We start from the raw sequence: 60,787 nt of genomic DNA, 5'->3' as shown, positions 1-60,787 counted from the left end.
CTCACTGTTCAATTCCCACCTATGAGTGAGAACATGCGGTGTTTGGTTTTTTGTCCTTGTGATAGTTTACTGAGAATGATGGTTTCCAGTTTCATCCATGTCCCTACAAAGGACACGAACTCATCATTTTTTATGGCTGCATAGTATTCCATGGTGTATATGTGCCACATTTTCTTAATCCAGTCTATTGTTGTTGGACATTTGGGTTGGTCCCAGGTCTTTGCTATTGTGAATAGTGCTGCAATAAACATACGTGTGCATGTGTCTTTATAGCAGCATGATTTATAGTCCTTTGGGTATATACCCAGTAATGGGATGGCTGGGTCAAATGGTATTTCTAGTTCTAGATCCCTGAGGAATCGCCACACTGACTTCCACAATGGTTGAACTAGTTTACAGTCCCACCAACAGTGTAAAAGTGTTCCTATTTCTCCACATCCTCTCCAGCACCTGTTGTTTCCTGATTTTTTAATGATGGCCATTCTAACTGGTGTGAGATGGTATCTCACTGTGGTTTTGATTTGCATTTCTCTGATGGCCAGTGATGATGAGCATTTCTTCATGTGTTTTCTGGCTGCATAAATGTCTTCTTTTGAGAAGTGTCTGTTCATGTCCTTTGCCCACTTTTTGATGGGGTTGTTTGTTTTTTTCTTGTAAATTTGTTTGAGTTCATTGTAGATTCTGGATATTAGCCCTTTGTCAGATGAGTAGGTTGCAAAAATTTTCTCCCATTCTGTAGGTTGCCTGCTCACTCTGATGGTAGTTTCTTTTGCTGTGCAGAAGCTCTTTAGTTTAATTAGATCCCATTTGTCAATTTTGGCTTTTGTTGCCATTGCTTTTGGTGTTTTAGACATGAAGTCCTTGCCCACGCTTATGGCCTGAATGGTATTGCCTAGGTTTTCTTGTAGGATTTTAATGGTTTTAGGTCTAACATTTAAGTCTTTAATCCATCTTGAATTAATTTTTGTATAAGGTGTAAGGAAGGGATCCAGTTGCAGCTTTCTACATATGGCTAGCCAGTTTTCCCAGCACCATTTATTAAATAGGGAATCCTTTCCCCATTTCTTGTTTTTGTCAGGTTTGTCAAAGATCAGATAGTTGTAGATATGCAGCATCATTTCTGAGGGCTCTGTTCTGTTCCATTGATCTATATCTCTGTTGTGGTACCAGTACCATGCTGTTTTGGTTACTGTAGCCTTGTAGTATAGTTTGAAGTCAGGTAGCGTGATGCCTCCAGCTTTGTTCTTTTGGCTTAGGATTGACTTGGCAATGCCGGCTCTTTTTTGGTTCCATATGAACTTTAAAGTAGTTTTTTCCAATTCTGTGAAGAAAGTCATTGGTAGCTTGATGGGGATGGCATTGAATCTATAAATTACTTTGGGCAGTATGGCCATTTTCACGATATTGATTCTTCCAACCCATGAGCATGGAATGTTCTTCCATTTGTTTGTATCCTCTTTGATTTCATTGAGCAGTGGTTTGTAGTTCTCCTTGAAGAGGTCCTTCACATCCCTTGTAAGTTGGATTCCTAGGTATTTTATTCTCTTTGAAGCAATTGTGAATGGGAGTTCACTCATGATTTGGCTCTCTGTTTGTCTGTGATTGGTGTACAAGAATGCTTGTGATTTTTGTACATTGATTTTGTATCCTGAGACTTTGCTGAAGTTGCTAATCAGCTTAAGGAGATTTTGGGCTGAGACAGTGGGGTTTTCTAGATATACAATCATGTCATCTGCAAACAGGGACAGTTTGACTTCCTCTTTTCCTAATTGAATACCCTTTATTTCCTTCTCCTGCCTGATTGCTCTGGCCAGAACTTCCAGCACTATGTTGAATAGGAGCGGTGAGAGAGGGCATCCCTGTCTTGTGCGAGTTTTCAGAGGGAATGCTTCCAGTTTTTGCCCATTCAGTATGATATTGGCTGTGGGTTTGTCGTATATAGCTCTTATTATTTTGAGATACGTCCCATCAATACCTAATTTATTGAGAGTTTTTAGCATGAAGGGTTGTTGAATTTTGTCAAAAGCCTTTTCTGCATCTATTGAGATAATCATGTGGTTTTTGTCTTTGGTTCTGTTTATATGCTGGATTACATTTATTGATTTGCGTATGTTGAACCAGCCTTGCATCCCAGGGATGAAGCCCACTTGATCATGGTGGATAAGCTTTTTGATGTGCTGCTGGATTCGGTTTGCCAGTATTTTATTGAGGATTTTTGCATCAATGTTCATCAAGGATATTGGTCTAAAATTCTCTTTTTTGGTTGTGTCTCTGCCCGGCTTTGGTATCAGGATGATGCTGGCTTCATAAAATGTGTTAGGGAGGATTCCCTCTTTTTCTATCGATTGGAATAGTTTCAGAAGGAATGGTACCAGTTCCTCCTTGTACCTCTGGTAGAATTCAGCTGTGAATCCATCCGGTCCTGGACTCTTTTTGGTTGGTAAGCTATTGATTATTGCCACAATTTCAGAACCTGTTATTGGTCTATTCAGAGATTCGACTTCTTCCTGATTTAGTCTTGGGAGGGTGTATTTGTCGAGGAATTTATCAATTTCTTCTAGATTTTCTAGTTTATTTGCATAGAGGTGTTTGTAGTATTCTCTGATGGTAGATTGTATTTCTGTGGGATCGGTGGTGATATCCCCTTTTTCATTTTTTATTGCATCTATTTGATTCTTCTCTCTTTTCTTCTTTATTAGTCTTGCTAGCGGTCTATCAATTTTGTTGATCTTTTCAAAAAACCAGCTCCTGGATTCATTAATTTTTTGAAGGGTTTTTTGTGTCTCTATTTCCTTCAGTTCTGCTCTGATTTTAGTTATTTCTAGCCTTCTGCTAGCTTTTGAATGTGTTTGCTCTTGCTTTTCTAGTTCTTTTAATTGTGATGTTAGGGTGTCAATTTTGGATCTTTCCTGTTTTCTCTTGTGGGCATTTAGTGCTATAAATTTCCCTCTACACACTGCTTTGAATGTGTCCCAGAGATTCTGGTAGGTTGTGTCTTTGTTCTCATTGGTTTCAAAGAACATCTTTATTTCTGCCTTCATTTCATTATGTACCCAATAGTCATTCAGGAGCAGGTTGTTCAGTTTCCATGTAGTTGAGCGGTTTTGAGTGAGTTTCTTAATCCTGAGTTCTAGTTTGATTGCACTGTGGTCTGAGAGACAGTTTGTTATAATTTCTGTTCTTTTACATTTGCTGAGGAGAGCTTTACTTCCAACTATGTGGTCAATTTTGGAATAGGTGTGGTGTGGTGCTGAAAAAAATGTATATTCTGTTGATTTGGGGTGGAGAGTTCTGTAGATGTCTATTAGGTCCACTTTGTTTAGAGCTGAGTTCAATTCCTGGATATCCTTGTTAACTTTTTGTCTAGATGATCTGTCTAATGTTGACAGTGGGGTGTTAAAATCTCCCATTATTATTGTGTGGGAGTTTAAGTCCCTTTGTAGGTCACTCAGGACTTGCTTTATGAATCTGGGTGCTCCTGTGTTGGGTGCATATATATTTAGGATAGTTAGCTCTTCTTGTTGAATTGATCCCTTTACCATTATGTAATGGCCTTCTTTGTCTCTTTTGATCTTTGTTGGTTTAAAGTCTATTTTGTCAGAGACTAGGAGACCTAATCATTTCTTAAAGGTCCCATCTCTCAACACTATTGCAGTAGATTATGTGTCCAACACATGGACTTTGTGGGCACAAAAACCATAGCACCTCCCATTTATCAATGGCTTGTTTCAGTACACCAGAATGGATCAGACAGCTTCTAAAGCCATCCCACATGGTGACAGAAGTCTAGCAGAAAACGAGTCTTACTACGGCTAAAATGGGTTGCTCCCAGGCTGCATTTTCCTACAGTTTGTTGTAACAACAGTTCCGGGACCAAGAAGTGGGCTAAGAGGATGCAACATTAGATGTAAAGGATGTCCAATATAGCCTGTTTCTTGCCTAGGCAAAACAAAACAAAACAAAACAAACAAAAAAAGACAGTGGGTGATGCACATCTTGCTAGAAGACTTGAGTTTGGAGAAAAACCCTCGTGGTAACAAAGAGTATACATTTACCTGGCCTTGTCCTTTATGCATATAAATCCCTGGGAGAATCTGACAAGAAGGTGTAGCTATGGCATAATGGGATTACAGTGTGACTCTCGCCATGGCTCGATCTATCTAATAGGCACAACTGAAATACACCATGACCCTTGACCTCAAACAGTTTCGCAAGTCTTTCAGGCATATTGCCAACTGAAATGTTTTATGATTTGGGGCTAACTGTTAAATAAAATATAACCTTCTACTTGACAAATATACTTTCATTTACAACATTTAAAAAATATGTAAAGCTATAATTTTTGTATGACTGAAAGGAATATATCAATGATGAAAATTTAATTATTGTCATAACTGAGTTTGCTGTTCATGAGCTGGCAATGTAATGAAAATACATATATTATATACATTCTATAATAAAGAGTAAGCATTTATATTTATATATTTATTCGACAAAATTACCTCCATTTCAGAAATTCATCTTCAGTCACTTAAAACCCTTTAAAAGAATCTTTTTTTAAATAATCTCCAAGCTATTGTCTCTCTTGTTAAATGTATTTTTAGCAGATTTCCTTAGGTATAATTGACATACAGTAAACTACCCATATTATAAATACACCTGTAAAACCATCACCGCAATCAAGACACGAACATAGCATGAACACATCTCTCATCCCCAAAAGTTTCCTCTTATATCCTTTTGTAATCCTTCCTTCCTATTTTTCTGTCTCAAGGCAACTACAGATCTGCTGCCTGCCACTATAGATTTGTTTACATTTTCCGGAATTTTATACGAATGGAATCAGTGAGTATGGCTTCTTTCACTTTTTGGAGATGCATCATCCATATTGTTTTGTGTATTCCATTGTATGAATATACAGTTTGTTTATTTATTAATAGGCATGTGTGATGTTTCCAGTTTTGGGCTATTACAAATAAAGCTGCTATAACATTTAAGTGCAAGTAACAGGTATAACTATATGATTTGATTTCTTTTGGGTAAATACTTAAAAGTGGAATGGTTGTAGGAGTATGTACTACTCAAAGGCTTTCCAAAATGGTATAACCATTTTACATTCCATTAGCAATGTATGAGGGTCCCTGTTCTTCCATATCTTTGCCAATGCTTAGCATGATCAGCGTTTTAAATATTAGCTATCATAAATATATGTGTAGTAGGATGATGGTTCGAGTTACTCCAGTTTTTAAAAATTCATCCATTCTAGCAGGTATGTAGTGGCATCTAATGGTGGTTTTAAATTGCAATTCCCTAATAATTAATGACGTTGGGCCTCTTCCATGTGCATGAAATATGTGTTCAAATCCTTCATTCATTTTTATTGAGTTGTTAATTTTCCTATTGCTTAGTTTCGAGAGATCTTCACATAGTCTTTATCAGAAAGGTAATTTTCACTTTTCTCAAACGCTCTAACACTTTAATGTTTTTGTTAGGTTTTCGCATCAGGGTTATACTGGCCTCTTCGAGAGTGATTTTGGAATATTCCTTTCTCATTGATTATGTGTAAGAGTTTCTCTAGAATTGGCATTAATTCTTCTATAAATGTTTTATAGACCTCATCAATGATAACTGGGCTTTCAGTAGACTCCAAACTGCTAAGACATTAGGGTTGTCAACGTAAAGATCCAGAGCTCAAGAAAGTTCAGGGATGAAGAAAGAAGTTTAAAGTCATTGGTATATAGGTAGTAGCCATGAAAATGGAAGCTGTCATTCAGAGAAAAGATATTTAGTAAGAATAAAAGAGGTCTGAAAAAAGTATCCAAGGAAACACTGCCAGTAGAAATCAAGGAGACAGCTAAGAAGACTTAGAGAGATTAGAGAAGAAGGGGTGATCAGGAACAAAAGGTCTCATAAACATAAAAGGGGAGAATAAATTCCAAGGAAGGGACTGATTTAAAATTGCAAATGTCTCAGAAAAGTTAAATAATGTAAGAACTGAAAATTGGTCACTAGACACTTTAGAAACAATGTTATCTGACATGTATGAGAAAGTTCCGAATGCTGTATATATACTGACTATGTACCAGGCAAGTTCCAAATACTGAATATGCGCTGACTCATTTCACTCCCACAGTAATCCCAGCAAGCATGTATAATTATGATCTCCACTTTACCGATGAGGAGACTGAGTACATGGAGGTTAACAGCATTGTGCAAAGCATTACAGGTATAAGCTCGCTGCACTGTGATTCCAACCCAGGTAGTCCTAACCACTATGCTTTCAATATAGTGATGAAGGTAGAAGCTGAACTTCTAAGTACAAGCCCCGTAGCAGCAACATTGCAAACAGTCTTCAAACCTGTAGTTCTAACACAAATAAAAGGCCATGGGTCAGCCTAAAGCACTCTTAAACCCCAAGCCTTCAGCATTTAAGGAAGGGCATCCCCCGATTCCCAATGGGGCATGACACACAAACGGGTCTAGCCAAGGTGCTACTGCTGCTTAAACTGCTGTTGCAGTCCAACCTAGTACCAACACCATGTGGTTTGAAGCCAGGTGTAAACAGAGTAGCCAATGGGCTAAACTTAAAGCAGTATAAATAGTAATCACCAAAAAAAAAAAAAAAAAAAAACAAACCACCTATGGTAATCTGTACCAATAGCTGGGGAGTCTGTCAAGGCCTAACCTTATGGTTAACTACTTTAAAAATACAAAATTGGCTAGTCAGCCACCAAGCCATTTGGGGCCAAGCCATGTGGCAAAACCTCTGAAAAATGAGTCATCAGAAAAATATAACTATTTATCATTTGTCAAGCCATGTGCTTTTGGCCACCTGTGGCAATAATAAGGCAGATGCCTTCACCAAGGTCTGATGGCTGAAGTCGGCATCTACACAAAATGTGGCCTTGTGGCTACACCAAAAACTGGAACATGTTGGGGGTAAACTAACACCACAAGTCAATAAGCGTTGGGGTCTGTCCCTGCCCACGCAAAATATTTGGGAGGCTTGCCAAAAATGCCCGGCACGTGCTCAGGCATACCCTAAATGGAGGCAGCTGCCTAGTGTTACACAAGTAACAATAGAGCAAGTGCCCTTAACCAGGTGGCAAGTAACTACATCGGGCTACTGCCAAAGTCTCAAAGGTATAAGCATGCGCTAACAGCGGTAAACACGGCCACAGGCCTGTTGTTCACCTACCCGTGTAGGGTGGCTGACCAACAGCACACCATCCCAGCCCTTCAACACTTATGTGCCCTGTATGGTTCCCCCTGGCTGTTAAAAGTAATAGGAAAACACATTTTACTAAACAACAGGTACAACACTTGGCACAACAAATAAACAAAGTGGGAATTCCATGTGCCATACAACCCGCAAACTGTGGGTATAATTAAAAAACATAAAGGGCTCTTAAAAAATAAGTTACACTTGCATGTCACACCCCCTTCTTTGCAGGGCTAAAGTTCCAGGCTAAACCTGGTGCTCCAAACCTTAAATAAATGGCCACGGAAAGGCAGCTCGCCCCTGTAAAGGCATTGTTACACCAAGCAACCACCCCCATTCAGTTGCAAATACACACTAAAAATAACCTTCTCCAACCAGGTATAAAAACAAACAGTAATCTGTTGTTGCTTGTGGCAGCATCCCCAAAGGCAGGGAAAGGACCTGGCTGTGGCCATAAACCCTGCAAGCCTCCAACTACGGGTGGTTGGCCACTGAAGCTCCCTGTGGGGAGGGCCTACAGCATAACTTGCATGTCACTCCTTAAGTGTTCAGTACATGGCCTCCGCAGTCAACTGTTTGTAGAAAAACAGACAGAAAACAACTCTTCTCCAGTAAACATATGTACTATCTGTGTGGCCTATTACAAGCTCCCTCATAACTTTGGGACAAATACAAAACCCAAAGAAACCATGGGGAGCTAAAAAGGTGTAGTACCATCACCCAGGGCAGAAGCCCTTGGCGGCTGCTTTTTTATCCAGGAATAAAAAGTTAGCCTGTATTTTGCCTAAAAAATATAATTTACCTCTGTTAGTACCTGTGCCTGCTCTGTCATTTCAACCATAGGTTAACATGCTCCAATTGCCTTGTAAACTGGGCCCACACTTAATGCTAACATAATCAGTGTTTCCAACTCTTAAATCTGTACTGCCCTTCCAGCAGCAGCTGCACATGGCTTGCCTTGGCACGTGCATTCAGTGTCTGCCAAAAACTAAACATGGCTAAAAACTTGGGGTCCCATGGCTAACACCTGGAACACAACACAGCAAGCCTTAAACAAAGAAAGCTGCAAAACCCACAGCATGCCCGACCCCTAACTGGCCCGTAGCATTTATACTAGTGGGGCTGGCTAGTGGGGGAACATATAGTACCCCTGGCCCTGGTGCCGTAGTGCACAAAGCAACATTATGGTAACACCACTGTGGAATGGGTACCCGTCATGGCCTGTGCAAACATAACACGTGTCACTACACCAAAGGTTTGGTGAGACAAGTGGCCCCACCAAGGTCAGGCCCCACTAAACTTTGTGCCCCCTGGTAGTTTATGGGTTTGTAAAAACACAGGATAGCCTTACCTACAGCAAACTGAACTAAATGTTGTACCTTGGGGTGGCCTTGTGTACCTGTTACAGTTCTCCTCACATTGCCCAAACACCCGCATAACTGAAAAGCACTACGCTCTTGGTTTTTGCAAAGGCAACAAGCCCCTGGTTGTTCTACTCCTTGGCATTAATCGTTCCTAAAGCGGGTGTCATAAGTGTAAAAGCACAAGTTACCTCTCTTGCAAAGCACACTGCTCAGGCTCTAAATTACATGCAAGTGGCCTTCGTCCTGTTAACAAAGTTAAATCAAAAGATGGTGTTACCTTTTGGAACCAAATGGCCTTAAACGTAGTAACTGCTGCCCAAGAAGGCACCTGTGTCCTCTTAAAAACACAATGTTGTACTTTTATACCTAACAATCAGCAAAATATAACAGCAGCCCTGCAAGGGGGTCCCATGAAAAATTAAGGTGGTCAAAGCCTTACTACAAACCCCCCGCAAAAATGGTAAATATCCCTGGGCTCTAGCCTATGCTGGGCCCTAATAGTCATAAGCAGCATAGCTAAAATCCTAGGAGCAAGCTGTTGCTCTCTGTATTGTTGTTGTAGGTTATAAATTCAGGACTCTGCTCTGTGAGCATGTGTCATTACCCAAAAAATGCACTTGGCCTAAGTGGTGGAGTGTAAGGAGACGGTGGCACTTTAGTCAGGATTAGGCTGAGGCGGCCTTCCAGCGAAGAATAACTCAGCGGGTTTAGAGCACAGGTGCGCAACCCCACACATTATGTAACCACTCCATGTAAGGCACATTAGGTAACCACTCATGTAGCTCGTGCTTAGCTTGGAGCCACTATTGTTTGTAAAAGATATAGCTAATGTTGTATATATGGCTAACGCCCCACCAAAAATAAAGTCATGTTGCAACTGCCTACAATTCCTCAAGTGTTTTTCCAGCTACCTGCCACCTGTCCACCAACTCCCCTCAAACCTCAGCTTGGGCTAAAACCTAACAACATACAAAATATGCTTTCCAATAATGGAAGTTGTGCCTCTAAATAGGAACAAATGGAGGCAATATATTCCTGTATTAAAATTCAACACAATTGATAGTTTGATAATACATATAAATGAAACAAAAACAAAAGCAAGAATTATAGACAAGTTTTTCATAAAATAAGATAAAATTTCTCGGTTTTACATTTTAGTTCATCCCAACTGGATGCAAAGACCTGTGTACTCTAATTTTTGTCAAAAAAAACAACACGGGATGATAATAAGCAATAAATAGTAATATTAGTAAATATTTCAATGCTTCAAAATGTTTGGAAAATATACTCCCTAGGAATATATTATGCTCTTCAAATGGTATTTTAAAAATCATTTCATAAAACTTACTTTCTTTTAAAAATGAGTTATAATTTTATATTTGCAGAAGTTTTGACACTGATGGTTCTAAAAAACCTAATACCCTTGAGACTGGTGTAACTAATTAATAAAGTGCTCTTTGCAAACAAAATAAATTCAGAAGAATTCATGCCACAATTATAACATTGAGATAAACATTTGCATCAGAGCAATCTGATTTCAGATGTTGCATCAAATAACAAGCTGAACATTTCACGCTGTATTTATAGACCTTCTAAGAGACTAAATTATGCATAATTTATTGTAACTTTGAGATTGCCACTCATTATGTAGTGTTAGCAGCAAATACTTACTGTGGGACACATATAAGTATCAAAATAAAATTAGAGAAGTTGGGGGACTGTGTCTTTTAAGGCCGAGAACTTCATCAGCTCTTTTAGTATTTTCTACCATTCAAGAATTAAAGCACAATCCATTAAGTTATCAAGTAATGGTAATAAAAATACTCATATTTTTATTACTCAGGAAATACTCAGGAAAAATGATAATTCCTCCTACAGTATTTCACTGCAAAGATTGTTGTTTCTCCATGTGAACTTAACAAATACTCTAGCAAGCTTGAAAGCATGAGGCATTTTCTTGTTTTTCTCTCCCATTTTTTGGGTCTGCTTTCTCCAGATGCCTCTGTTATGGACTTCAGCTGAAAGCAGCAATGCAGGTCCGGGTTGTATTAGGAGCACATGCATAGCATTAGATCCCTTGAGCCACACCACCAATAGCAGACCAGTTCACTGGCCTGGGTCATTCCTTCCAGCTGAAGCAATGTGGGAACAAGGCCTCTCTGACAGCCCTAGGCTATCCACAACCAGTAATACCATTGGGGATGAAGAAACAGAGAGAGTGCATGAGATTACACTATGCAAATTGCCTGATATTAATGTGGTTTTCCTTGCTTATAAGAAGGCATGGACCAGGTGTGGTGGCTCATGCCTGTAATCCCAGCACTTTGGGACGCCGACACAGGCGGATCACCTGAGGTCAGGAGTTTGAGACCAGCCTGGCCAAACAACATAGTGAAACCCTGTCTCTACTAAAAATACAAAAGTTAGGCATGGGAGCTGTTTCGCTGTTTCTCAGAGGGAACTCTCGGTCACTTCAGACTTTGGTGCCAGGAATGCAGAGACCAAAGAAACGTAGAGAAAACTTGAGGTTTTAAGTATATGGGATAGATGTGAGGTGGAGAATGGGGTTTCAGGAAAGAATTCCTAGTGGAGGTGCCAGAAATGCAATTTCTAAAATCCCAAAGAAAACAGGAGGGTTTCAAGTACTCTCTGGAGAAAGGCAGTGTGGATAAGCGTTGGAGTCCCCATCTGCTCCCCTGTCCCCTCAGATTTGAAATTCTAGGTCACAGTTAACCTCCTTACATGCTCTATCTTCCAAGTGAAATTTACGTTCACAGGTGGGGCACTCGTGACAGCTGGCATAGATCGGCGAGCACCCTGGTGAAGCTGAAACCAGGATTTTTTCTTTTTCTCTTTGATTTTTTTTTTTTGTTATAGTTTATGGCTAGTAAGATTTATGTGGATCTGGATATTGGTATTTCCTGATTTGATTACATTGGGTTTGTTTGGGAAATCATATCTAACAAGTAATTGTTGCTTACATTGTAAAGTGCTGAAGCAGTGATCACATTTAATTTGTGTTTTATAATTTTTCGTGAGTGTGAGGCTTGTACTCATATTCTTATGCCTCATGCTGAATGTCTGGCATTTAGGACAAGTGAACACATGAAATATTTGGGGGTCAGAGAAAGTCTGAGGTTCATTCTAATAATATATAGTCCAGCATTTTTATCTTGACTTCAAGACCCTCTACAAAATCTCTGTATTATATCTACAATAGCTATAATGACTTTACTTTCTACCCCATTCTCACTCCTCTTGACCAAACACATAGACCCATTTTTGCAGAACACAACTTACCCATTGTCTTCCAAAGATTTCAGAATGGGAGGCATCTCTCTTGCCTCTTGTAACAGTTTGTAACTGTTCCTTTTGTCTGAAATGCCTTTCTTAGTCTTCCCTGGTTATGTAATTCCTTCTGTCTCTTTAATAAAGGCCATTTCAATTCCATATATTCTGCCAAATCTTTTTCAAGCAACGATGACCATCAAAAGTCATGATCTATTGGTAATAAACTGGGGCGGGGAGGGGGAAGTTGGGAGGAAACTTAGCAAGGCCTGCTTGTTCAGATTCTTTTTAGCATCTCTGTGTAACATTTCTTCCCTCCAGGACACCTGTCACATGAAGGCCTTCAAGAGAGAAGGTCAGACAGACCTTTCTGCTTTGTGGTTTTCTCAATTTCCTTCGGCTTAAAATACTCAGTACGCCAAGATGCCATGTTTTAGAGCATTGTGTTCTGAGCCCTGACATTGCCTTTATCACCCATTTGAGAATTCATGTGTGTTCTTTTTAGTTTATCCTTTCATACATATATGTCAAGTCTCCCTAACTCAATTGTAAGCCCTACAATGGTAAGGGCTATGTTTTATGCATTTTGGTTCAGAGATAAAATATTGCAGAGAGTAATGCCATGTTTCTTCAGACTGTAGTAAAATCTTTAAGAAAACTAACACAATTTAGTCTAATTTCCCACATAAATACAATTATCTGACCCAAGCATAGGTATAAAAACAAAACGACATTTTTAAAAAGTTGAAAAGTGTTCTAGAATTTGGTAGAATTACAATCAGTCACCACTAGATGGAGGAAGTGATTTTCTTAGTTGGAGTGAATTTGAAGCTTTTCGTTTGAATAATCACAAATGCTTGCTTAGGCCTCAGATGGTTATTGTTGGCAATTTATCAGATTATCAGTATTTTCAAGAAGATTAGTCTTCTTTATAATTTTATAAAAAGTATTCTCTATCTTCCTTTTTCAAATCCCAACCCTAAAAAAGGCAAAACAAAAATAAAGCAACAGACATAACTAGTATGAAATAAAACACATTAAACAAGTGATTTTAAATATACCTTGAATTTCATATGATTCCATCACACATTAGCATAATTAATGCCTTTTTATAATAAAATAAATATGATGTTTGTAGACCTTTATAGACTTCATTGTCTTTCTGAGTATCATGCTTTTGACTGTATTTATTGCTATTGTTACATGTTTACAACATGCCTACATCAAGTACAAAAACTTTTGCTTCAATTGACTTTTGTCTTGAAAAGCCCTGTTTTGTGTTCCTTCCAAAAGGCAAATTTGAAACTCAGAAAAAAAATTAAATTTATATAACTGTGAAAATCACTTTTCACTAAGGGCAAAATTGATATCATTGCAGTTGATTAGAAAGTGAAACCCTTCACCTTTCTTTCTTTCTTTTCTTTCTTTTTTTGGTAAATGTTGTTACTTTTCTATAACTGTAGCAGAAATGTTAGAATTATCATAAATGAGCTTTTGCGCATGCTGTTATTTCATCTTCTGTAAAAAAATTTCAATCATATTCTTAATGTTTCTGTTTCCAAGCCAACTGTTTAATGCTCAAGGCTTTATTTCAGACTGCAGTTCAACTATTCATTTATGCTAACAGTAGAGCTTGAACAATACTGTAAATTAAAGAAAATGTAATTTTGGGATTTGTCTTATAATTTACCATTTTCAAAAAGCACTCTCTAGAGAAATTAATAGCTTAAATATTACTGGAATAATGAGGATCAAGTTTGAGGAAAATATAGCTTGAAAGTCTATTACTGAAAATGATGGAAATAGGCATTTTTGTATTGCTATCCAAGCAAATATAATACCGTACCATTTATCTCTAATTATCCCTAAGAAAAAGAACAAGAAGCACTGAAAAAACAAAGAGTAAAGATTTAAATGGATCTGTTATTCTCCTGCTTTCCCTCACCTACTATTTCTGTTATTATAAATATTAACAAAAATCAGCAAATAGAACTAGAGAGTAAAAACAGAAGGCTGATATATTCTTTGGGTCAACAAAGAACTTCTATGCAGCACATCAAAAAATCTTGGGTCTATTATTCTGGGAAAATATCCTCGCATATAATCCAAATGTTCATTTTCAAATCCATTCATGTTCAACGAAGTGTGTGATTTTTCTATTCAAGTTAAAGAAAGCCAGATTGAGAATTTATCTAAATTCAGTTAATTATATTTGGTCAAGCATTGTCCTTGGCACAAATATTCTCCAGATCTAAAATTTTTGTACTTTTAATCAGCTATGGCTACAGAGGTCATTGGCTGCAAAAATAGAAATTTTAATTACCTCAGCATACCATGCTATAACTAGACCTTTATATTTTGTGTTGTTTCTTCCTGTCCAAATAAATGGTTGGGTTTATGCAACAAATGTATCCTACAGAGGTAAAACAGGGACAAACAACATGGAACAGTTCAGTGAAATTAATTTGTATCTTAATGGAGCTTTGTGAAAGTTTAGAGCTTCATTTCTGAATGGTAAGTAGCTGCTGTCAGCCATTTGCATTGTATCTCTTATGGCACAGTCATCATTTGGGCTGGGTAGCTTCACCACCACCCAATTAATTTTTAAAATTATACCACAAGGAATTGACACATTGTCTTGATGCATTTATATCCGTGATCTTGGAGCTTTGATGCCTCACTTACCACCACCCTCCCCAACTTGTGAGAAAGACTTCTCTCCTTTGTAAAGGCAGGGATGTGAGACAGAAAAGAAGCAGGCAGAATTTTTACACCTCCTCTTGTCAGTCTGGATGATTCACTAAGCTTGGTAGGCTGTATGCCCTGTATCAATACAATTACATAATCATTACCTGTAAGTTAAATTACTTCACACACCCACTGGCAAAAATGTAACAATAAAGCTATTTTTATGATTTTTCCCCTTCAAAGTAATTATATATAGTTGAGAAACTAAACTACATTCAAACTAATGTAACTTCAAATGTTACCTTTCCCCTTATAAAACTTTTTGCTCTTCTTACCTTGTACTGTACCGAGTTTAAAAACAGAAAAAGAAAAAGAAAAACTAGTTATAGTGGAGAGAAAAATTGTTCAGCTATTCAGCAGATACATTCAGAAAAAAAAATAATGGAAACTGGTAGCATTTTCACACTGCCTAATAGGTAGTAGGTGCTCAAAAAGCACCCATTTAAACAATGTTAAATACATACGTTTCTTTCAAAGTGACTGGAAAAATGCCCAGATTTCCAAGAATAAAAGTATACATAGAGGATCATTTTTTGACAATAAATGCAAGCATCAGAAAAATTTCCATGAATTAAGGGAATTAAAGATGACTTTATGATTTTATAATTAGCTAGTTCTGAAAATTAGTGTGCCTAACTTCTGGGCATTTAAAAGATTTAGTGATAGAAGAGGAAGCCATGTAACCTCAAAGGGCATGGGTTTGAATCCAACACAGGTTGTCACAGAAAGTTGATACCACTTGACAACTGCTTTGTGAAATGAGCTGGTCTCAGTCCAGTGGACAGATGTCCATATCACAAAATGCTCTAATTGGCAGTCTTTGCAGAGGAGCCAAGAATTGAATGGGCCTGGAATCTGAACCCTCTTCTCACTCTCTAAAGGGGCAGACAGAGGTACACTCATAAAGGAAGCTTAGAATTGCTGGTGGCAATCATATATATGTTTTATGGATAAACAGAGGACTTTGTGTTTCAAAGCTGTCAGTCTAATTTTTCAATATATTGAAGTACTTTTAATAAGGCCCTCTTAAGCAGATGAAAGTGTTTATTTTTGCTGTAAATTTATTATTGCAAGCTTGCATATTGTTAAAGAAAAAACAGAGTTAGACAGTAAAGTGGTAAGAACAGATTTTATTTGGGAATGATTGCAGTAGGAGAAAAGAGACCTAAGTATAGAACTGGACTCAATTCTGAACACAGCACGGACAAGTGGGGACTTACAGTTGGATAGGGCTCAGTGGATGGAAAATTACTAAGAGGAAGCATCAGAGGTAAGGGGGGATTCTGACTAAACCAACATGACCTGAAGGCAGGCCAGAGTGATCTGATATCACCTGGGGGATGGTTTGGGTATGAGGAATTTGCTCCGATATCCATGTGATCAGATCTTGAGGGCAGAGATTCTCACTAAACTGACTTGGCAGCATTTTTGCTAAAACTGGGTGATACAAAGATGGACACAGAAGTGCAAAGGTTGAGGCCTAGCAGAGGAGAGTATTCAAAGGAGTCTGATTCAAGTTTGATCAAGGAGACAGTTTTTGTCAATATCCTGCATTTTTCATATAAAATGTGTACTGTTGTTGGATTTAAAGACTATCACTAGTCAGCTAAAAATATCACACATGCCATGAAAACTGGCAAGTAAAATTCGGTAAATACTTGGACTTAGAATATTTTGCCTGTGGCTCAAAATGAGCCCAATCTGCTATAGCTTGTGTGCCACATTGAAGCAGACATTCCCAAAACCTGAGAAATCAGAGGGACTGAATTACTGGACATATATTTTTTAGAATTAATGATATAGCAACAGGCTTGATAAGGGTCTTTATGCTGGATAGTGACAAATAACTGCCTAGCTGATATGATTTTTGCAGCTATGAGAATGCCTACTGTCCCCACAAGCTTGAAATTCCAGGCCTGAAGCATTATTGTTTAACTTTGGTTTTGATTTCCTCAGGAGAAGTTGTTTTCCAAACCATGATTCACAGAACACTACTAGTTTTATAGGCGTTCTGCCAAAAACAAAAACAAAATCCCCAAATCACTAAAAAACCCCACATATTAGAAATGTATATGTGTCTGTGTGTGTTTGAGGTGGGGATTCCATGGTTAAATAAATTTGGGAAACATTTGGTTAAGTAATGTTAAGCAGATTTATTTATGCAGAATTCGAAGAGCCTTTAATGTTCAAATGTGTCTGCTGACTCTCAAAGAAGGGAGAATATGCAGCATTTTATATAACACGTATTAACATTGCAGGAAACTAGTGTTCCCAGGAGCACAGATTGAGAAATGCTCTTCTTAGTCATGTAGAGTTGAGTGTTCGCTAATTGCTAATTATTACCTGATAGCAGGATTTTCAAAGGAAAGGGGGAATGTAGGTAGAATCTGTTACCAATAGTTATTGGAGACTAATGGTTTTTCCACATTTTGCTGCCATCACAACACTGTTAAAAAATAAAATCTTCCTCAGAATGGAATATAGTTTGCTCTTTGAGAAGTTGGGTGGATTCTCAGTGGTGTGTTGCTCCTGGTAAACTATTCTCAGTAAATCTTGGGGCAGTACAATTTCTTGCCACATTCAAATCCTTTGGCGCCCTTTCTCTTTAAACCTGTTGTGTTCTTTTTCTGCTTGGGATTGTCATGGCGGGCCAGAGAGTAAAAAATATTTGGAGCTATACAATTGTACAAGAGAAATGTCACCACAAGGGTCAGTTAAAGTAAAACTGGGTGCTGGGTCGTCTGACAGCATTGACTTACTAGCTTTCAAAGCTGAAACCAGGGGGTGGTTCTTAACCCTGGCTACACAAAGGAATATTAAAAACAAACAAAACAAAACGCAAACACTGGTGCCTGGGTCCTATGCTCACAGATTCAGATTTAATTGATTTGAGACTAGTCAAAGCATTGAGATTGCTGAAGTCTCCCAGGGGGTTTTCCGTGCAGCCAAGATTGAGGATACATGCTTTTGTGTTGATAGTTCTCATATGCCTTTAACTGGCTAAAGATCTGTTATTTAAAATTTGATCAGGAGATTCAAGAATGATCTCATTTGTGTTGGAGTCACTTGAAAAGTCTAACTACTGCATCCTTTGGCACCCATGCCATGTTCTACTCCCCACCTGATGCACAATTGCAGCAAGTAACATGAGAGTGAATAAAAGGAAAGCTTTTTGATAAGAGTCTCTGTGATTTTTATCATTTTCAAAAGGGAAAATATCCTAAACATGTTATTTGATATTCAAAATATACCCTAGACTAGAACAACCAGGAAATTACCCAATGTATCAGGGCAAACATCCTAATTTAGAAGCCAGCGTATTTTTATTTGTAAGAGTGCCTGAGAATTCATTGAGCTTAGGGTAAGGAGATTGATTTATATGGTCTGCAACCACTCCAGGTATAGTTACATTTCTAGCCATTCTGGTGTAGGGATGGCTGTCAGGAATACTTCTACTACCTACTGTGCCAACTCACTCCATGTTAGAGTGTAATGTTTCAGGGCTAGATTCTTATCATGATATCAATGTATCTTATGAAACTGCCACCGGTAATATGTGGGTAGTGGAGGAGAAAAACACTTTAGAAATGCATTAAACCAGAGCTAGCCTGTGGAAAATTTTTCCAATCATTATACGTGGAAAATTGTAGGATTTCATTCTCACTGACTCCAGTTAAAATAGAATTTCTATCCTGTCAGGCATATACTTGATAATAGAGCAGAGTTTATTATAAATGCACCACTAAGTTTTTCTTTATTGATAGGAATTGCATGAGATAGGACTTATCTCATATTCCTGTTTTTCAGGGACAAACTTGTAGCAGTACTGTTATTCTTTTTGTGGAGAATATTGCGAAATCATTGCCATAGGAGGGATTCAAACAATAGCCAAAAAACATGAGAAAAAATAATAGAAGTGTATCGGACAGTTAATTCACAAAATAGTAATTTTTTTGGTATTAAGATATTTATAGCATTTATCAGCTTTAAGAATTTTTCAATTTGCTTTGTTTTGATTGCACTCATTACAAACAGATACTTGCTTTCATACTTGTGTTTGCTATTTTAATTAAAGATAGTACCTCTAGATTATATAAGATTTAGGTACCACAAAACCTGTATCTACTCTTGATATACTGCTCATAAAATGAATTAAAGTAGTATTCTTTTGCATAGTTCCTGTTATATTGATCTAGCATGCTTCAGGTAAAAACAGAAAACAATGATTCTCTCTGTAAAGGGAAATCTCTGGTTGATGAGAGTTAACTTAAAATAATTGTGATGGGTCTTCAAAAAGGCATTTATTTGGATGAAGAATAGGAGCTAAAAATAAGAAAAGTCTAGAAATCAGAAAGACAAGGGAAAGACTAAAAGAGGGATAGTGAAATTTGAAAAGGAAAAGAAAGATAAGGCAGTATGGAAACAAAAATAAAGGAATGAACAGAAAGCAGAAAAAAGAAAGGCAAGAGAAAAAGAATACCAGGTGGCTTTGTAATGGTTACTGACAACTGATTTCCCTTTTGGCTCCTTACTGAAGCTGATTGACAGGTGGGAATATCTACCTTTTCTTTAGAAATGACCCAGCAAAACTAAAGAGTGTTCTACTAGCCGCTTGACCACTATGAATCCAAAGTAGGTGTTAAACATAGTAACTCAGGCAAATAATGTGGTCCTATAGATTTCTGAAGGCAGATCACTAAAATTATACAAGATTACATGGGGTTTAGATAGATACATGTTTATGTTATAATCTCTTAGAAAACTTTAGAGATTGTCTTAATCTTCATTTCATAGAATAATTATTCTTAAGAACAATATTCTGAAAAATAATGTGTTCAACGTTTGCATGAACAGGTGCAAAGACTATAGGCTTGTTTCTATATAAGACACCCATTTCATTTTGGGGCAGTTCTGCTTGTTAGAAAAATATCTTCCTTGTTGAGCCTGAAATCCACTTTCCTGTAACTTCAAATCCCTGGACTTAGCATTGTTTTTTGTTTTTGTTTCTTTGTTTGGTTTTTTGAATCAGAGTCTCATCCTGTCACCCAGGCTGGAGTGCAGTGGCATGATCTCAGCTTACTCCAACCTTTGCCTCCTGGGTTCAAGAGATTCTCGTGCCTCAGCCTCCCGAGTAACTGGGACTACAGGTGTGCAGCACTACACTTGGCTAATTTTTGTATTTTTTGGTAGAGACAGGGTTTCACCATGTTAGCCAGGCTGGTTTCGAAATCCTGGCCTTAAGTGATCTGCCCACCTTGGCCTCCCAAACTACTGGGATTACAGGCATGAGCCACCGTGCCTGCCTGGACTCAGTATTGTTATTTGTAACAATGCTCTATTTTCCTTAAACAGATCTTAAAATATTTAAAGACCTTACCTCCACTTGGTATGACATGGTTTACCCTCATGATTTCCCATCTCTGGTCATAATCTTGGTGGTATAGTTTGGCTGTGTCCCCACCCGAATCTCATCTTGAATTCCCACCTGTTGTGGGAGGGACCCAGTGTGAGGTAATTAAATCATGGAGGCAAGTCTTTCCTCTGCTGTTCTCATGTTAATGAATAAGTCTCACGAGATCTGACAGTTTTAAAAAGAGGAGTTCCCTTGTATACCTCTCTCTTTTTCCTACTCTCATCCATGTAAGATGTGACTTGCTCCTCCTTGCCTTCCACCATGATTGTGAGGCCTCCCCAGCCACGTGGAACTGTAAGTCCCCTTAAACCTCTTTCTTTTTTAAATTGCCCAGTCTCAGGTAGCGTGAAAATGGACTAATACACTTGGATAGCTCTTTCTCAAAGCATTACAGTCAGAGATGAACATGATTCTCTGCATAGAGATGGACCTACATAGGCACTATTTCACACTGTACTCCCATTTAGTAGGCTATGTTTGAATTAAATTTAGCCACTTTGGCACACTGTTGGCCCAGAGTAAGCTTATGATTATCTAACAGCACCACCCCATTTCTACCCGCTAGGATTTTTAAATTTGAACTTCTAACAGGGTAGGTTTTTCCTTGAATGTTATACTTGAGCAACTGTATTTTGAACTTTGAATCTAAGTGCAAGGGTTTATAGTTACTGTTATTAAATTTAAGCTTTTCAGTGTATGGCTAATATTCTCACTTGTGATCTTTCTGAATCTTGACATTTAATTCATCTTATTAGTTATTTCTTCCAGGATTACCAATAACTCCTTTCCTGACTAGCTGGTAACAATGTGGATGAGGAAATTTGGGCATAGCTCTAGAACGGTGTTTCAGTAGGATTTTCTGTGATAATGGAAATGTTACATCTATGCTGTATAATATGGTGACCATTACTGATGTGTAGCTATTGAGTATTGAAATGTGGCCGAAGGACAGGTTTGGTAACTTCCTTTAGAGAGGTTGACATTGTTACATTAAGTAACACACTTACTTTTTTTATTGACACATAACAGACATACATATTTTTGAGGTGCATGGAATAATTTAATACATTCATATAGTTTGCATAATTGGGATATCTGTCAAAGCAACACACTTTTAATATTGTTTTCCAACTTTGAATTTCCCTGTACTCTGCTGCCACAGGTTCAGTCTATCCATTTTATTCTTAAAGATAATATGAGATATTTTGCCAAATATCTTAGGGAAATATCTGATGCTGCTTTAACAGCAGCTAAAAGTAACATATTAGGTGTATGCTGTCTGCAAGGCAACATGGATGAATCTTACAGACATACTGTGTAATGAAGAAAGTTACAGAGTTTTATATATGTGTGTGTGCATGTGTGTGCATAATTATGTGCAAACGAATATCCATTTGGAAAGAACACAGACACAAAAGATACATATTCAAATAATTAAAATAGGTGCTATGGGGTTGAGGAGATTGGGAGAGAGGTATGGGGATGAGAGAAAAAAAATAAAACAACAATAAACAAGACACAAGGCTTAACCATTGATGGTAAGATGCTAGGGATGGAGGAGTATGGTTAATTCAATCTTCTATGTCTGTGGCTGAAAATAGATACACTCAGTTTACAGCACCTTTTTGACTTTTCCAGGCCAGTAATTATATAGCTGGGGGTGGGGCAGGGTGAGAAAATTAAAAATCAGATTAGTTTCCTGTGATTCCTTATTCAGTCATTTCCTAGCAGCATAATTTATCAAAGAACTCATACTAGCTCTTAGTCATCAGTGCACAGTTTGTTTTTGTTTTTGTTTTTTTCCCCTAGGTGTAGTTAATAAAAGGCAAGGCAAACCTTTTTTGAACATTACTTACTTAGCACCTGGCAAGCCAAAACAATGTTTAGTTTCCAATTTTGTCTCTTTTATATATATAATTAGGGTCAGAAATTCAAATTTGAAACTAATTGGTTGGGAAGTATAAGGGCAGTGGTTCCTGAGTTTCTTTTTAGTTTAAGTTTTATGTTTTTAACTGCTTTGGTCTTATCGCTTGGTCCTTTGTATGTGGGAGCAGACTGCCTTTGTATTTTTTATAATAACTTGAAACAGGATATAGACAGGAAAAATTTTAGTATGCTGCTATGGTCTGAATGTTCATATTTCCTCCCCCTCCCCAAATCATATGTTGAAATCCTAACCCAAAGGAGATAGTATTAGGAGGTGGAGCCTTTGGGAGGTGAATAAATCATGAGTGCTCTTCACCCACGAATGGGATTAGTGCTCTAATAAAGGAGACTCCAGAGAGCTGCCTTGCTCTTTCCACCTTGTGAGGATGGTAGAAAGCACCACTTATGGTGGATGAGTGAGAAAGCACCACTTATGAACCAGGAAATGGGCCCATTTCAGAGACACTGAATCTGCCAGCACCTTGATTTTGGACTTCCCAGCCCCCAGAACTGCAGGAAATAAGTTTCTGTTGTCTATAAGCCACCCAGCCTCTGGTATTTTGTTGTAGCAGCTAAAACAGACTAAGACATTAACTGATGACATTAGTAATAATAGAGTTTCCTTGAGAATCTAATTGGTTTCGGAGCCCCCAAAACAATAAAAATGCTTCACATAACTGGCATAGAATAGAAAACGGGAAATAAAATCCTACCTTTTAATAGAAGTATAGTGAATCCACACCTGGAAGGTTGTGTGCATAGCTGGTTGTTGCAACTCAAGAAAGACATAGTGGAACAATTATAAATCTAGAGAATAGTAACTCTAGAGACAGGGGGACTAATGTAAGATTTGGAAAGAATAAAAGCAAAGCTATCTTATCTGAGAAAATGAACGCCTAGAGAAGATGGCAATAAACTTTGCAGAATACTAAGGTGTATGAACTAAAATGAACCTGAATTTAATAAAGTACAGCTACTATAACTAAGCTACATAGACTGATGATTTTCTGGGGCTTTATTTCTTTCTGAGTTTCATCCTCTCTGTTTTTATACTACAAACAGCCCCTCTCACAGGATCTAATAGTTATTCATACTAAAATGTTGGAGATCAAGTGTGTTAAATAGGAATTTAGGAATTACCACATTGGGTTGCATTTATGGTCCACTGGCTCAGCATTGTATTTAAATGGGGCTTCCAGGATGTGGAAGAAAGTGCTTTTACACTGGGTGTAGTAGGTTTGAAGCAGCTAGAAGTAGTCTTTATTTCAAAATCCTCAAGGAAAAAGCTAAACCAAGGGAATCTGAAATTTTCTGTTCCTCAGGGGAAACTAAATAATATGAGACTTGTGAGTTAGTTCATTGCAGCTTACGTGAGCAAATTCAGTTTTCTATAACAAACATATTCTTCGGATTAAGTGGACAAAAACAATTTTCTATTGAAAATATGTTCATTATATAGTGGTTAAAATATTTAATGTATTGTAATAATGCAATTAACAAACCTGTAATTTGTGACTTGGTCAGGTCTTTGGATCACCGATCTCTTGATCCTCTTTTTTTTTTTTCATTCTTATTGATCATAACCTGATTGTTCCAGTCACCCAAACTTGGCGTCCTCTTACATTTCTTTCTTTAAAACATTTTTATTATTTTATTTTGTTTTTATTACTAAAAATGTTTACAGATACATAGTATGTATATATACTTATGAGGTATATAAGATGTTTTGATACAGGTATGCAACCTGAAATAAGCACATCTTGGGGAACAGGGTATCCATGACCTTCAAGCATTTATTCTTTGAGTTGCAAACAATCATATTACACTCTTTAAGTTATTTTAAAATGTACAACTAAGTTATTATTCACTATAGTCATCTATTGCACTATCAAATAATAGGTTTTATTCATTCTTTCCAGTTTTTTTTGGTACCCATTAACTGCCCCTGAGGCCTCCACTACCCTTCCCAGCCTCTAATAACCACCCTTCTACTCTCTACGTCCATGAGTTCAATCATTTTGATTTTTAGATCCCACCAATAAGTGAGAACATGCAATGTTTGTCTTTCTGTGCCTGGCTTATTTCACTTAACATAATGATCTCCAGTTCCATCATATTGCTGCAAATGTCTGGATCTCATTCTTTTTTATGGCTGAATTGTACTCCATTGTGTATATGTATCATATTTTCTTAATCTATTCATCTGTTGATGAACACTTAGATTGCTTCCAAACCCTAGCTATTGTAAACACTGCTGCAACAAACATAGGAGTGCAGATATTTCTTCGATATACTGATTTCCTTTCTTTTGGGTATATACCCAGCAGTGGGATTGCTGGACCATATGATAGCTCAATTTTCAGTTTCTTGAGGAATCTCCAAACTGTTCTCTGTAGTGGCTGTATTAATTTACATTCCCAGCAACAGTGTTCAGTGTTCCCTTTTCTCCACGTCCTCGCCAGCATTTGTTATTGCCTAACTTTTGGACATATGCCATTTTATCTGGGGTGAGATGATATCTCATTTTAGTTTTGATTTGCATTTCTCTGATGATCAGTGATCTTGAGCACCTTTTCGTATGCCTGTTTGTCATTTGTATGTCTTCTTTGGAGAAATATCTATTCAATTTTTCTGGCCATTTTGGTCAGATTATTAGACTTTTTCCTATAGAGTTGTTTGAGTTCCTTATACATTCCGGTTATTAATCCCTTGCCAGATGAAGAGTTTGCAAATATTTTCTCCCATTCTGTGGGTTATCTCTTCACTTTGTGGATTGTATCCTTTGCTGCACAAAAGCTTTTTCACCTGATGTGATCCCATTTGTCCATTTTTCCTTTGTTGCCTATGCTTGTGGAGTATTGTTCAAGAAGGTCCTCCTAAATTTCTTCCCCAAGTAGCCACAAAATCCAGTTGGTCACCAAGTCTTCCTTAATGTTTCTAGAATTTTCTCCTCCTCTGCACATTCATTTTCACTGCTCTGATTCAAACTCTCATTATAACTCACTTGGACTATTGCAGTAGCTTTCTAGCTAATCTTGTTGCTTTGGGAGGAATCATCTATTCCAGGGGTTGGCAAACAATATGGCTTATGGGCCAAATCCCGTCCGTATCAGCCTTTGATGTAATCCATTCTCCACTCTGCAGTCAGAGTAATATTTCAAAAACTCAAATCTCATTATGTTAACCCTACTTAAAATCTTGCAATAACTTCTTATGATCCACAGAATAAAATTCAGATACTTCTATACCAAATATAATTCACAGGGCCATTATTTATTTGTCCCCTGCCTGCTTTTCTAGTCTCATATTCTGCCTTTTCTCCACTTGCTTACTATATCCTATTATGAGAAAGTACTTGCAGTGTACCAGATGTGTGGTATTTTTCCTCAAGTTCTTGCTTCTGGCAAACACAGTCAGTTTTCAAGGTTATGCACGACTGTTGACACTTAAGTAGACTCTCTAGATTTCTCCAAGCAGAAGGAAACACTTCCTTCCTGTGAATTTTTTCATTTCTTCTTCTTATCCTTATCACTGATAGTACTTATTTAAATTTATTGTTATTTTAAATGACTTCTCTGTTTTTCCCTAGAGATTATAAGCCTTTGGAGGCTCTGAATGGTGTCTTATTTATTCTAATACCCCTTGTACCTGTCATACTATCTCGTATGCAATAAACACTTATGAAACATCTGCTGAATAAATGAATAAAGAAACGTTAGCTGAGTCTTTCTTAAATAAACTTTCACGTGATCTGTAGAAAAGTAAACTTTTTGCCATGATAACTCCAAAATGCTACAAATTACTCTTATGCTAAAATTTGCTGAGAAAAATAAAAGAGAAAAACACAACACTTCCCCATAAAGTTATATAACGGAAGAACAAAAATCAACTTTTTAAAATCAGAGAAATGAAATATTTTTTACAATGAGAAAAACAAGGAAATGGTTTTGTTGACTGTAATTAGAAATATACTATTATGTGGATCAAATTATATTTTAAAAGTTGAATTGATTAAAATACTCAATTTGGCTTCATAACGTAAAATGACTGGTGTTTCATTTTCTAGCTGCTTTGCCGGGTTTTACAGACTGAACTGACTGTACAAAATAATGTTAGGACTTCACATAGGAAATGTGAAGGTAGAATTAAAGGCTCTGAATCCAGATGAACAAGAGATGTAATGAATACACCTAATCAGAGCACATAAAGCAACATTACACAGTAAACAACACACAAAAAGCCAGATGATATAATGTTAAGTGAAAAAAGCAGAAAGTGAAAATATGTATTTACTCAGACTTTTAGAAATGGCAGAGTTATTTAACCAGAATAACCTTTGCACAGATAACTATCATATATGATGTATTTACACCTCTCTCCACCCCCTAACCACCCATTTGAAAGTACTGGAGACCAACAAAACACTCAGATACCAGAGAGAGTCTACCTTTGAAAGATAGGAATTGCAACAGTGAGATTTGTTGAGTATGCACCTCTTTGCCTGAGGGTACATCCTGTAGGGACCAAGAGCTTGGTCCTCTGAAAGTTCAGTGAAAAATCAACTTGGCAAAGGCAGATTAATTGGAAAAAAGGCATACAAATGTATTTAATGAGTATACACAGGAGCCTTCAGAATGAAGACCCAAAGATACAGAGGAAATTGGCCATTTCAATGCCTAGGTTCAACAAATTATAAACAGCCATGTAGAAATATGGTTGGACAAAAATATAATAGTAATAGACTGAGTGGGGAAGCCCAGCATGGCCTGTCTGGATTCTTGGCCTCTCCGAGCAGTATTACTTCCTTCTGGGTGTGGGGCAGGACCCTCTTTGGAATGGGGGGTCTTATGACCTACAGGCAAACAACGTAGGTCAGATTAATTTCTTTATGGCTAGTTCTTACACAGAATATTTTTAGGCGTTATGGTTTTATGGCTAGTTCTTACACAGAATATTTTAGGTGTTATGGTTGGCTTTGGGGTAAAGGGGTTCTTCTGGTTTCTATGACCTCTCTTGGGGAATACGGTTTCTAGTTTCTATGGCTGGCCTCTGGGAAGAATGGGACTGAGAGATACAAGGGCAGAAGGGGTCAAAGAAAAACTTTTGCCTGTGAGTCTGCTTCTGTGGCCTTCATTTTGGTGTGTTGTTTTCTGAGCCCCCGTAGTACCAAGCTGCATGGTCTCTGGGTAACAGAAAGTTGCAGTTTTACAGGCTTGAGGTAAAAGAGGATTGAGTTCTAGATTGGCAGAGAAGCTGGAAGGATTGAGGGGGAAATTCCCGGAAGGGAGGAAGCTGCGGAGGGAGGGAACTTCAAAATTTGTGTATAAATTCCACCCAAACCCCCACTTGACCACTATATATGCCCAAGAGACTCCAGTGTCCTGGTGAAAATCATCAGCTGGAATATGAAAGAATTGGGCAGAAATTTTAGCTGCTGCCCACTACAAGAGAGATAGAGTTCAGATTGTGAGATTAGCCAAGTTAACTACCTGCTAGGACAAAAATCAGCACTCTTAAGAAGAATATAGATTCCAGGGTCTCTATAATATAGCTTTTATAATGTCTAGAATATGGTAAAAACTAGGTATGCAAACTTATGGGAAAATGTGATCTATAGAAGAAAATGCAATTATTAAGATCTAGTCCCCAGATGATTCAGATGCTATAATTAAAACATAAATATTTAAAAGCTGCTATTATAAATGCATTAAAAAAACTTAAAGGAAAAATAACAAATTAACTGAAAATTTTGGCAGAGAACAAGAAACTAAAAAAAAAGAGCCAAAAAATTATAGAAATGAAAAATACATTAATTAAAATTAAAAATTAAATGGGTGAGATTAAAAGTAGATTAGAGATGGCAGAAAACAATAGTCAGTAAACTTGAGGGTGGATCAATACAAGTTATTAATCTGAAGAGTAGAGAAAAAGAAGAAAAGAATGAAGGAAAATGAATAGTGTCTCAGAGGCAAATGGGACAATATCAAGAGGTCTCATATATGTGTAAATTGATCTCCCAAAGGTCAGGGGGTAGAAGAGGGAAGGATAAAACATCCTGAAACATAATGGTTGAAAATTTATAAAAAACAAACTTACAGATCCAAGAAACAACAAACTCCAAAGAGAATTATTATAAGGAACACCACACCTACGCACATCATAGTCAAAATCATAAATCTGAAAGAGAAAATCTTGAAAGCAGCCAGAGAAAGACAATATATTATAAACAAGGAAATAACAGTAAGCATTCTACTTCCACTGCCTACTCCTCTGAAATCACTGAGGCCAGTTGACAATGGAACAACATTTTTAGACCACTGAAAGAAGAAAAAAAGTCAGTCAAGAATTCTAAAACAAGAAAAACTATCCATCAAAAATGAAGATGAAACAAAGACCTTTGAAGATAAACAAACAAAAACCGAGAGAATTTGTTACCACAAGACTGTAATATAGAAATACTAAAGGAAATTCTTTAGATGGAAGAGAAATGACACAACCGTAACTTGTATATACAGGAACAGATAAAGAGCATTAAAAATGATAAATATTTGAGGAAATATAAAAGGCTACATATATTTTTCTATTTTCTCTTAATCTATCTCTTCTAGAAAACATTTAAATAGAGACAAGATCTTGCTGTGTTGTCCAGACTGGACTTGAACTCCTGGGTTCAAGCAATTCTCCTACCTCAGCCTGCAAGTAACTGGGACTACAGGCACGCACCACTGTGCCTGGCTCTCTTAATTTCTTTAAAAGACATTATTAAAAGCAAAAATTACAATACTGTTTTCTGTATTGGGGTCTTTAATAACAACAATAGCACAAAGAATGAGAGGGTTAACATAGCTATTTGGTTGCAAGATTCTCATATTTTAAATGAAATGGTATAATATTGACTCTAAATATATTGTGACAAGTTAAAGATGCATATCTCTAGATCAACCACTAGGAATAGAGGTATAGCTAAAAAGCCAATAGAATAATTAAAATAAAATTATTAAAAATATTTGACCCCAAAGAGGTCAGAATAGGAGGAACAGAGGAATAGAAATGACAAGAATAGTCCAGGAATGGTGATTCACGCCTGTAATCCCAGCACTTTGGGAGGCGGAGGCAGGAGGATTGCTTGAGCCCAGGAGTTTGAGACCAGCTTGGGCAACATGGTGAAATCCCATCTCTACAACAATATGCAAAAATTAGCCGGGTGTGGGGACGCACAACTCCCAGCTACTTGGAAGGCTAAGGTGGGAGAATTGCTTGGGCCCAGGAAGCAGAGGTTGTGGTTGGCCAAGATCACACCATTGCACTCCAGCCTGAGACCCTTTCTCAAAAATAAAACAAAAAACAAACAAACAAACTGAAAAAGAAAAAAACCCATAAATCACAAGAATAAATGAAAAAAATGGAAAACATAGCAAAATGAGGTAGATCTAAATCCAAAGATGTGATTATACCAAATATAGTTGGATTTAGGTATACCATTGAATATCATTATTATGCTGAATACTGTAAGAAGCAGAGATTGTCAGACTGCTTAAAATAAGTAAGACCCAATTGTATGCTGTCTGCAAGAGATAAATTTTTTTGCTTTTTCTAAAAAGGACCAAATAAATTACAAGAAAAGGATGTAAAAAGTATATATCAGGCAAACAATAAGCACAAAATGTATAATAGATTAAAAGTGTCAGAAATAGTGTTGAATGAAACATTATACAGCAATGAAAATGAGTAACTATGCACAACAATAAGGATGCTCCTCACGAATAATACTGAATGAAAACCCAGTCACATATAAAAAATGCAATTGAATAATTTCATTTATATTAAGTTCAAAAAAGCAAAACTAATCTATGGTGTTGTCAGGATGGTGGTTTTCTTTGGGGAAGATTGGGCAGTAGGTGCTGGATAAGTACACAAGTGGACCTTCAAAGTGCTGAATAATGTTCTTATTTCTTGATGTCAGTACTGTTTACATCAGTGTGCTTACTTTGTTATTAATTGAACTGGACACTTAAGATTTGTGTACTTTATCCATGTTTTACTTCAATAAGAATGTTTGTTTTAAAAGATGGGCTGAATTAGGCTATGTAAAATCTAGAGAAATACCACACAATTAATGAACTGTCTCACCAATAAAATCATAGTGCAAAGAAAGAGTATATTTTGAGGGAAATACGTAAAAGAAATACTCATCTATAAAAATTTTAAGTGTTTGAAAACCTCCATAGTTTGGAGCTATGGATAGTGAATCATAGTTAATGATAACTCTTTAGAATACTTTGTAAATGCTTTTGAAGCTTATTTAAAAAATAAGCACAGCACCATAAATAAGGAGATACCCACATCACTTTATATATCTTGAATTTGCAATAATGTTTTTATTACTATTCTCATGCTTCAAGGTCTCCTTCCTTCTACATTCTTTTACAAAATAATTTTAAATTTGTTTTGCTATATTGCAGATAATTTCTGTGCTTAATACCTTTGTGATAGGACTTGGAACTGAACCGTTGACTCCAACTTCTAGGGTTGTGTTTTTGGTGTTAGACATCTGTCATTATTTGGATGTTCGAGGTGGAAAAGTCTTGGGCAATCATTATTTAATTAACTCAGCTTAGTTAGGCTGGTATTTTTCAAACCTCCTCCTCAACATATGAGATTATCTGATATTTGGCGTGATGATATCTTGCCAAAGCTCCTGCCTTTAGCTCCCTCTTCACCCTCAGTTCCCTTGAGAGCTAACAAATACAGGAACACAATTCGAACTTCGGAGTTTATTTTCTTTCAGCTTTAGCTATCTTAAAACTTCATTGCTAAATCCTTTATTAATTCTTAACCAGTTTCTTTACTTTTCCTTCTAAGTTCCAAGTTCTTCTTTTTCTGATATTCCCCTTAGGAATGGCTTCAGTTTGAGCATATATTGAAATTTCTATGGTTTCTAGAAAGATACACTGAAATCCAGATTTATTAGAATTCCACATAAGGATTATTTGTGGTAGGCAGTAGTACCATGTCTCACATTAACAATGATAACATTGACATTTCTAGCTTTTAGAATTCTAGGTATTGTTTTCTACTTCATTTTACTTTTAATTATTTCCAATTTTTTATGCCAATTACCTTTATAATCAGAAAAAATTCCTACAATATAGCAATCAGTTATGGTGTCTTGGAACTGGCTCTTATTGGTTCAGGAGAGCAGATGATGTGCATCTTTTCCCAACTTCCTGTTCAGTGACCTCATGTTGGTATTATGATATCAGCAAAGGTGGGAACATTTACACCATGGAAACTGGCAACACTAAAATTCAGGGTTTTGATTTTAGAGAATCTGCTTACCAGCACTCTATAGGCAAGCAGCATCTCTACATAACCTGAAATAGTAGTCAGTTGATTCTATAAACAACAACTATAAACACATAAATATAGGAGGTGGGGCATGGCTGCCTTCATACATCACTAATTTTGGCAAAACCCAGCCTTTGAGAGCTTGGTGAACGCCTTACGGAAAATGAAAACATTAAATTGCTGGCTGGTCGGAAGTGAATTCTGGGATGGGAAGAACAATTGCAGCTCTCAATTCTTTGGCTTGCAGTAAACAAGGCCACAAAGGGCCTGAGAATTATTTTATTCCTTACATAGGAAGACATCTTACTAGCCTTACTGAGGGCTAACCAAAAAATGGTAAGTTTATGTTTTAGCTGCATTTGAAATTTGGGTTACATATAAGTGTTGTGAATCACTGGAATGTGTGACAAAGTTAGTCACCTAAAGTCTTCTTCTTTGGTGACTTTTCAGAGACCAGAATTTTTTTGAGGTGCGGGTTGGGGGTGGGGAGTTGGTTTTATTTTTCCTGAAGGCAGAAGGAAAATTACATGGTATTTTCATAATTTCTTTTAAATTTCTTGTAAGAATTACATTCACCTAAAAATAGTGGGGGAAGTGTTACTTTCAATCAGAGTTACTGGGTCTTACTATAGTGCTTTTCTCACCATGGTAGTGTCAGGGAATGAGACTGCTGCTGCGGATGCATTATTACTATTCACAGCAATATTTAAAGACACAAAAATGGAAATGTTGATATTCTGCTTTAATGCACAAATCAAAGCAATTGGAAATTGCTTAAGTGGGCCAGTTTTAAATTTTTTAAATGCAAAAGACTTCTAACCAATACCAAGCAAGAAATGTGCTAGAAACTAATTGGAATATTGTGTTCAAAAGTGATTTTAGTTGGAGTTCAATTGGGCTCAATTAAACAGACATTTGTGATGCATTTTAAAAAAATATGGTGGCCACTGCTTTGGAAATTAGAGAATATTAGGAAGACACACAGTGTTGGCTCTCAGTGTTGACCTCAAAGTGGTCAAAGCATAGTTGGAGGGGCTGTCACATAAACAGAAAAACCATCATTGTTAGACCGACCCAAATCCCAACAACATTAGATCCATGTGATTTTATAAAGTATGCTTGGTTGCCTAAGCTCTCAGAACCCTAAAATAGCCCCTTGCCTTGTTGTCTGCTGTAGTCATGTGATAATTAATACACTGAAAACTATTTTTACATGACAAAATAGCCAGTCAATTGAGGAAAAACAATCCAGTTATATCATACAATGAAAAGAAAAATTACTTAAATTGGTTGTTTTGTAAAATTCAAAGAGAACAATGAATTATTTTAATAAAATGTTTGTTAGAATTCGTTACAGTGTTTGCATAATTGCTTTTCTGATTTTGTACCGGCTGTTTGATGTAATGAATAGAATGAACCTCAGAGTCCTGAAAATACTGCTACTATGAAACTGTGAAAAAGGAGACAGCAAAATAGACTTGTCGTCCTATGCAGGTAAAAGAAAATAGTGGCTTATGGGTGTGATGAGCACAACTAATTTGAAATTATCTAGACAGGAGGAATCATGGCTAGGCTTTGCTTCCACATTATTTTAGTTTCAGGAAGGTGAGACTATAGCATTGAGGACATTATTGGCATACTGAGAAGAATTCCACTTCTGTACACCTAAATTGTTATCTGGAAGAAAATGCTAGTTTAGAAAATATGAATTTATTTTTTGACATAGTTATGAAAAAGGCCTTTTAGTTGTTTTCTTTAGATAGGTTGTTATATTCAAAATATTCTTTTCAAATTCTATTGAGTTTTACATGATCAGTATAGTAATTAATAGAACCTTAGTCTCTTAAGTAGGCAACAGAGTAAAGAAACCATTTTAAAAAGGAACCAGAGACACAAAAGGATAAATAATTTTCAAAAGAAAGCAAAATATCATCTAAGAAGTAAATTGTGATCTGTCTTGATCAGATTCTTCAATGGCCTGCATTGTGAGGTTCTTTAATGTCCAAGAACTCCTTCTAATGGCTTCCTGATCTATACAGAAGCCACCTGAGACGGACAATTTTAAAAGATGATAAGGTTCTATACAATAAGCTAGTTTCATTCCTTTTGAAAAATGGTATATGAATAAACCAGATCAACAGAGACTCTCAAATCTCGCTTTAGATACTACTTCTACTTTGCTCCTTTTCTTCTACCTTGGTACCTTTAAGTAAAGTGTGTGGGAAAAACCACCCCCTAGAAGTTTCAGGCTTTCTCTCCCAGTTTTTTCTAATCTGTTCTTGATTGTAAGAATTAATAAGGAGGAAAATGAACAAAAGCTAGGTCCCAGAGAAGAAGGCAAGAGCCAGAACAATCAACAAACCTATGAGTCTTACCCAAAAAATGAGAGACTTGTCTGCAACAGTTGAGGGAATAAACAAAGTCTTAAGCCTGTAGCAGTATAGTTCACCCCATGGCAGAACATCAGCAATGCCTAGGTCTAAAATGAAATGACCTACTCATGACAACAAAGTGTTTTTGATACAATACCCACGAAGGCTTTAGGGGTAGAATAGCATTTTAAATTGAAGAAGGTATCAGTTTCAATATCTCTTTCAGAAAGTCTTTTGATGGCGTATTGTGTAGGTGTGCTATGGATGTAAAGACATAAATTAAGTTCCTTCTGAGTTCAATTAATTAGTTTTATAGGGAGAACTTAGAGTTATTTAAAAAGAAGGCCTTGGGTTTTTTTTTTGGTGTTCGGTGCAGGTGATATTTATTAACAAGTAGGCTGTGTATAAAGAATATGTTTGTATGCATGCAAAGTGGTATTTTATTGAAGAATGCAAGGTAGGTTGTCATGGAGATTAAAAGCCTTGAAGTGCTATTCACTGGTGTTAGTTATGGTTGCTGGGCACTAGGATATTAGGTTCTGGCACCCTGAATGTTTCATTGTTGTAATAATAATTACACTTTTATCTTCACTGTAAGGGCTATTCACGTAGGATAAATAAATACAGACACATGAACAAATCTAACTTAAAGGTAAATATAGCAACCCTATGACCCATCCCAGTGCAAAATTATGTAGCTGTAGTTACTACACCATCAAAATGCTTGATTTTCATTGAGGGTCACTGAAGCTGTTTACAAGATGAATTTACAAAATGCACAAAGTCTACACTTACATTAAAAAGCAGCAGAAGAATGAAAGCTGTTGACCGATAGTGTAGTCACTGGTAAATATAAAGGTTTCCTTTAGAAGCAGAGGAAACAAATGAAAAGCTTGTAATATGTTTTGCTAGCATTTTCTTGAAATACTGTATTTATATGAGATTTCAAACCTGACTTTCAGCTCTATGTAAAGCATAAAGTGATTTTTTTCTGGTGTTCTTTTCTCTTCCATGATTAGATGAAATGATCTTGACAAGTTTACCTTAGTGAGAAACTATGTATTTTCTATATAAAGAGACTACTTATGCTTGGCAGAATCAGTATGGACATTTTCTTAACCAATAAATTAATAGAAAGAGTTGCAATATAGAAAACTATACAACATACACAATATAACATTGAAATTTGCAGCAGTAAGTAATGTGGTTTTCAAAACTGCCTTAAGTGATGATTAACTAGAATTATATATATTTATATTTAAACTGACACCACAGAATTCTTTGAAGTCTTGACAGATATGTGGAATATTTAAATGTAGTAATTGCAGTTGCTAAACCTCCTGGGATTAACCTGCTGGAGAGATAGTGACATCTTATACAGAGAAAAATGATTTGTACTGTGGGGGAAAAGCTGAAAATGAAGCAATCCATGTGTGTCTTATATTCTTATATAACTCTTTGGAAAAGAAGTTTATTGTAACTAATGAATTGGTAATATTCTGTAATAATCCACCATGTGAACAATTATATAATTTGTATAAATGTAGGCATATAATTTAGTTTTTTCAACACTGATTTTAGGTTTCATAATATAGCACAGTTCACAAAAAGTAAAACAGACTGAGAAGTAGATCAGCACTGGATTAATGTTAATGGTAGGAATCTTGGATTTTTGCTTGAAGGTAGGTTCCATATTACTTTATCTTCTAGAAATGGGGAATGTTGTAACGGTACTTCTCAGTTCATTTTAGGAAATGTTTGTTAAATGCCTTTATGCTTCAAGCACATTTTGTTGAACTTAATTGAAGTCAAGGAGTAAAAACATTAACAGAGAGAGTGGTGATATATTTTTATCAAATAAAATTATTTTAAAATAAGTCACATTGTTACCATATTATCTGTAGATAGAAGACAGATTAATTATAGGGATTGTCTCTTGCCCCTGATGTTCAGAACTTCTGATGAAGTACTTTGAGTTGCATCTATATAACATAATCAAATAGCCATAACTTGAGCTTCAGAATCAATTTTAACGAACTTGGCAAGATACAAATCTCTGTGTGTAAGAGTAGAGCGAGAAGATTTCAGCGAGTCTCTGGGTATACGCTTTCCAAGTCTAGACTTCTCTGGGCTTCTAAATAACAAATTGTATCTTAAAATTACCTGAGATAGGCCGGGCACGGTGGCTCACGCCTGTAATCCCAGCACTTTGGGAGGCCGAGGCGGGCGGATCACGAGGTCAAGAGATCGAGACCATCCTGGCTAACATGGTGAAACCCCGTCTCTACTAAAAATACAAAAAATCAGCCAGGTGTAGTGGCGGGCTCCTGTAGTCCCAGCTACGCGGGAGGCTGAGGCAGGAGAATGGCGTGAACCCCGGGGGGCGGAGCCTGCAGTGAGCCGAGATCGTGCCACTGCACTCCAGCCTGAGCGACAGTGAGACTCCATCTCAAAAAAAAAAAAAAGTACCTGAGATAGTGGGACAATCTGTTTTCGCAGTCGGGTAAATTGAGGTAGATATTTAGTAGAAGTGTGCATTGTATAACAGTTGTACACTAGGGAGAGAAGATATTGAACTGAGAAACACACATTTTAATGACAACTGTGCTACTAGACAATTGAGTGATTTAAAATCATTTGTTCATTCCACTGGGGGAACAATGGTGACCCACCAGACAATGGGAATTTCTTTAGCATGGCTGCTAATACTGCCAGGGGAGAAAAAGAGTAATTCTTCACTTAACAGCCTAAGACTTGGCTTTCCATACCACCCTGCTCCCAGACTCCCTACACAGTAGTGGCTTCCGTCCTAAGGATAGAGCAATACCATCCTCGTGAAACTTACAGCTGAGCAGGAGAAGACAGGCATTGAATAAGTCATTATAAGTGTGAGAAATCTTATAAAAGGAAGTCCAGGATTCACTAATTGTATATGTTTACTTGAAAGTCGCTGCGGATGGAATATTTGGCACTACTAAGATGACTCCAAAATAGCTTTATCTCTCATCTCAGCCTCTTTTCGGAGGTATAGACCTATATCCCCAATTACATGCTTGCATTTTTAACCTAAATGGAATTGGCTCCTATAACTCAACTTATCCAAATCCAAATTCATCATCTCCTTATCAAAACAGCATCTCTTTCTAACTCTTCCACTTATTTTAGTGGCCCTGTCCTTTTCCCAGCCACAGCAGATCTGAGATCCATCTTTCATTCATTCCTTTGTTTTCCACATATTAAAGATTCTATTTTGATAATGTCTCTTCTGTCTGATTAATTTTTTTTCAATCCCTGCACTCACCAGGCATTGGTCTTTCAAGCAAATTAAACATGGTCATTCGCTTCTTTATTCAACAAATATTTCAATGCCTATTATAGACTATGTCCTGTGCTATGGATATAGTAGTAAGTAAAATGGCCATCATCCTGCTTTCACAGAGTTTATGGGGTCATAGATGAGGCAGATATTAAATGAATAACCCTATTCATTTAATAAATGAATAACCCTATTCATTTAATAAATGAATATACATGCTATGAAGGGAAAGTATAGGTGCTATAGAGTGCCAAGCAGAAAGATAATGTAGATACCTGATATATTTTGGGGATGAAAGTGGGGCAATCTTGTCTGAGGCCTATGGAATAAGTAGGAGTTAGAGGAGGAGTAGGAAGAAAATATTCCAAGTAGAGGGAAGAAGTCTTACAAAGTTTCCATTTCTAGAGAGAGTGTGGAGCCTTTGAAGCTGGAGAGGAAAGCAGAAGTTGGATTGTGTAAGGCATCATCAGCCTTTTTAAGGAGTTCAGATTTTATTTCAAATGGGATGGGAAGCCATTTATGGGGTTTCAGCAAGGGAATGGAGCTAAGATGTATTTGAGATACATATAGAAAGTAGAATGAAAAGAACTTGTTGAAAGAATGTATGTGAAGAAATAGAGGAGGTGCTAGATTTCTGACAAGAGCAACCAGGTAGATAGATGTGCCATTTGGTGAGACAGAGAACACAGGTTTGGAAGGCAGGATAATGAGTTCAGTTCGGGACATGTTTGAGGAAAGTATGATAGCCAAGTGATGTTCAGAAGGTAACTGGTTATATATGCACATGTTCCTGCTGTCAAGGATAGAGCCACCCGCCTAACAGATGTTAAGATATTTATAATAACTACACAACAAGATAGATTATCATTAATGCCACACTAAATTGATGACTCAGGAAAAACCTCATGGAGAAGGTGACATTTGAGAGGGCCTTGAGAGAATGATAGAATTTTGACAAATGCTCCTTTGTTTTCTACATTTAAGAATGATGGGCCGGGCGCAGTGGTTCACGCTTGTAATCCCAGCACTTTGGGAGGCCTAGGCGGGCGGATCACGAGGTCAGGAGATCGAGACCACGGTGAAACCCCGTCTCTACTAAAAATACAAAAAATTAGCCGGGCGTGGTGGCGGGCGCCTGTAGTCCCAGCTACTTGGAGAGGCTGAGGCAGGAGAATGGCGTGAACCCGGGAGGCGGAGCTTGCAGTGAGCCGAGATTGCGCCCCTCACTCCAGCCCGGGGACAGAACGAGACTCCGTCTCAAAAAAAAAAAAAAAAAAAAAAAAAAAAGAATGATGCACTAAAGTGCTGATAGGATGCTCTAACTTTTGAAGTTGGTGTGTACTGACTGGTGTAGGATTGTAGGGGCTGCATTGGCCTTTTTGTGAGGGTGTCTTAAATTCCAGCAACTATAGATTTTTCTTTTGGGCTTGTCTTCCTTCCAATTTCTTCCCTTGAAACAAGGTATAAACTTGGCTGCCAGTGTTTTGGGAGTCATACGAGAGAAGAGAGCTCTGGGCTTTACCATCCAATATGTGGATTTTTAGTCATTTTTTGTTTTAATTATAGCACCTCTGCCCTTAGCTGTATCTGATGACCCAAGACCAGAGTTCTTTAGATTTAATCTCACCAGAGAATAATTTCTGCCAGGGTGGGAAAAATGAACTCACTTGCTGGTTGGAAGAGGGGGTCTGGGACTCTCATTGCTATTTATAATTTCTTTCAACAAATTCTTCAGTCTATAGCCTTGCCCTCTACCATTCCAAGGTGCTTCTAATTCCCAGGCTTGAGAAGATATGAACCGGCTTGCCTCTTATTGGCTTCATTCTCCAGACTCAAGTTTATGCTTTCTCTGGCCTGCCAAATCAGTACCATCATCCATCTATATATGCTTTTCAGCTTCCAAATTTGTATCTAGTGATGTGTTCTGTTCTGTTTGTCTTTGCAGGCTTTCTTCACTGTCATTCAGGAGGGAGTAGAAATAAACTTGTGTTTAATCTGTCATGTATAATTGTAATGCAATTTCTAAAAAGTGCCTGACTATAATGATTTTAAGTACTGGAAGATAATAGCTTAATAAAGTACATAATCTAATTTCCTCCTATAATTTCGTAATTCTTATTGTAAAGAAATACTCCATAAACTCAGACAGTATTTTGAGCTTCAATTATTTTACAATTGTTTCAGTGCTTAGTGCCTTACGTTTCTTCAGGCATCGTTTTTCTAAGTCCATTTGCATCAGATAATTGCTACATTAATAAAAATGTATTTACATAAAACTTTTTAGAGAACGGGCTTACTATGTTAAAAAGAAAAGCTAAAGCTATTAGAAACAAAAGGCACAAGGACAAAAATGGCTATATTTAATTAATATTAAAGTTGTGAAATCAACTGGCAAAAAGTAATGAAACTGAGAATTTATGTTGGTACTATGGATTTAAGTATAACCTGAGCCTGAGGACTTAAAATGGTGGCATCAGGTAATATAGCTGATGGGATAGTCCAAGAATGACTTCTCAAAATCTCGAGTTAATGACAGCTTTCAGGAAATAATGGAAGATTCTGTGTCTTTTTTTCTTCTCTCCATTGTTTCTTCTATATTACCAAATCTGCAGATTATTTCTTCATACCTTTGTAATTAAATTTTATGAAACACAGAACAAACTAAGACTTTCATAAAATTTTCCTTTTTAAAAAATATTTTATAGTCACAAACTCCCATTAGTAAAGATAGGCTATTCATTCATCCATTCATTCAAGAAATATTTTTTAAGCACTATTCTTTTTTTTTTGGGGGGGACAGAGTCTCACTCTGTTGCCCAGGCTGGAGTGCAGTGGCACAATCTCAGCTCACTGCAACCTCCACCTTGCGGGTTCAAGTGATTCTACTTGCCTCAGCCTCCTGAGTAGCTGGGATTATAGGCACCTGCCATCATGCCTGGCTAATTTTTGTATTTTTGTAGAGATGGGGTTTCACCATGGTGGCCAGGCTGTTCTTGAACTCCTGACCTCAGGTAATTCACCCACCTTGGCCTCCCAAAGTGCTGGGATTACAGATGTGAGCCACTGTGCCCGGCCTTGAGCAGTATTCTATTTGGCACATTAGGAGGTTCCTGCAGATACAATGGTGAGCAAAGGGAAATATGGTCCATGTTGTCAGGTAGCTTTTAGTCAAGGGGAGGAGACAGATATTAATTAACTAAGCCTACTAATCAAATAAATTGAGATAAATGTCCTCCTGGATAGACACAAGTTTTATTGGCAGGTGTGTAATGAAAGAGTCTCACCTGCACTGGAGGGATGGGGAAAAAGAAATGACAGTTGAGTTCTTAATGCCAATTTAACTAAGCTGAAGGGATGCCAACTTAACAGTGGGATGGTGGGAACAGTATGTACTCATGTAGTAGGAAGGAGTACTAAATATTCAAGGAACAGTGTTGAGACAAGGTCAGTGTGGGCAGGAATTAAGGAGGACCATGACTGGGCTGGAGAAGTAAAAATAATCAGATTGCAGAATAATGGGAAGCCTGCAATACTGGGAGTGGGAATTTCACTTAAATGTAAGTGAAAATTTTTTTCCAAACAGTAGTACTTACATGAGAAATATTAAAACTGACTGCTGTGTTTCATCACAGATGATTCCACCAGGTCAAGCTAATAAAGGAGCATGAATTTGAGTGACCGGGGGGCCCATAGGATATCAGATCCTTACTGAATGTAACTGAAGACTCTTTCATGACCAATGAACAATGGAACTCACTTGTTTTAACCAACTATGTAAAGAACAATGGAATCTTTAGCCAATGCAGAGTGCTAGTTTTCAATGCTTAATTAACACAAACACCATAACTCTCCCTTTCTGACACTTAAACATTTCTGTTTCCCCTGCTCAGTGAACTACCTGTGAATTTTTCGCTTGTAGGTGTTTCCTTGCTTGGCAAGAAATATTTACCTCTTAATGTGTTTAGCTTAAATGTTTTCATTTTTTTTGATAGCAAAGTATGGGGATATAGATCATATCACATTTGAATCAAGAAAGTCCTGTCTGGCTGTAGTTTGGAGAATGGCTTGAAGAATGAATCAGTGGATTCCAGGAGACAAGTTAGATTACTGCAGTAGTCCAGGCCAGCATGATAATGGCTTACTCCAGAATGATGGTGGTGGAGACAGACAGTGATGGACAGATTTGAGAGATATCCAGGAGATGAATTCACAGGACTTGGTAGTGGATTGGATATGGGGGTTGAGAGGTACCACAAATGACTTGTGGGCTTGAAGGGATGTTGATGTCAGTCAACAAAGTAGGGAATCCTAAAAGAGGTCCAGACTGAGAGTGGGGAAAGGGAAGATTAGGAGTTCGATGTCGCTTTGTTTATTACCTTCCAAATTGTTTGTATGGGAATCAGAAGCTTTAAAAAGAAGAATTGTAAACAGAAATAGTTTTTATGTGTATCATATTTCAGAGTCATTAGAGCTACAGTTTTTCTTATATATAAGTACTCGTGGTTTATTTGTTATGTATCTCACTAGATTTTCTTTGGGCAATCCTATTGGCATTTTCCATTTATACCAATTGCAGTCATTTCAAATTGCATTTTAAAGGAAGTTATGTATAAAGGTGTTGTGCAGTTTGCTGTAGATCATTTATGCAGAGTGGAGCATAGAGAGTTCAATTCAAAAATAAGGCCAAAAAGGAAAGTCTTCCTTACACTGGTGCACTGCAATGTGTAAATTTGGTATGGATGAATGTAACTGTCGAAATCAAATACAGGCATGGGGAAATACTACCTATTGCTCACTTAGCATTGATTTTTAGTAATAGCAGGTTTAGCTAAAAATCTGTGATCAATGGACTGTTACAACTAAATAGTCTCTTTCATTTCCAAGGGAGGAGAAGAAACCATGAATATTTTCTGGAAATAGTTTTCTTTTATTATTAAAGCAATATGCTTTCAATATAGAAAAACATAGAAAACAACATTTTTGATTCTGGAATATCTCTGTATTTTTTTTCAGATACATGCCAGCAAGGCTTTTTGCTTGCTTGCTTTTTTTTTTTTTTTTTTTTTTTTTTTTTAAGATATACAGGGAATAGGAAACACAAAAAATTTAAACAGAATCTCTAGTCCTAGCTGTGACCCACAATTCCAGTTGTTTTAAAAAAAAAATTCTCAACTAGATTATCTACACCACCAGAATATAACTAGATTAAGAGTAAAATAACATGCTTAAATATGTTATATCCCTCCCTCAATATATCACTGATTTTTTAGAGACAGGATCTTGCTCTGTTGCCCAGGCTCGAGTGCAGTGGTGTGATCATAGCTCTTTGCAACCTTGAACTCTGTGGCTCAAGTTATCCCGACTGCCTCAGCCCCACAAGTAGCTAGGACTACAGGGGCATGCCACCATACCAAGCTGATGTTTTTTTTTTTTTTTCTTTTCTAAGTTTTTTGTAGAGACAAGGTCTCACTATGTTACCAAGGCTAGTCTTGAACTCCTGGCTTCAAGTGATCTTCCTGCCTCAGCTTCCCAAAGCACTGGGATTACAGGTGTGAACCACTGTGTCTGGCCCCGCCACTGATTTTTAAGTAGCTAAAGATGGTCAGATATTTTTGTAAACCTCTAATGTATTCTTTTGTGAGATTGGCCCCACTCTTTAAAAAAAAAAAACTTCTTGTTCCTATTTTATATCATTTGTCACCTTATCTGTTTAAGTATATTTATTCTGTTTATTTTATATTCTTGTCATGTCTACTTCAATATTTTCACTTAAGTTGGTGTGTGTCATTCATGTTGTTGACTTTTATTGTAATAGGTGATCTCCTTAGGTGTCTAGATAATCTGGCCTTTGAGTTCATGTCCTTTTTTTTTTTTTTTTTTTTTTTTTTTTTTTTTTGAGTTGGAATCATGCTCTGTCACCCAGGCTGGAGTGCAGTGGCATGATCTTGGCTCACTGCAACCTCTGCCGGGTTCAAGCAATTCTCCTGCCTCAGCCTCCCGAGTAGCTGGGACTACAGGTGCGTGCCACCACACCCGGCTAATTTTTGTATTTTTAGTAGAGACGGGGTTTCACCATGCTGGCCAGGCTAGTCTTGAACTCCTGACCTCAGGTGATCCACCTGTCTTGGCCTCCCAAAGTGCTGGGATTACAGGTGTGAGCCACTTTTTGTTTTTCTTTTTTTTCTTTTTGAGACAGTCTTGCTCTGTTGCCCAGGCTGGAATGCAGTGATGTGATCTCGGCTCACTGCAACCTCTGCCTCCTGGATTCCAGCAATTGTCCTCCCTCAGCCTCCAGAGAAGCTGGAATTACAGGCATGCACCATGCTGCTGGGCTATTTTTTGTATTTTTAGTAGAGATGGGGTTTCATGATGTTGGCCAGGCTGGTCTTGAACTCCTGACCTCAAGTGATCTGCCTGCCTCGGCCTCCCAAAGTGCTGGGATTACAGGTGTGAGCCACTGCACCTAGCCTTGAACTCATGTTCTTTTGAGGGAGAATGAGCTACCTTGTCTGTGGAAGGACCAAAGGTCATTCTGTGATGTTTCAGCAGAGTTTGGGGAGAGAAGTGTTGAGCCCTATGGTGGAAAGCCCTGGGAACTACAGGCCTCTTGTTGACCACACCCCTGCATTCCAGCCTGGGCAACAGAGCAAGACTCTGTCTCAAAAAAAAAAAAAAAAAAAAAAAAGTGGCTCATGCCTGTAATCTTAAATTACCTCATACAGTTGGCACTCCATATCTGCAGGTTTCACATCTGTGGATATGACCAATTGTGGATCAAAAATATTTGGAAAAAAAAAAACAATAAAAATAACACAATAAAAAATAATATAAAATTTAAAAACAGTAAGTAAAAACAACTATTTGCTTAGCATTTCCATTGTATTAGGTATTGTAAGTAACCTAGAGATGATTTAAAGTATATGAGAGGATGTGTATAGATCAGATAAAAATAGTGTTAATTTTAATGCGAGGCACTTGAGCATTTGAGGATTTTGGTGTCCATGGGGTTTTGGAACCAATTCCCTAGAATATAGAGTATGTCTGTAATCCCTTTTTCCTGAGAGGGGGAAACTGATGGCTCAAAATGACCCTGGAACTATTCCGAAGTCAGGCATTAGTTTATTGAAGTAACTAGGCCCTGTCCAATTTGCAACTAGTAGTCAATTGACTTTTATACAGCAAATCCAATACCAGTTGTTGGGGGCCACAGTTAATATGTTTTTTGCTATAAACACCCATATGGTGCTTTAAATAATATTGTAACATTTTGGGGCCACTTGTCAAGAATGGTCTGGTGCCAGGCAATAAATATGTGTATCAAAACCATTAGGTCTTTCTAAAGCAAAATAATTTGTGGTGCAGTCTGTAGTGTGTCTTACTTGCGAGTAAAAGTGAGATTACTTTAAAAGTGAGATTACTTCCAAATACACAGCTTTAGTTTCCTAGTTTTCTTTAACGTTTTACATCTGTGTAATTTGGTTATAAAATCTAGCTATCACAATAGGTCCTCAAGTATTTGGTGGAGACAGGAACCTCCCTTTCCTAATACAATGTAATAGGGCATTTTAGATTTCTGGGTTTCTGGCCTGTTGTGGTATTTGCCATCTAAAGTTCCTTAATTATTAGTTGAATTCAATTACCCACTAAACCAATGCTTTATTACGAAGAATTGGTACAAAGGGAAGCTGGGTGGCTTCCAAAGGAAAATGTCTACAAATCCAATAGTCAGAGTGGTTTTGGCTTAGCCAGTTCATACATAAATTGGAACTGGGTGACTAGAAATGTAAAAAATGACATTGAATACAGCTTTGTAGGTAACATAAAGATAGACTTAAGACCAGCAAAAGAAGAAATTACTAGGAAAATAGAGCCAAAGAATGTGTATTAAAGTGGGCAGTCACTGGTCTTGTTCAATGGCTTTTGGGTGGAGGCTATTGACATATCAGGTAGACATTTATTTGGTTCAAAGATTTTGGGCAAAGCCATCTCCTGAAGACTGTCTACTTTTGTAGGGTTTCTGAGAATCTTTAGCTTGAGATTTCTGGTTGGGACAGTCTTTTAGTGATTCAAGGATGATTATTCCCTTTTTCATTGAGAGACATGAATCTAAGAATCAGTCGTTTGAAGTTTTACTGCTATGTTAGAACATGATGGAGTCTTTACTTTGGAGTTTAAGGGCTGTCTTTCTCTCATGTTTCTTCTAGGAATTAGGTCTTTAAGTTTTATGTTATGCGAAGATTGTCTAGGAAAATATTGAAGAAGGGTTGCTGACAAATGTTGATGATAAGACTGAGTATATTGCACAAATCTCTTTCAGTATTTAGTTATGCCTGTTTGCAATAGTGTGTAGAGTTAGAGATGGTATTCTTAGATTCATGGGACAATATATCAATAATTTGTAAGGAGAGAGTCAGTGAATCCAAGGAGTTGATTTCATTGTCTTTAAAGCCAATAAAAATACTTTAGATTATGAAAGTTCAAATGTCTTAAGAACTATCCTAATCTGAATTGCAGAATTCCATTTATTCTTTCTGCCTTTCTAAAAGATTGGGAGTAAGTGAAGGTTATAAGTAAGTAACAGAGCTTTGCAAAATAATTTAATATTAGTCCTAGTAAAATGGGCTGTCCTGTCACTTGAGATAAATGTTGGCATCCCCCAAGTTGGGAACACAAAATGAAGTAATTTTTTGCTACTCTAAGAGCCACAACTCTCTGGTAAGGATTATTTCAATCCGTCTTTAATATGTAAAGAATGACCAGAATATATTCAAAACCCATTTCAGGAAGTTGTATGAAAATCATTTGGAGATGTCCATAGAGAATAGGGGTTTGGGCTGTTGCATGTTCTATTTTTTTAGAACTATACCAGGATTGTGATAGTGACAAATAACTTATGCATCACTGGCATACTCAGAATGTTATTGACGTTTTCCCCACTACTGTTAATTGAGTATAGCAGGCAATTTTGTTCTAATCATGCTGGGCAATTTAATATAAAAATTTTATAAAGTTTAGTTTTAGAACTTCTGGTGCCACCAGGGGATCATCCTGAGAGTTATCCTTGAACTCTTCAACGGATTCATCGTTTTTTTTTTTGTTTACAGGGTTGAATTAGAGTCCAACATATTTATTTTTTAATTTTATTTTTAAAGAGCAGTTTTAGGTTCACAGTAAAATTGAGAGGAAGTACAGCAATTTTCCGTATACTCCTGCCTGCACATATGCATAGCCTCCCCCATTATCAACATCCATCACCAAAGAGTACATTTGTTGCAATTGATGAACCTACATTGTCACATCATAATCGTTTGAAGTCCGTATTTTACCTTAGAGTTCACATTCTATGGGTTTGGACAAATGTATAGTGACATATAGTCATCATTAAAGTATCATACAGACTATTTTTACACTTGATCTTAGCCAAAAGGCCGAGAAGCGATTATACAGACTATTTTTCACTGCCCTAAAAAGACTCTGTGCTTCACCTACTCATCCCTTCGCCCCAGCCCTGGCAGCAACTGATCGTTTTACTGTTGCCATAGTTTTGCCTTTTCCAGAATGTCATATAATTGGAATCATGCAGTATGTAGCCTTTTCATATTGACTTCTTTCACTTAGTAATATGCATGTCTTTTGTAAGAAGTTTCCTGCATATCTTTTGTAGTTTGATACCTCATTTATTTTTATTGTTGAATAGTATTTTATCTTCTGAGTGTACCACAGTTTGTTTACCCATTTACCTACTTGAAAGACATCTTGGTTGCTTCCAAGTTTTGACAATTATGAATACATCTGCCATAAAGATCCATGTGTAAGTTTTTGTATGAACACAAGTTTTCAACTCCTTTGGGCAAATATCAAGGAGTGCAATTGCTGCATGGTATGGTAACAGTATGTTTAGTTTTATAAGAAACTGCCAAACTGTCTTCCAAAGTAGGCTGTACCATTTTGCATTCCTACTGGCAATGGATGAGCACTCCTGTTGTCCATATCCCCACTAGCATTTGGTGGTGTCAGTATCCTGGATATTGGCCATTCTAATAGGTGTGTAGTGGTATCCCATTGTTGCTTTAATTTGCATTTCCCTAATGAAATATGATGTGGAGCCTCTTTTCATATGCTTATTTGACATCTATACACCTTTTTTTTTTTTTTTTTTGAGATAGAGTCTCACTCTATCTCTCAGGCTGGAGTGCAGTAGTGGGATATTGGCTCACTGCAACCTCCGACTCCCTGGTTCAAGCTATTCTCCTGCCTCAGCCTCCCAAGTAGCTGGGATTACGGGCACGCACCACAATGCCCAGCTAATTTTTTTTGTATTTTTAGTAGAGACGGGGTTTCACCATGTTGGCCAAGATGGTCTTGATCTCCTGACGTCATGAGCTGCCTGCCTCAGCCTCCCAAAGTGTTGGGATTACAGGTGTGAGCCACCGTGCCCGGCTTGATATCTATATATCTTTTTTGGTGATATGTCTGTTTGGGTATTTGGTTGATTTTTAAATTGGGTTATTTATTTTCTTATTCTTGAGTTTTAAGAGTTATTTTTACATTTTAGATAACAATTCTTTATCATACGTGTCTCTTGCAAATATTTTCTCCTAGTTTGTGGCTTGTCTTTTCACTCTCTTGACCTTGTCTTTTGAAGAATAGAAGTTTTTAATTTTAATGAATTAATGTATCAGTGCTTTCTTTTATGGATCTTGCCTTTGGTGTTGTATCTAAAAAGTCATCACTATACCCAAGGTCATCTAGCTGTTCTAGACATTCATTTTTTTTACATGTGGATGTCCAGTTGTTTCAGCATCATTTGTTGAGAAAATTGTCTTTTCTCTATTTTGTTGCTATTGCTCCTTTGTCAAAACTCAGTAGACTATATTTATGTGGGTCTATTTCTGGGCTCTCTATTATATATCACTGTGTGTCTATATCCACAACATAAATTGCTGGGATTTTGATTGGAATTGCCTTGAATCTATAGATCAAGTTGGGAAGAAGTGACATCTTGACAATATTGAGTTTTCTTACCCATGAACATGGACTATCTCTCAATTTATTTAGTTCTTTGATTTTGTTCATCAGAGTTTTATAGTTTTCCTCATATAGATCTGTACTTTTTTTTAGGTTTATACCTAATTGTTTTATTTTGGGGGGACGTTAATGTAAATAGTATTGTGTTTTTATTTCAAATTCCATTTGTTCATTGCTGGTATACAAGGGTATACCAAAGTTGCTGGATACTTTTGTATAGTACCGTTTCAGGAACTGGAGGCTTGAGTCAAATGTATTTTTACAAGAAATGCTTTGGGTGAGTCTCCAAAAAAACCTTCTCCAACATCTACTGCTTTTATTAACAACTTGGGTTACCTATGAAATTTAGGGTCCTTAAGTTACTCTTAGGGTCTTCCCATTTTATTTTTTGCATAATTTTTTTTGCATGTAAGGTTCTCACAAAATGTGAACCAATTGCTATAGATTTGGGAGCTCTGGAGTTTATGTTCCTAAAATCATACTAAATTCTTCTATAAACTTCTATCTGTATTAGTCCATTTTCACACTGCTATAAAGATACTGCCTGAGACAGGGTAATTTATAAACAAAAGAGGTTTAATTGACTCAGTTCTGCATGGCTGGGGAGGCCTCAGGAAACTTACAATCATGGCGGAAAGCAAAAGGGAAGCAAGGCACATCTTACATGGTGGCAGGCGAAAGAGAAGAGCAAAGTGGGAACTACCAAACACTTTTAAAACCATCAGCTCTCATGAGAACTCACTCGCTAACCCAAGAACAGCATGGAGGAAGCCATCCCCATGATCCAATTGCCTCTCACCTGGTCCCTCCCTCCACACCTGGGGATTACAATTCGAGAAGAGATTTGGGTGGGGACACAGAGCCAAACCATACCACTCCTTATCTTATCTAGACTCTGGGAATTCTTTAACAATGACTCTTCACTTAAATGATACCAGAACTTATATTCAACCATTAGGGGTTTTTCTATTCTGCAGGATGTTTAATTTTATGAGTTAATTTAGCTTTGGGTGCTACTGGGTGGCTAGAAAGGAAGGGAGGCAGATCAGGAGGAGTTACAGGAACAGAAGGAAATGTAGAAGCATAAGATGGATAAGAATAGTAAAGGTTATTCACTTCAAATTAAGATTTGGGGTATCTTGAAGAGAGCTAGTTTTAATTTTTTTCAAGTTTTTATTTTCTCTTGGCCAAAGAATCTCTTTATAAAGCAATTTTGCCATCTGAATTTCTTTGGCATACTTCCTCATGTCAATAAAACCATGCAGACCACTGTACTGTTTTTTTCTGTTCTATGATACCCTTCAAATGAATAATTTTGTTCATATCTAAGCTCACCAACATGGCTACTATAAATTCTATATTGTGAAATTATGTTACTTGGAAAGACAAGCAGAAGAATTTGAGATGTGGCATAAATACACGTGAGAAGGAGGAGTCCAGCTCAGGGTAGGTAGGGACATAGATTTCGACGGAGATTAAGCTATGGGGGTCTGGGAACAGTCTGCTCGTGCACTTTGTGAATTGGATCTCTAGCCTAATGGTTGTGCCATCTCCAGCTGCAAACTCAACTTATTTGTAGTTCTCAGTGGATGAAAAGATTTAGAGAGGAAATATCTCTCAGAGCCAGAATCTCAGGGACAACTCACGACAGAGGAAAGGTCTCATGATGTTTTGATAATTGACCCAGAACACAGTTTGCCCAAAAGACACCAGTCTGAGAAGAAACCTTTTGAAAATCTGCATTTCCAGAATGGCTCATGGTCTTATCATGGGCCTATCATTGGGAAGTTCTCTTCCCAATGAACTTCCTCTCACAGATGCACAACAACAATAAAAAATAAGGACAGATAAAATTAAATAGTAATATTGTTAGTAATTGTCAGGTTTTCACTAAGAATAAAAGTTTTGTAAATCTTATCAGATAATAAAATAATTCCTGGAAAAGAATTTTGTATTTTAGGAGTCAAAATAAACTCATCATGTGGGGAGGTTAAAAAATAAAATAAAATAAAATAAATTGAAGCTCAAACCTAAAGTAGACTTATCTCACTACTATTGTCATGGAGATATATGAGGAAGAGTTCCAAGTGGCCTTTGAGGAACACTCTGTTCTTTGTGGAGAGCCTTAAGCCCCTGCAGTGAGCAGGTCTTGGTCATATACTGGGGGAAACTCCAAGACTGCTGAATGCTAGCTTCCTGAAAATACCATCAAAATACCCTGCTGATAAAACAAAGCCAAGCTTATTGTTTACTGCAGTATGAGAGATCACTATCTTAACAGTCTTAGTGATATCTCTGAGAAGGAAGAGTAAGAGTAGCATATTTATGAAGTTTTGAGAATTTGAGTTAAAATTCATCTTATAATGCTTAAGATTAGGCAGAATTCATGATATGATAGTTTCGAATGTGAAGGTTTCAAATCAAATCTTAAAGAGTAAACTGTCATTTGAGGAGCTTAATTAAGCTATCAACTATCTTGAGAAATGGGTATTTACTCTAATAATGGTAAGTTGAGTAGTCTAGTGGTCAGATAAATGAAATTTTGGGAAGTTCCTGAAACAAGAAATGGTTATTGCAATTTTAATCTTTCTTGGCAAGAACTTCCTACAATAGTAAATTTATGTTAATGCAGACAGTTGAATAGTAACATCATGTTGTAGACAGTAAGTTGTGGAGATGGTTTCAGTTGTCAATACTTCCCCCCAACATACACACATTTTATTTCCTGTTGAAACTTTGGAAATTTAGGTTCAGGAGCCATATGAAATGTTGCATCAGTTTGCAAAGTTCTTTCTGTTTGCGGTGACACTTTTTCGCTTAGTTGACTTAGAATTTGCTTTATTCTGTTGTCAGTTGGGATTTATTTTGCAAAATGAAATTAAAATGCCAACAGAGAATTTAAAGTGCATAATGGCCTCTAAAAACGAGAACATTTAGCCACAATCAACATAACTTTTTCCATTTTAAGTCATGGTCAAAATTGGAAAGAAAAATTTACAAGTATGATTTCTTTTTTTTCCTCCCAGCAGGCATTATTAAATATAGAAAGCTTAAAATTTCAGAAACAGTCTATGTTAACATGATTTAAATAAAATCTTCTGTTAAGATCATTTAAAAAAATAGAAATCTGGGGTAATCTTAGTGCTATATTTTCATTGTACACTTTTAAAAAATATTCTTTTGCCACATTCAAAATCAGTTAAAAAATTGCAGAGCATACTTATTTTTTGCTTCCAGATGATTTGTTGAAAATAACATCTTTTGATTTTAAAAGCAAAGAAATTCTTATTATAACATTTTAGAAAATTTAGAAAAGTACAAATAAGAAAGGAAAATTTGTACAAATTACTACTTTCTAGAGACAGTCACTGTATTCATTTTCTAGACTGTGTGATAAATCAACACAAACTTAGCAGCTTAAAACAACAGCACACGTTGATTATTTCACAGTTTCTGTAGGTCAGAATTCCTGGGACAGTATGACTGAATAATTCTGTGCTTCTAGATCTCACCAGGCTGCAGTCAAAGTGTTGACTGTGTTGTGTTCTTATCTGGAGGCTTGTCTAGGAAAAAATATGCTTCCAAACTCATTCAGGTTGTTGGCAGAATTCACTTCTCTGCAGCTGTGTGACTGAGGGCTCTGTTTTCTTACTGACCACTGGCAGGAAAGGCCACAGTTCCTTGCCACATGACAGCTTGAATTTTCAAGCCAGTATGATAATCTCTCTCTCCAGTCTGCATCCATCACCTTGCTATATTCTATTGGTTAGAAGCAAGTCATCAGTTCTGTCTTCACTCAAGGGTAGGGGATTATACAAGGGCTTGACTCGTTGAAGATCGGTTTCTGGGTTCACCACAGCCACTTTATTTTTCATGGGGAGGTGTACCCTTCCATGCTTTGTCCATGATTGCATAAATACAGTATATTATAAATATAGTATAACTTTTTTTATTTTGTCAACATTCTTTAAAAATGTGTATTTAAATTTAATATATGTATATATAGTACATATATGTAGCACATGCATATATACTGTAATTATAATAGTGCTATCATTTGTAATAAAATGTATACTAATTTATAGTAGTAAAATTTATAATAGAAAAACTGCATCAAATCTGAATGCCCAATAAGAGGATATTGCTTATATAACTTTTAATTTTACATTTCCTCTTACTGTAGATTAAGATTATTTGTAGTTTTTAACTATTATATATAATTCTTCATAAAAATTTGCATATAAATCCTTGTGCTTTTTTTTTTTTAAAAAGCCTTTAGGATAAAAACCTGTAGTAACAAAATTACTAGGTCAAATGGCAAGACGTCTTAAAGGCTTTGAACTTATAGTCCCAAATTAACTACTGGAATGGCGGTACCAATTTAAATTCCTCCCACTCTCAACATTTTATCAGTTTGATTAGAGGAGAAATAGTATCTAGTTTTAATTTTTCTTTCTTTCCCTATAAATGAGCACGACATTTTCCATATGATTTTGTCCTTTATTTATATTTATTCTTTAAAGACTACTGTTCATTTGCTAATTTTTCTACTGGTATGTAGTAATTTTTTAATGAAGAAAATAAATTAGGAGATATGAGAAGCATTTAAGTTTTGTGTGTTGCAAGTGACAAATCCTTCAAAATAAGCGTTAAAATATATAGATAATATCAGTGAATACTAGCACCATATAACATTGCCCACTGAAACGCTAAAAAGTACAAAAGTTCACAACATATTGTAAGGGAAATTCATCAAGAATCTGCTCTGTTATCTTGGAGGTACCAGACATACCATATGCTGTGTCTAGGAGTTGCTATGGTAACTACTTTTAAAATTTAAGAACAGAGTAAATTGTTGCCTAAAATCTCCATAACTTAGTGAGTCAATTAAGATCTTGTCAGAGCACTGCATTCCTTTCACTACCTGGTAATGCTTTATTTCTTGCAGTTCTATAGCATGTAATGTCTCTGTGTCAGAGAAGAATGTGTTTATTTCTAGCTATTTAAGATCCTGGAGATGATGCTGTTCATTTAGTATTTTTATGATTAGTTAATGGATCATTGTTAAGGGAGATCTCAAGAAATAGCCAGACAGAAGATGGGTAGATTTGAGCATGAAAGTGGAAAGTAGAGAGAAATTTTTAGAGCCATGACCTCATATAAAGACATGGAAGTAGAGAGACACGGCCACAATCTTTTGGAGTTAGAAGGACTGGGATGAGAAGCTACATTTCTTGCCTCCCATTGTATCACCACACTGTAGTATTTTCACAGTTTTGTCACTTTTTAGAAAATTAAGTTATATTTTTATCCAGGTGATACATTAACCCATCAATGCCCCCAAAGTGAACTCAAAGTTTTATAATAAAATGATCAGTTTCTGACCCTTTCTCACCTCCTGCCAACCTTAATTTATCAAATTTTGACATTTACCATTTTATCATAATGGTAATGTAACCACACAACGGGTTCTCCTTGCCTGCCGCCTAGACTGACAGGAGAATTGCAATACGGAAAGAGTTTAATTCACGCAAGCTGGCAGTATGGGAGACTGGAGTTTTATTATTACTCAAATCAGTCTTCCTGAAAACTTGGGATGGGGGTTTTTGAAGATAATTTGGTGGGTAGGGGCCAGTGAGTTGGGAGTGGTGCTTGGTTGGATCAGAGATGAAATCATAGGGAGTCAAAGCTGTCCTCTTACATTGAGCAGGTTCCTGGGTGGGGACCAAAAGACCAGATGAGCCAGTTTATTGATCTGGGTAATGCCAGCTGATCCATCAAGTGCAGGGGCTGCAAAATATCTCAAGCACTGATCTTAGGTTTTACAATAGTGATGTTATCCCCCAGGAACATTTTGGGACGTCAGAGTCTTGCAGCCTTCAGTTGCGTGACTTCTAAGCCATAATTTCTAATCTTGTGGCTCATTTTTTAGTTCTACAGAGGCAGTCTAGTCCCCAGGTAGGAAGGGAGTTTGTTTTAGGAAAGGGTTGTTAATGCTTTTTGTTTTAAACTATAAGCTAAGTTCCTCCCCAAATTAGTTCGGCCTATGCCCAGGAATGAACAAGGGCAGCTTAGAGGTTAGAAGCAAGATAAAGTTGGTTAGGTCAGATCTCTTTCACTGTAATAATTTTCTCAGTTATAATTATGCAACAGTGATTTCAGTAATAGAGGTTTTAAATATTTTATACTCTTCTCTGCCCTCTTCTCTCTCATATTCTGGAAATATATATATATATAAGTGTTTAATTCAATAATCAAATTTGTGAAATCATGATCTTGTAAAATATTATTGACTGCAGAAGCAAGTAGATTCCTTTCTCATGCAACTTTTTGTTTTCCCTGGAGTCTCTTTTAAAATTTTCTAATTTCTGTGTACTCTTCACTGTATTTTTTGGTCATATAGTATCAATTTTTAAAAAAAATTAGTCAAACACAATTTTAAGCACTACGACATTTTAAGCTCTTACCCTGAGACATTCCTTCTGAAGCCGTTGTTCTTCTTCTTGCTTCCAGTTGGACTAGTTGCTTTACCGGCTGCTACATAGCTGTCAATCTGGATTTCCCTTCATTGTCCTCATGTGTTGAAGTTCCTGCTTTTTGAAATCCATGTCTTGCTCTTTCTCCCTCATGTTGCTGAAGTACATCCTCCAATAGCTTCCTAGAAAACAGCATATGAGAGACCAAAAAAAATCTGTAAATTCTTGCATATTTGAATGGATTTAATCTTACATTTGACTGATAGTTTGAATAAGTATACAATTATAAGTTAAAAATAATTTTCTCTCAGAATTTTGAAGGCCTTGCTGCACTATTTCCTAGCATTCATATGCTACTGAAGAGCATTCTCTTTACTCTGGTGTTCTGAAATTTCATGATGATACCTTAGTGTGGCTCTTCTTCATTCATTATGGGGGTCCTCTTCTCTAGATATTTATGTTTTTCAGTTCTGAGAACATTTCTTGTGTTACATCTTTGAGAACTTCCTCCCCTTGGTTTTCTTTGTTCCCCCTATAATACTTTATTGAAGACTTACCCAAATTGATTTTCCTACCCTACAATTAAAAATTAAAAATTTGGCTTGATTCCTAAGAAATCCATCTCTGAATATTCTCTGACTTCCCTCTTTTCATACCCTTCTATTCTTTTTTCATGAATATACAATCTTCTTTTATTTTTAAAAGATATTCATTGTAAGTTTTTAAAGGAGTTCTTTTTTCTTTGGCTTTCTGTTATGTGCATTGTCTCTCTTTGCCTCAAATTCTTTTTTTATCATTAGAAACTTCAAATATACTTCTTAAAGGTAAAAAATATACAATTACGAGATTTAAGTTCATCTATTCTACCTTATTTAATATTATGACAGACAAATTCTAAGCTACTGAAATATGTTCAAGAAACTTCTTTATAAAGTTACTAAATGGCAGTGATTATGCATTTTGCTTTTTTATTTCCCACAATACATACATGTAAATAAAACTTTTAGAGTGCTTATAAACGTACAAAAACTATTGTATCAGAAATTGCTTAGTCAATTTTCTAGTAACTTGTATTCTCCATGTATCATCTAGTTTTTTAAATCTTTCTTCTCTAGGTCTCTTACTAAAGCTTCCTGTTCAAAGTCTGCCTGAGAATTTTTGCTGCTTCTTTCCCTACCTCCTCATTTCTGAAGGGAATTCACTGGTCAATCTGTCTTTCTAATAAATTATATATATAATATCTAATGAAAAGGTCAAGGCAAGCCAGGTAACAAATCTTCATATAATTGAATATGAAAAGGAATATTTCTTATGGGAGTCATTGTAATAAAACATTGCTAGGGTACTTTTAAATATAGAAATACGTGTCTTCAGTAAGTCTGGGGAATGAACAGATTGATTGTGGCTTATATCACACAAAACAGGAAAACTTATAGTGTAAATTTTATTTTTTTATTTTTGGTGCAGTGAAATTCTAATAAAAAACCAAAGTACTGTAAAATAATTTGTTCCTACACTGGTAATCAAAGAAAGAATAGTTTATAGTAGTGGCCATCACTTCTGATTTGTTTTTCTAGCACTTGAAATTAACAGTTTGAATCTTATCTTTAACAGGATTAAATTTAACAACAAATATTTTGAAACTGGTTATTTAGTCCTCTGATTGTTATTTTAAAACTTTCTAGAGGCACGGTAGCTCATGCCTGTAATCCCAGGACTTTGGGAGGCCGAGGCAGGCAGATCTCAAGGTCAGGAGATCGAGACCATCCTGGCTAACACAGTGAAACCCCGTCTCTACTAAAAATACAAAAAATTAGCCGGGCATGGCGGCGGATGCCTGTAATCCCAGCTACTCAGGAGGCTGAGGCAGGAGAATGGCGTGTGAACCTAGGAGGCAGAGCTTGCAGTGAGTCGAGATTGTGCCACTGTACTCCAGCCTGGGCGACAGTGTGAGACTCCATCTCAAAAAAAAAAAAAAATAGAAGAGACCAATTTCCCTTTTCTGTCATTAGTTGTTTTGGTATGTTTAAAATTGACTCCTTTGTAAATGTGTGATGTTAAGGGTTTGGTTTTATTTTGAACTCTATTTAAAAATTGAACTGCATTAGTCTTTACCACTTTTTTTTGGTTTGATCAATGCAAAAGCTGCACCTTTCCCAATTGTGGCTGATCTCTGTCATTCACTGCTTCTCCTTACCTTTCCAAGGTGGTACCTTTCTGGCTTCTCTGTTGAACATTTCGTAAATAAAGTGTGGATGAAAAGCAATAGAGGAGGGAAATATAGAAAATTATAAGGCTGAAATAGAAACTGGCCACAGCAGAGATTAAAGGTAGGTAAGCATGTATTCAGTATATACCCATATACTCAGATACACTGTGGCCCTTCCTGATCTTGGAAAATCTTGAGCAGAGCATATTTATAACAGGATCCAAGTATATTTGCTTTTCTAAGCAAGTAATCTTAGGCTATGGACTATTCATAGTGTAGTTAGTTGGGTTATTTTAAGCAAATGTTTTCACCTTCTCCATGCACTCTGCACTTGTCATTTGTCAAATGGGGGTAATGTCTACCTTAAAACACTGTTTTGAAGATCGCAATTAGCTAATGGATTTGAAAGTACTGTAGCGAGTTAAAAATGTTCCACAAAGACAAGGCATTTAACATATTCTTCAAAGGCTCTGTGCTGTTCTAATGGGTGGAAGGGGAGTTTCTTGGGTACCCTGCAAGGCCAAGATCAGTGGCAGTTTCCCACAGAGATCACTGGGTGTGGTTGGCTAGGTAATGTGAAATTGCATATGCCTTTACCCAGGACCTGGGACCCCTAAGGCTATAGGCAAGTATATTATTTCTTTGTCTTGTTTTTTCTTGATTTCAGAGATGTACTGATACGGTTCTCAAAATGTGGGGAAAAGAGGATACTATATGATTAAGTATAAGAGTCATCCTTCATTCCTGAACCCACCACTTACTGTTCCTCTTCCCTTTTACCATCTTCTTTTGAAATGATATTTCTTCTATGTGATCAAACCTATGAAAATGCTTTTAGTCTAGGATGGAATGCCCAGGTTCAACAATCACAGAAAAGCATTGTGTTAAGATACTTTCTGCAGCAAGTTATAGAAACAAAATAAAACAAAACAAACCCCCCCACAAAAACAAACAAACAAAAAAACTTTGACTCATTGTATGATCAGCAGCTCACGAAGATCATTGAGGACCCAGGTCCCTTTTTCTTCCTGCTTTGCTGTCCTCAAACATGGTTTCTTACAGAGGCTGATGTCAAAGAAAACCAGAAGTGGACAGTTAAGTAGTTAAAGAAGTAAAGGCAGATTTTACTTAGAAATTATTGTAATAGGGGAAAGAGACCTCAGAACAGAAATGGGCTCAATTCTGAATTCAACAAGGAAAGGTGGGGATTTATAGCTAAGGAACAGGGCTGGAGTGGATGGAAAGTTATTAAGAGAAGAGGCCAATTCTTTGCTAAACTGGCCTAATAGGATTGTTGCTGAAGGCAGGCCAGGGTGTTCAGATATTACCTGAGGGAAGTTGGGTGATGAATAATTTGGTTGAATATTGAGGATGATCAGATATTGGGGGTTGGGGGAGGATTCTGGCTAAAGTGACTTCTCAGGATTCCTACTAAAACTGGACTTTCCAAGGACAGAGACAGAAGCCCAAGGTTGTACCTAGTAGAGGGTTCAAAGGAGCCTGACTGAAGTTTGGTCAAGGAGAGAATCTTTGTCATTGGCTTCATATTTACAAGATATATAGTATATATAGCTGCAATAGTTCCAAGTTTCCTATCCAGACCCAATAACTTCCAGGGGAATGTGAGCTACTGTCTCTTCCTTGAAACTATTTTATTTTTAAAGGGAAAAGGGCTTTTCTAGAAGCTCCCACTTGACTTCTCTCATATTTAATGGCTGTACTGAGTCACGTGCCAATTTTAAACCAGTAATTGAAATGAGAAATAGGTTACCATGATTAACTTAGACATATCATCTTGCTAAGTCAACCACAATGACCACCACTAGAAGCATACTTTTTGTTTAACTTTGAATTAGATATCTTATAACTTTTCTGTACTGGATTCAAAATTCTCTTTTGATTGCTAGATCTAGTAAAACTCTACAATTACACTCACAATGATAATGTGCATTCAGATGTAACACAATAGGCAACTGACTTCCATTCTTCTCATACCCCTCATTCACAAATTGGGTGGGCTAAATTCTTGTCTTTTGAGCATGGAGGAAGAATGTAAGGTGTGAGAAGGAACAATATTGGGTGGAGATATCCAGGCAGCTCTTGGGAATTGGAGGCAAAAACAGACCCCTACATTCTCAGTATTCTTAATACTTAATCTCTTTAGATCAGGTTGATAAACTGTATACCAACCAATCGGGTGTTCCTGGAATCACTGCCACTCTTTTGTCATTCTAGCTAGCTACAGGGCTCCAAATTATCTCCACTTAAAATTAAGGTAGAGTAGAAAACCACAACAATCTGATGACAAAATACTGCTAGAACCAAGTGGGCTTGGAATGCATAGCCAGATTAGTAGGAATTTCTGTTTGGCTCGGTAGTCAGTAGCCACTCCTGGTCTATTTATTTATTTCACAATAATGCATGTGCATTTTACATGATTATATTTTCAGATTTTATTTATCAAGTCTTATTAGAATTTTACCGTATTTGTTCCCTGGTCTTCACACAGGCAGTATGGCACAGTGGGGAGAAACCATGCTGAAGCATAGTTGTTTCCCTAACTTGAGGATATTACTGATTTCTTCTATTTGCCTCAAAAATTCTGAACCAGGTGAGAGAAGAGGAGGTAGTAGGATAGAAGAAAGAGAACAAATAGCAAGACAGAAACACACAGAAGTTATGGGGCATTGTTCTGGGGAGATTTTCACAGAGAGAAAAAGACTTTCTTTTAAATATTCTTTCCAAATAATTACAGTTAGTAATAAAGAAACCATAACTGACCATGGCTAAAATATTGAGAGTAAGAAAACTTTTACCAAGTGATGAAATACAGTTTATATATCGTATTAGTCAGAACCAATAAGACATATATAGATATATAGGAAGAGATTTACTATGAGGGATTGGCTCACACAATTATGGAGGCTAAGTCCTACAAACTGTTGTCTGGAAGCTGGAGAACCAGAAAAGCCCAAAGGCCTAAGAACCAGAAGAATCAATGGTATAAGTCTCAGTCTGCATCTGAAGGCCTGAGAACCAGGAGCGCCAATGTCTGAGGGCAGGAGAAGGTGGGTGTCCCAGCTCAAGAAGAGAGAGCAAATTCACTCTTCCTCTGCCTTTTTGTTCTATTCAGACCCTTTCTGGGTTAGCTGATCCTCACCTACATTGATGAGGACAATCTTTGTTTAGTTTGCTGATTCAAATGCTCATCTCTTCTGGAAGCACCTGCACAGACTCACTAGAAATAATGTTTTACCAGCCATCTGGGCATCTGTTAGCCCAGTCAAGTTGACACATAAAATTAACCACCACAGGTATGATATGAATAAACTAGCTGGCATAAGCAATTAAACAGAAAAGTAACTGAGTAACAATGGCATTAACTAAAGTGCCATCATGGGTTAACATAACAAAATGTTCTTAATTTTCTTCATACTTATTTTCTTTTTTTTATTTTTATTTTTTATTATTATACTTTAGGTTTTAGGGTACATGTGCACAATGTGCAGGTTTGTTACATATGTATCCATGTGCCATGTTGTTTTGCTGCACCCATTAACTCGTCATTTAGCATTAGGTATATCTCCTAATGCTGTCCCTCCCCACACCCCCCACCCCACAACAGTCCCAGGAGTGTGATGTTCCCCTTCCTGTGTCCATGAGTTCTCATTGTTCAATTCCCACCTATGAGTGAGAACATGCGGTGTTTGGTTTTTGTCCTTGTGATAGTTTACTGAGAATGATGGTTTCCAGTTTCATCCATGTCCCTACAAAGGACATGAACTCATCATTTTTTATGGCTGCACAGTATTCCATGGTGTATATGTGCCACATTTTCTTAATCCAGTCTATCGTTGTGGGACATTTGGGTTGGTTCCAAGTCTTTGCTATTGTGAATAGTGCCGCAATAAACATACGTGTGCATGTGTCTTTATAGCAGCATGATTTATAGTCCTTTGGGTATATACCCAGTAATGGGATGGCTGGGTCAAATGGTATTTCTAGTTCTAGATCCCTGAGGAATCGCCACACTGACTTCCACCATGGTTGAACTAGTTTACAGTCCCACCAACAGTG

General features: G+C 36.9%; 1 long non-coding RNA gene across 1 annotated transcript; it reads left to right on the top strand.

Moving 5' to 3' along the window:
* Positions 1-31,339: 31,339 nt before the first annotated feature.
* On the top strand, positions 31,340-40,682 carry LOC131381473 (uncharacterized). The gene is made up of 3 exons (XR_009210225.1): positions 31,340-31,645; positions 32,721-32,803; positions 40,630-40,682. It is a non-coding gene; the product is annotated as an uncharacterized LOC131381473 (long non-coding RNA).
* The last annotated feature ends 20,105 nt before the right edge of the window (positions 40,683-60,787 follow it).

Source organism: Hylobates moloch, unplaced genomic scaffold (genome assembly GCF_009828535.3).
Source record: "Hylobates moloch isolate HMO894 unplaced genomic scaffold, HMol_V3 SCAFFOLD_16, whole genome shotgun sequence".
Lineage (NCBI taxonomy): Eukaryota > Metazoa > Chordata > Mammalia > Primates > Hylobatidae > Hylobates > Hylobates moloch.
This window is presented reverse-complemented; position numbering and strand designations above follow the sequence as displayed.